This window comes from Dasypus novemcinctus, chromosome 29 (genome assembly GCF_030445035.2).
Source record: "Dasypus novemcinctus isolate mDasNov1 chromosome 29, mDasNov1.1.hap2, whole genome shotgun sequence".
Taxonomy (NCBI): Eukaryota; Metazoa; Chordata; class Mammalia; order Cingulata; family Dasypodidae; genus Dasypus; species Dasypus novemcinctus.
This window is the reverse complement of record NC_080701.1, coordinates 30,653,985-30,709,119: the sequence shown is the minus strand read 5'-3', so window position 1 is coordinate 30,709,119 and position 55,135 is coordinate 30,653,985. Positions and strand designations below refer to the sequence as shown.

The following is a 55,135-nucleotide window of genomic DNA, read 5'->3' as shown; positions in this document are numbered from 1 at the left end:
ACTCAACGCAGAGAACTCAAGCTATAAAAACCACTTTGTTTGAAAAACCTGAAGAAATATAAAATCCGTTCAGTGATGAACACAGGGCACTTGGGCCCATTGGTTATGGATCTTAGTTCACTTTACTATCTTCCTGCCCAATTCACTCATTCATGCATCAGCTCAGCAAATGATGATAGTGATGTGAAAGACAAAAGTGGACAGAATTAAAAACTATTTAAGGAGTGGAATTAATACAGAGTGATAACTGACTGTGGAGAATGACAGCCTTGGCTGGGGCTCTAAATGTGTGGTACTGTTTGCAGCATAGGGAAAATGGAAGGAAGAGAGGAATTTTGTTGGTACTAGGAAAAGACAGGAGATAAGCTCTTTCACTTTGGGATCTGTATAGTTAAGTTTACCATGGAATATTCAGTTGAGATTTCTGTTTGGCAATATAGGTAAATATTTAAGGAGAAGTTATCTGGGCTGAACTGAGATAAAAATTTGTGATCCTTCATCATGTTGATAATTCAGGGACAAAGTTATATGTGTAGAGAGAGAGAGGTTAACCACCAACTTTGAAGGAACCACTTAGATTAGGGGATGGGCAAAGGAAGAGTATCCTACAATTGAAAGTGAGAAGAAATGATATTAGAGTTGAAGGGAATCCAGAGCACGTGTTCCAGAAACCAAAAGAAAGTTTCAAAGGAGGGAACTATTGTATATTCCAAAAACTGAAGAGATGGCAAGTAATAGGAGGACTAGAAATAATCATTATATTTGGCTTTTAGGATGCCTTTTGATATAATCAGGCAATAAAAGCCTGATGGAGAAAATGGATACCGAGGGAATTGCACGGTGACTTCCCAGAGCAGCATAACAATGATAATGCTTGTTTATTCCCTTTTTGGAGTGTTAAAAAGAGTGATAGGAGGGAAGAATGAGAAAGCAGAGACAAGTAAAAAGCATTCTTCCAAGAAGAGAGGTTATGAAAGCAAGGGGGGGAAATCTACCAACGTAAAGATATACAGATTCACTATTTAACATATCTAGAAACTTTGGACAAAGAAGCCAATAAAAGGAACAGGTGGAAAATAGTTGAAGAAATATGGTAATTCCATTAATATGGATGTTTGCAAATAGTTTTCCTGACAAGTGAATGTGTATGCTCTAATTTGTATGAGAAGTGGGAAATAGAGTAGTGTATACAGTGTGATACAGATCATATAAAAATTTTGGTAAGAAAATCTGGAAGAAAATATTCTGAAATATTAGCAGAGTTTGCCTTTGTGTAGTAGAACCGTGGGTAAATCATGCTTTTTCTTTATATTTCTCTGTGCTTTACACACTTCCTCATAGCATAGAGTAAGGAAAAAAATTTTTTTTCATATGTTTAGATAAGATAATATAGGGAAGCAGGGCTAACTGATGTCCCAGAGAAATTGGAGTGTAAGAGATTAGAAGGGCAGGACAAGGGACCACCATGGCCAGGATTAAGGACTCCTGAAATAAATAGAAAGGATGGAAACAGGGATTTTACTCATCAAAGGCCACACACCTTTCTTAGTTCCCACTTTTGCCCCCCTCCCCCCCCAACTTCTTATCCTCGTATTTTATCTTTTGACATTCAATTAGGTGAACAATAAACTTTTTAACACAGGGGAGAATTTGTAAAGGGTTTGAACTACATATAATGGTGGTAGTTTACAAATGTAGTTAAAATAGATGTAACTATTTTAGCTACATCTCCTTACCATGTCATCTAGTAAGCTTAATTTTCTCTGCTACTCAAAACAGAGTCAATAGCTTTGTACTTTGCAGATCCAAGGCCACTTTGTCATGCTTGAAAGAGGGAAAGCTTTTCTGCTGTAAGACTCTTCACACGTTGTTCTTTAAGATGGATTCTATTTCTTGCCAGTTTGCTTTACCAACCTTACGGACATGATCAATCTAGTTTAATTCAAAGAATAGTCAATCTCACTTTTTTTTTCTGGAAAGAAACTAAACAATTATGAACTATTTAGCTTAATCCACATTCCACCTAAATCCAGAAAGTCATAAGGGAAAAGATGGATCGACTTTTCCCTTAACTATTAAATATTTCTATAGAGAAAAAAACAAATCCAAAAACCAAATGAGAAGCTGAGGAAAATATCTGTGACATATGTGATACATTATTTATATGGAGTCTTACATATTGATAAGGAAAAGATAAAGAACCAAGTAAAAACAAGAAAGAATATAAAAATGAAGTTCACATAAAAGTAAATACAGATAGTCTGGTTTTTTTTTCTGTCACCATCCTTTTTCTAATAGTGAAACTTAAAAAAAAACTGTTGTAGTCTCATGAATTAAAACCAAATGGGGAGCGGATGTGGCTCAAGCAGTTGAGTGCCTGCTTCCCACACGGGAGGTCCAGGGCTCTGTTCCTGGTGCCTTCTAAAACAAAACAAAACAAAAACCCCACAAACAGCAAGCAACCAAATGAAAAAAAAACAAATCAAGGGAACCGATGTGGCTCAGTGGTTGAGTGCCAGCTTCCCACATACAAGGTCTCAGGTTCCAGTACCTGGAAAAAAAAAAAGGTGTCTCAGGTGTCTTACTGATTTTATCTTTCATTTCTTTAGTTACAACAGTAGATGGAATCAGGCATTTTAATACTTCATTGGTAAGAGTATAGTTGCTGTGGCATTTAGAAGAGTTATTTGATGGTACCTTACTCAAATATTTCACCGTTAAGAAATGTTATGGGTTGAGATGTGTCCCACAAAAGATATAGTCAAGCCTAATCCCTGGTCCTATGAGCATGACCTTATTTGGAAGTAAGGTCTTTGAAGATATGATTAGTTAAAATGAGGGCAATCTGAATTCATTAGCATGCCATGTGAAGATGGAGACAAGAAAGGCTGGAAGAGGAGGCAGAGATGGGAGTGATACATGTAACAAGCCAAGGAACACCAAAGATTGTTGACCACAGAAGCCAGGAGAGATACACAGAACAAAGTCTTCCCTAGAGCTTCAGAGGGAGTCTGGCCCTGGCAGCACCTTGATTTTGATCTTCTAACATCCAGAACTGTGAGAGGATAAACGTTTTGGATTTTTTAAAAGATTTATTTTATTTATTTCTCCCTACCCCTTTGTTGTTTTTCACCTGCTATATCTGTTCTTCTTCCTTGTTTCTTTAGGAGGCACCATGGGCTGAACCCAGGACTTCTCATGTAGGAGGGAGGTGCTTAGTCTCTTGAGACACATCCACTTCCTGCTTTGTTGTGTCTCTCATAATGCTTTCCTTCCCATGTCTCTTGTTGCGTCATCTTGTTGTGTAAGCTCACCATGCCTTCCTATCGTATCAGCTTGCTGTCTTCTTTAGGAGACACAGGGAACCTCTGTTCTCTACTTGGTGTGTCTCTCATTATGTTTTTTCTTCTTGTGTCTCTTGTGTGAGCTTGCCATGCCTACTCATCATGCCAATTCAATGTCTTTTCATGACTGTTTGTTATGGTGGCCCTAGGAATCTATGGCAGGAAAATTTACTGATTTCCTTAGAAAAATTACTTATTTCATGTATACACACACACATGTATAAACATATGTACAATATATATATAGACATATATAATTATATACAAATATGTCTCTCAGTTTATATATGTGACAAATGTTATTTTAATACATGATACATTATATTATACATTAGTTACTATATATCATTATTCATGTTCAGTGTTATTCATGGAAACATTTTTAAAATAGAAAAACATAAAAATAATCTAAATGCCCACTATAAGTTATGGCCTATATGGTTAAAGGTATTCCTTAAAAAGAATTCAGTAGAGCCATAGTGTTGAGATGAAAACACTACAATATATAGATTTTTAAGTTAAGAGAAAGGCAATTGCAAAATTGTATGTAGAGTAGATTAATTTGTGTACATCTTAAAGTATATACATATTTTAAAGAAGGAGAATTTTAAATGTTATTTTAAACTTAAGTTTAGAGAAGTAGAGGGAGAATTTTACTTTTATTCTAATAAACTTTCTATGTAGTTTCAACCCTTTTATATATGTTCGTACTGATTTTTTTCCTAAATACAATATATGTCAGCTTCTTCTGTAATAAAAATGACAGCTCTAATCTTTTCAAGCCAATTTTTCACAATAGCAGACAAGGCTCAAATATGATTATCAGATTGTTTAATCATAGTTTCACTTTTTACCCTTTTTTTTAGGAGTTGCCCAAGACATTTACTTTTATACAACTTTATTTAACTTTTTACTCTGTGAGTAGAAGTCAGTTATGTCTGTAGTGCATAGCAAAGCACTAATACCAACAATTTACTTAACAAATATTCGTCAAGCAACTTACTATGTGAACTGTGTGCTTCTCTAAGCCTCAGGGCTACTTCAGTAAATAAAGTACTTGTCTTAATGGCACTTACGTTATAGGAGGGAAAAAGTTAGAAAACAAACTACTTGTAAATAAAGTGCCTGGAAGTGATAAGTTTGATGAAAAATAATAAAACGGGGTAAGGGGTAAAAAAACCCATTGGATAGGAGGAAGATTTTTACGTGGTGTGTTCAGGAACTCCTCTCTCAGCCACTTGAGGCCTAAAGAAAGAAAGAGAGCAAGTCGTGGGAAGCTCCAGGAGACGTGGGACCCAGGCAGACGGAATAGCAAGTGCAGAGGTCCTGAGGCAGCGAAGGGCATTTGTGGCTGGGATGGGCTAAGGTGAAAGGCTATGGATGGGGCATTGAATTTTATTCTTAGTGGGACTGGAGCATTTTAAGAAGAGGTAATACAATCTGGTTAGGTAATACAATCTTCTAAAAAGACTCTTGATCTTCTGGGCAAACAAACAGACAAACAAACATGATTGGGGTGGCAGCCACGAGAGAAAGCTAAGAGGCTTGTTAGGCAGCTGTCGTGGTCGTCTTGGTGAGCAGCGGAGATGCCAGCTAGGATGGTGGCTCTTCCCTGGCCTTCCTTTCCCCCCAGGCCCTCTGGGTTTGCCCTCACAGAACTCATCGCTGTAACGATATCATTGGTAATTGACCATTTATATTTTTCTCTTCTGTAATGCCAGATACTGAATGAGGGGACTGGCCATGCAATGGGGAAAGAGAGAAGAGTGAGGTGATGAGAAACATTTTAAAGAAGAAATGGTAGAGATCTGGCAAAAATTACTTTAAAAGAGGGGTCATAACCTAGGTCCTTAGGGAAGTCTGTGAAATCTTATGCAAAACGTATGCATATGGTCGTTTTCCATGGGGAAGATCCAGAGAGTTTTAAAATCAGATTCTCCCAAAAGCCTGAAACTCTGAAAGAAAAGAGAACAGTGAAGCATCACTGAGTAATTGGGAGAGTTCATTTGTCATTTGTCACTGATAAAATCACAATATTAAATCACGTATCGGGCTGTCTCAGGTAGTTGGTACTACTGGGCAGCATCTCCAGCTTCTTACACAATTAAAATTATTTTTATTTTATAATCTCTTAAGGTCTTACAACAGTATTTGTGAAAAGCAGACTGCAGTTTACCCAAAAACATTAGTGTACTGAAATTGAATATGAGAGTTTCTCAGGGTTATTTATAGCATATGTAAATATTTTTCCTTGTTAATTTTATTTTTAATTCCTTAATGTATTAGTCAAGCAAAGATGATAACAAATACTTTACACATGGCAAAATACAGGTAGGAAAATATGGAAAAATGTTAGTTTTCCTGATAATAAGAAATTCAAAGTAAAACAACCATGGATTCCACCATATCTGTTAAATTAATAAAGCTAACCAATTATTTTTTTTTTGAAGTTTTGGCAGGATTAGGGGCTAAAAGATGCACTGACACTTTGCTAGTGACTTTGTAAATTGGCCAGTTCTTGTAGGGGACAACTTGGTATGAGATAAGGACCATAAGACTGTCACAATATTTGGTTCAGTCATCCCAATAATGGGATTATTAATCAGAGGACAATGTTTCCAGCTTGTTAAAGTAGTGCTATTCAACATAGTGAAAATGAAAATGTAATAGAAATACATAATAAAAGTGAATTGGGAAAACGTCTGTATTGATTGGATACTGGCGTGAATATGAAATATAACTAGTGGAATTTAAGTATGTGGAGCTCTATATACAAAATAATATTGAGTGAAGACAGCTGAAAATAAATTTAGAAACAATTGCAACAGTATAAAAACATGCTCCTATATTGATTTTAAAAATCAGAAGAGTTTGTACAGTGATATAAATAATTCGTGCTGCAGTATTTTGAGGAGTCTCTTTTCCCTCTTAAATGTGCATTAAATATCCAAAAAAGTCACACACTCACATAAAAAATATCACCAAGGAGGAGTACAGAATTATGGTTAAAAGGTATGGGTTCTAGGAGCAGGACAGACTTAATTTAAGTCTTGGTTTTAATAGTGTATGGCCTTGAGCAAAATATTTATCCTCCCTAGGTCTCATTTTCCACATCTGTAAAATGGGAAAATAATAATAGTATCCTCCACATACAATTGTTGTGTAACATTTAAAAAGATAAAGAATGCAAAGTGTTTGGTGAGCAGCAAGACTAAATTGTTGTATTTTGATTGATTGGTCAGATACTTAACAAAGCAATTACTATTGTCAGTTTCATTTCTAGGATCCTGTGTACATTACCAATGGCCCTACTAGTTTGTGGGAAGGAGTGACTATCCCTTATCCTTTTCTTCACTTTTCTAGGTATCATCTCTAGCAAGGGATCTTGGGCATCATACTTAATTAATAAATTAATAAATATATGTTGCTCCTTTCCTAAGAATGAGCAGTTCTCCCCGCATCTTATTTTTCCAACATGTCCCTAACAATACGCACCCTACTCAGAGTGTATGCTGTACATTGTTCCTTTTATGTGTTGAAGCCCTATCCTTACTTTACCCCAAGAAAGGCAACTAGGGACTATGTCAGAACACGAGACTCAGAATCACAGCCTGGTTTTGAGGTTGACTCAGATCCTTTTGCACATGTGACCTGTGCCGATCCCCCAACTTTTTCTTCCTGGAAGTCACCCTCGGTGAGTTGCTATTTCATATCACAGTTCTTAAGGGGGTAAAATAAAGCTGTCAGAAATCAACACCTTAGAATTGCAAACTCTTATTCTCTTATTATGAACTATTATGGGGGAAGAAAATTAGAGAAGGGGATGGAAAGATAAGCTCATGCCCATGATCTAATTTCCCCTGTACACAATGTGTCTCTTTTCTCCTGGAAAATCCTGATCAGGGAAAACATTATGAAGACAAGCCACAGGAGATAAAACACATAGGCTTATACATTTCCATGCTACAAGGTATAAACCAGAGTTCAGTCATCAATATAAAGGTTTCAGCGTGAGACCACAGAGGGAGCTAATTAGCATATACATACATATATGTATATGTATATTTTATATATATATAGTCTCTTTGTTGTTACGTTGAATGTTTTCTAATTCTGACTATTGGATGTAGAGTGAGGTGTCTGGGAGGTAAACTGTACCTAGACCTCATGAAAACTGAGAACCCTGGCTGCTGCTTGTTATTTTCAGTGTCGCTAGGGTCATCGATGTGTAGTGGAAAAGAGAGAGAACAGCAGAGGGCCCCCTATGATCAGATCAATGGTTTCTTAAGAGCTAGTGGTGCAAATGTGTGAACATAGAAGCAGAGGAGGCAGGTGGCTAGCATCTGCAAGTTCCCTCCCCAGGGGGCTGCGTGTATCAGCTGTCTGGTCCTCTGAAGTGGGGAAAGGCGTTCTTGAAACTCCAAGTGATCATTGTCAAAAGAGTTTGCTTGGTTGTCAGATCAAGACAGTTCATTCACATCCCAAATGCTCCAATGCAAGGGACTCAGTTGATTGAGGGGTACTGTTCTGCACATGTGCATGATTGTTGTATAAGTTTACATTTTCTGTCATAAAAAATATATTTTAAAAATAATAGGTGGGTTGGGGGAAAAGCACACCAAATGTCAGATAAGGACTATAATTAGTAGTAAGATTTTGATAATATTCTTTCATAATTTGTAACAAATGTCTCATGACAATGCAAGGTGTTGGTGGAGGGTTGATGTGCGGGACCCCTGTATGATGTTATGCATGTTTGCTCTGTAAGTTCACAACTTTTACTATACACTTATTGTTTATATATGTTTATATATAAATTATATAAAGATAATAATAATGGGGGGTTGGGGGAAATACTTTGGTTAGTAGTAATATTTTCACAATGTTCTTTAATCATTAGTTAAAAAGGCTTAACAACAATGCAAGGTGTTGGTGGTAGGGTGAGTTATGAGAGTCCTGTATGATGTTATATATGTTTGTTTTATAAGTTCACAACTATTACTTACACTTATTATTTATGTATGTCTATATATGAATGATGTACTTTGATAAATTTTTAAAAATGTAAAAAAATGGGAATCAGTTGGCTAAATGCTGATACATTTATTTGGTGGAATATTATTCAGACACTAAGAGGGATAAAAAGATATTTTATAGCATGGGACAATTTTCACAAGTGAAAAAACATCAGCGTTATCTCTATTATCTGGGTGTTATACACATGCACCCAGAAAAAATATTGGACAGGAATATATACAGATATTAACAGTGGTAATCTCAGGGTTATGGGATGTTTTGTTTTCTTCTTTATATTATATTTGCCTTTTTTTTTTGCGTGAGCATCTATTACTTTTTAAAACAGAAATAAACTTAGGAAAATTAAGGTGCTTGTGTTTAAGGAGGTACACTTTCCTTTTTAACAAAAATAAGCAGATTCTGTGATTACTAGTCACCCAAGCATGCAGATGGAGAGTTGTCTTCCAGAGACTGACACTCAGTGGGACTCCAGGTCCAAGCAGGTAGTGACAGATGACAGAGTCAACCATACACAGGAACTGAATTTAGCTCTAAGACCTTTTATCCTTCTTAGATCTGGAACGACCTCAGGAATGAACTGGACAACACCCCAGTTTACAGAAACGAGGTTCAAGGGAAGTGATGTGATTTTCCCTTGTTCCAGAAGCTCCATTGCAGCGGGGCCAGGAAGGCAATCTAAGCTTCCTCAATCTTAGACCAGGCTGTTGCCATGCCATTGCCTCCCAGTTCTGGCTGTCACAGGTGTACAAAGGTGGGCAAGTCTGGGGGATTCTCTCTGATGCAGGGTAATGTGGATGATTTATTTGACCCCACATAAGGGAAGTTTGGAAGACCACATTAGTTCCGAGATGGCTGGGGACTTGTGATTCTCTGAAATGAGAATTCAGGACTCTGTCCTGGAATCTGCCTCACATCCCTTCTCTGGTGTTAGGATGACTTAGGGACAATCAGGAAAAATTATAGGGATGCGTTTAGACCATGTCCACTTCTCCACCAGATGTCATGGCTGTGCGCCTGCACTGTCAATGTATGAATGTGACAACCCACAGGTCTTCCTTCCTGGCTTACGGATGAGAGCACATGAGTGGCATTTCTATCAACAAGTACAAATTGAGTGAGCACTGATCAGGAACTCAGCAGGATGCTAGACCCTGGAGGACCCTGGAGGACCTTGGAGGAACTAGAGGGCAAGTTCCTGTACTCCAGCCATGAGTACGTTGGACTGGGAGTAGGAGAAGCTGGCCCAGGCTTGCTCTTATATAGCTCTGTGACTTTAGGCAAACACTTTCTCTGGACCTTTGTCATCTTTAAAGCAAAGGTGACATTACTTAGAAATAAAATATGTTATTTCTAAGGAGCTAAAGGCTAAATTGTGGAGACAAGAGTAACACACATGATTCAACAGAGTGCACCTGTAACACACTGTAGAATGAGATGATGGTTTGTCTGGCTGATAAGAGAAAGGTCAGTTAGAGCTGGCTGGGGTCAGGTGGATCTCCACAGAAAGCTAGGCCTTTTCTGTTAGGATTTGGAGGGTAGAGAAATAATATTCAGGGAAACGGACTTTGGCCCAGTGGTTAGGGCGTCCGTCTACCATATGGGAGGTCCGCGGTTCAAACCCCGGGCCTCCTTGACCCGTGTGGAGCTGGCCATGCGCAGTGCTGATGCGCGCAAGGAGTGCCGTGCCACCCAAGGGTGTCCCCCGCGTGGGGGAGCCCCACGCGCAAGGAGTGCGCCCGTGAGGAGAGCCGCCCAGCGTGAAAAGAAAGTGCAGCCTGCCCAGGAATGGCGCCGCCCACACTTCCCGTGCCGCTGACGACAACAGAAGCGGACAAAGAAACAAGACGCAGCAAATAGACACCAAGAACAGACAACCAGGGGAGGGGGGGAATTAAATAAATAAAATAAATCTTTAAAAAATAATAATAATAATATTCAGTGCCTTCTGTGAGTCTTGAGCAAGGCATTCTTGTGGTTAGCAAGAACGAACAGCTCAGAAGCAGTTCATGATGGATGTTGCCTGTAGAAGAGGAATTTATTTTAGGGAACTTAGTGTTTGGAAATTCCCCAGCAAATATACAGAGTCAATGTTTCTGTTTTTCTGATAAATAGGTGCATAAGATACAATATAATGTGTCTTCTATGTGTCAGGAACTTTTCTAAGAACCCATACATTAACAAAGAGAGGTGCAGAGAAATCAAATAATTTGATAAAGTCTCACAGCTGATGAATGGCACAGCCAGAATCCAAATGTGCCAGAATGGTTCTTCTGCGTTTCCTGCGGTAAGATATTTGTAGAAAACTGGCCTTTCTTGCGTAGATACTGCCTCAGGTTTTCTGGTCTGATGCAATGGTTTGTGGGATGCCAGACTTTTCTATTTCTGGTTTTTGAGTTAAAGTTAATAAGGAGACATGACTGATATCCCAAGATGTTGAGGTTTGTGGTGGTTTGAAGCTGCACATACCCCAGAAAAACATGTTCTTAAATATAATCCATTCCTGTGGGTGTGAGCCCATTGTAAGGACATTTTGATGAGGCTACTTCCATAAGGCGTCAACCCCCTCATTCAGGATGTGTCTTAATCCTACTATTACTGGAATCCTTCATAAGCAGAAGGAAATTCAGACACAGAGAGAAAGTCACGAGAAGCAAGAAGCTGAATATCAATGGAACTGAAAGAGAAGGGAGAGACTGGGAGAGGCTGTCATGTGCCTTGTCATGTGACAAGCTAAGGACCAAGAATTTTTGGCAGCCAGTCCCAGAACTCGACAGTCTTCAGGAAGAAAGCATTGCCTTGATGACTTCTTGATTTGGACTTTTACTCAGCCTGAAACAGCAAGCGAATAAATTCTCTTTTTTTCTTTTTTGTCATTTTTTTTATTCTTTTCTCTTTTTTTAATTTTTAAATTTAAAATTTTTCTTTTTGTTTTATTTATTTATTTGTTTGCTTTGTTCCTTTATTTTATTTTTGTTTTGTTCTTTTTTTTTTTTTTTAATAACTTCTAATTGTATAATCTGCCCCATTTCGTGGTATTTGCTTGAGCAGCCTAGGAGCCTAAAACAAAATTTGAGGGTGGGTTTCAAATCCCTGAGCTCTGCTTGTAGAATTCTGCTCTCACAATCAAGGATGAATGAATTTCAAATGGAAGGTGGAATTGCCATATTCCTATTCTTAGGCAAGAAGGCGCTGGGGAAGTGCAAGTCTCCTTCGGGACTGACCAATTTTATGTGCGGCTCAGAGAAGCACGAACGATTCATCATTATCATCAACAACAATTCACTATTGAACATCTGGGCAAGCTGGATAAAAAGAGATGTAAGATAAAACCCCTGCCCTTAAGTAGCTTATAGTCTAGAAGCAGATAACTGTAATTCAAATGATCCAAAGGTTTTCTAGCTTTACTTCTAATTTTTGGCCAATCTTGTTCCTAATCAACTTGCACGTAAGAAATAGGAGCCTGAGCTGGCAAAGTCCAGCGGGGGCTGCATTTCCCGAGCAGGGCAGGCTTGAGTCTGACCAGTAGAGATGACGCACCGTGGTTATCAGGGGGAGGTGGGAGGCTGACACTTGATAGTAAGGGAGGGTTTCTAAAGGACATTTACAGGCAAGCAGTGCTAGGCTGAGGCTTGGTCAAGCAGGAAGGGTCTGGAAAGAGGCAAGGGACCTCACCAGGGCAGAAAAGATAAAGAGCAACTGAGAGCAGGGGAAGTACAAGAGACAGGCAGGAGTGTGGGTGTCAGTTTGTACTGAAGAAACAAAACGGTGGAGGCAGCAGGCTCACCTCGGGAGAGCCCCTGACGGCAAGTCTTACTAAAGCAGCTTACAGCCCGGTTCTGCTCTGTAGTGGGACAGCTGCGGGCTTCCTCTGGTAGCGCTGGCCCCAGGAAATCCAGACTGGGTTTGAAGGGACCAGGCTCTGAGGATAAGGAAGCTTGTTTCACAGTGGCAGATTCTAGGTCTTTGTGGCAACCTGCAAGCTTTCTGAGTCTGCCGTCTCCATTAGGGAAAGCTATCTCTCAAGGGGATTGGGTCTGAAGATGCTGCCCGGGGGCTGAAGTCCTCTCATCCACAGTTTCCTTATTCGTTGCTAAGTTTGGCCTCAGTGTCCCTGTAAGAAGAGAACCATTCCGTGAGCTTCCAGGTCATATTGATCTTAGGTTTTTGGAAACCTAAGTTCCTCTGGATCTGAAGGAAGCACCTGCTTTGTGTCACCAGACCCAGGAATTCCCAAAGTTTTTGGACACAGGTCGCTTTCCTGCAGGGTCCATAGGGTCATGTGGATCACAGCCATCATATAACACCCCCTGGACCTTCTCTTGAGAGGCCTGTGAACCAAGGCTCTCCAGCTCGAGGCAGGAACCGCGACATAGGCTTGATAGGAGAGGAAGTTGGAACTGATGGTTAAATATTTGATCAGCAAGGGAAACAGGAAGTAATGAGAAACAAAGCGCATCCTCCAGATGTGAGTGACAAGATCATGAATTCTGGAAGGCCTTGCCAGCCACAGCCAAAGGGAAGTAGAATTGAGTTACACAATTTTTTAAAAAGGATTTATTTTATATATTTATCCCCCCCACCCCCAGTTGTTTGCAGTTGCTGTCTGTTCTCACTGTCCATTCACTGTGTGCTCTCGGTGTATACTCATCTTCTCCTTAGGAAGCACCAGGAACCGAACCTGGGACCTCCCGTGTGGGAGAGAGGTGCCCAGTCATTTGAGCCACGGCAGCTTCCTGGGTTATGCATTTTATTTGGTCTGGAGAAATAGCTGTCTGCGTGAGGATGCTGTGTGCCAGCCGCTTGAACTGGAAAACTAACAGAACCACTGCCACAGAGCCTCCAACCTCAATTTCAGCCTAGGAGCGCCCTCAGCAGGCTGCTCTGGCAGAAATGAGTCCTTACCCAGGGCTCAGAGTCCAGGGCTCATGTACACACAGACTGAGCTTGTTAGTTCTTCCTGGTGACTTTTTTTTCCCCTACTATAAGTTGGATAATCAAGAAAACATCTCCCATAATTCCATTATTTCACATAACCACGAGTATAATTTAGATATATTTTTTACTATGCATATGGAATTTTTATAGCTATGTAATCACAACATATATAAAGGTTTATAACTTGCTTTTTTACTTCCCATTCTGCTATCGACATGTATATAAAAAAATAAATTTTTCCAGGTTGATATACATACTTCATAATAATCATTTTTCTTCTCTGTTTTAACAGCATCATGATAATTCTTCAAGCTCATGTACGATGATTTACTTAAATATTTTTCTATAGTTGGCATTTGAACTGTTTCCATTTTCTCCCCTAAAGTCCATGATAAAAATTTTGTACCTGTGATTCCGCCCCCCCCTCCCATTTTTTTAGCTTATTTTCTTAGAATAGAATCCTATGAAGTAAAATTTCTAGGTCAAACATTACAGTAAAGGAACATTTTTATGGCTTGAAACATATTGCCAAATTTCTTGGGAAAGAATTGTATCCATTCGCATAGCTGCTAACAGTATATGCATGAACTTCCATTTTGCCATACACCAGCGTTCATCTTGTCTTTTTTTTTTTAAACTTTATTTCAACTCCAAAAAAAGAAGATAACAGACAAAAGGCAGCTTAACAAATTATGGAAGCATTACTTAAAAAAAAAATCCTGTCCAGGCATATTTATCATATTTAATCCTAAAAAAACCTAATTCAATTGTTTCTCCAGTGTCCTGAAAGATGAATAAGTGAGTGCAGATTGGTTACATGACATGGCCAAGGTCTCCTTGTTAACGAAGAAAATGAAAAAATAAGAAGCTTGATCATATTCACATCTCATAAAACTAAATCCTATGTTCCTTTATTTTTTACTCTTAGCATTCATATATTACCTTCTTTGCCTTTGCTACAGAAATATTATATTACTGCTAATATAATATAGTCTATAATATAGTTTATATATAATATATAATATTACTGTTAATATAATATGGTCTATAAGTTACATTAGTTGTGTTTTTCTCACATATCTTTATATTCTTAACACCTTGTAATAGAGGAATATTCTTATATTTGTATTATTAACCACAATCCTCTTTACCACCAAAATCACTATGTTACATACTCCCTAGATTATCCTCTAGCTGTTTTTCAGTGAACATTAAAAAATTAAACCTGAGGAAGACGATCGCTCACTCCTGTTCCATAGGTAGACTCGGATTATTAACAGAGATGGGTTTGTGTAAACTGAATACCCCCGGCCCTACTGGCCTGTGAACACCAGCACGCTTACCACGAACTGAACTTACTAACAGACATACATGCTTTTGTGTAATATGTGTTATAAGACTATATATCACTGTCCTCGTTTGTCAGGGCTGCTCTGATGAACCCCACGGGCTGGCTGGCCTCGACAACAGGACCTTACTGCCTTACAGCTTTGGAAGCCAGAAGTCCAAAGTCAAGGAGCCAGCGGGCTCTGCTTCCCCTGAAGCCTGTATGAGTCTGGTGGTGTCGTGCTGGCAGCCTGTGACTCAGCCTCCACCTCCGTCACACGGCCATCTGCCGCCTTCTGTCTCCTCCTCACTCCTGCTTCCACATCCGAATTTTCTCTTTTTTTTCTTTTAAGTTTTATTTTATTTTTATTTATTTATTTATTTTTAATTTATTTCTCTCCCCTTCCGCCGCCCCCCCCCCAGTTGTCTGCTCTCTGTGTCCATTCGCTGTGTGTTCTTCTGTGTCTGCTTGTATTCTTGTCAGCAGCACCCGGAACCTGTGTCTCATTTCGTAGTGTCATCTTGCTGCCATCAGCTCTCCACGTATGCGGTGCCACTCCTGGGCAGGCTGTACTTTTCTCACGCGGGGCGGCTCTCCTTGCAGAGCGCACTCCTTGCGCTTGGGGCTCCCCTATGTGGGGGACACCCCTGCGTGGCATGGCACTCCTTGCGCACATCAGCACTGTGTGTGGGCTAGCTCATCACACCAGTGAGGGGGCCCTCGGTTTGAACTGTGGACCTCCCATGTGGTAGGCGAACACTCTATCCATTGAGGCAAATCTGCTTCCCTTCCTCTTCTTTTAAGGATTCCAGTCATATGGGATTAAGGCCCACCCCAATTCAATTTGACCTTACCTTAACTGGTAACTTTTTTTTTTTAGATAACCCAGGGCTGGGAATTGAACCTGGGACCTCACATGTGAGAGCCTGGCGCTCAGCCACTGAGCCACATCGACTTCCCTGAGTTGGTTTCTCATTTGTTTTGCCTGTTGTTTGTTTTCATTTTTCCCAGGAGATGCCAGGAACCGAACTGGGACCACCCATGTCAGAGGTGGGTGCCCAATGACTTGAGCCACATTCACTCCCAATAACATCTTGATACATCCCATTTACAAATGGATTCATATCCACAGCACCAGGGGTTAGGTCTTGAGCATGTCTTTGCCAGGAACATGATTCAGCCCATAACATTAAATATATAAAATACAACCATGGGAGAAGTGGATGTGACTCAAGCGATTGGGCTCCTGTCTACTATATGGGAGGTCTAGGGTTCGAATCTTGGGGCCTCCTGGCGAAGGCGAGCTGGTCTGTATGGCGAGCTGGCCCACGTGGAGGGCATTGCTGGCCCGTGCCAGAGTGCTGGATCACACGGCAAGCTGGCCCGAGCAGAGAACTGGCGCAGCAAGATCAACACCAAGAGATGAAGAGGAGAAATAAGAGACACAGGAGACCAGGGAGCTGAGGTAGCGCAAGAGATTGAGGACCACTCTCCTGCACTGGAAGGTCCTAGGATCGGTGCCACCTAAAGAGAAGACAAAGAGACACAATGAATTGATGGAGAGAGCAGGTAATGGGCGGGGGTGGGGTGAGGTTAAATAAACAGACCTTTTAAAAAAGCCACAGAACGTACTTGACTTTTTTCCAGTCCCAGGCGCTCCGGAAGCTGTGGGCGATGGTGCAGACATGGCCAAGTGCAAGAACCCCACCCCACAAAACCCGTCCCGAATATGGCACAGGCAGGGCCTCAAGAAGCCCCAGTTACAGAGACAGGCTTCCTTAAGGGCGCAGACCCCGAGTTCTTGAGGAACATGCGCTTTGCCAAGGAGCGTAACAAGGAGGGCCTGAAAAAGATGCAGGCCAGCAATGCCCGGGGCCAGCACGGCCCCCGAAGCCCCAGGAGGTCAAGCCCAAGGTCCCAGAGAGCGGCAGGCGCAAGCTCAGTCGGCTTGCCTGCATTGCACACCCCGAGCTAGGGGAGGAGGCTTGGGAAGGGTGCTCGGGAAGGGGGCTGGTGCCTGCACCACCAAGGGTCTCAGGCTCTCCCGACCAAAGTCCAAGGCCAAGGGCAAAACCAAGGCCCAGGCTCCCGGCAGCCTCCCAAAGGTGCCTAGCCCCCACAGAGGCTCCCAGGTAGAGCCTTCCATCTGCCAAAGTGAGAGGATGGAAGGACTGGTGTGACCCCTGGGTTGCCACCCGCTGGGGCTGGGGTCCTCCTGTTCTAATAGTACTAGTAAACTTGAGGCAGGAGTTGTCAAAACAAAACACATTCAAGTATGTACGAGAAACATGTCTGGTATACAGTAGGCACTCAACAGATGATCACTGTTATTATTGTTGTTCCTACGGATGTAGTTTGGTGGTATCTCACAACAACGTTGATTTCCCTTTGGAAGAACTCTGTCCATACCCTCTGCTGCTGGTGCTCTCTCTTAGATGCAGTTTGCTCTGCTCGTGGCTGCCCTAAGCCCTCCAGGCACCAAGACTGTACTTAGGGCAGGGGTCCTGGTGGCAGGAGTGTCCTCTGGGCTCCAAACAGGACACTGCTTATGCCCAGGGACTCACAAATGCCTTTATTATTATTATATTATTATTTATTAGTACAGTTCCTCCTCTCTCACCATAGAGGCGCAGGCCAGTGGACAGGGGTTATGGAAGGTACTTCCAGGGTAGGGCAAAATAAATGATCCCTGCAAAGATCCCACGTCCTAGTTCCTGGGACCTGTGAACATGGCAAAAGGGACTTTGCCAATACGATTGAGTTAAGAATGTGGGGCTGGGAAGCTTATCCTGGATTATCTGAGTAGGCCCAATGTAATCACATCAATCCTAATAAAAGGAAAAGGGAAGCAGGTGGCTCAGAGTCAGAAGTATGAAGACGTTATGCTGTTAATTTTGAAAATGGAGGAGGGGGCCATGAGCCAAGAAATGCGGGCAGACTCTAGAGCTTGGAAAAGAATAGGAAATGGATTTTTCCCAAAAGCCTCAAGAAGGAATACATCCCTGCTTTGGTTTTCAGTCCAGTAAGACTTATTTTTGGACTTTGACGTCCAAAACTGGAAGATAATAAATGTGTGTTGTTTTAAGCCACTAAGGGTGTATTACTTTGTTACGGCAGAAATAGAAAACCCCCTTAATGTCCTTGTCTCCTACCTCAGTTTCTCTTTTTGGTTTTACATTGCAAAGCACTTTCTCTCTTTTTAGCTCTAAATTGAAGTTACCCTAGTTAATTCATGCAATTAGCAGGGGCTCATTGGCCCACCAGTTCTACAAATAGGAAACCCCTGAACTCAGTTAGATACTCTTTATTAATTTTTTTAATATTACTTTAAAAAAATATGAGGTCCCCATATACCCCCCACCCCCTTCACCCCACTCCTCCCCTCATAGCAACAATCTCCTCCATCATCATGAGACATTCATTGCATTTGGTGAATACATCTCTGAGCACCACTGCACCTCATGGTCAATGGTCCACATCATAGCCCACACTCTCCCACAGTCCACCCAGTGGGCCATGGGAGGACATACAATGTCCGGTAACTGTCCCCGCAGCACCACCCAGGACAACTCCAAGTCCCGAAAATGCCTCCACGAGTTGGATATTCTTATACTCTGATACTCTTGCTCATTAGGTTTATTTGCTCTTTTGTAAATTGTTCTGAATCTTTGCCCCTCTGATGACTCAATGTTAGAACAATAGATTTTTGTGCCACCCCAAGAGCTATCCTTTCTCAAGTAGTCGTCCATCCTCACAAGAACTATTTACTGGAGGCTACTATGTGCAGGCACTGAACTAGTATTGCACGTGAAGATAGCAAATGCACATCCACGCCTTTGCAGAGGCCACAGACGACGGATTTTTATCCCTTGAAGACAAAGTGCATAGATTCCCACCCCCACCCCTCCATAGACATTCTATGATGTGTTTCTTTCCATGAAGCAACTGGAATACACAGAACCTCTTTCCCTAAATAGTCAGGGACTGCACTCTGATTCCCTTTTGGCTTCCAATTTGTATTCAGACCCAGGCAATAGTTAAAGAGTTTGATGATAGATAAGCCCAGATGAAAAGCAGCGCAGCCCAGGGCATCTTTGCTTAGGATAATTCCTCCCCTCTCTTCGTAGTCTCCAGCCTTGCCTTCCTGCCTCTGACGCAGGGAACTAGGGTATGAATGGAACCTGCTGGAGGTTCCAATTAAATCTTTGTGGACAAAGGGCACGCATGGCATCCTCAGATAACAAACGGTCGTAAATCCATCTGCATATCCAGTTTCAGAGAGCAGAGTCCCTGCTAGCAGTTGCCAGTAACTCACCGAGTACCTCACACTATGATGTGCTCTAAGGTAAGATCTCTCTCTCTCTGGAAATTTAATCCCTCCCTGTAATCCTTGTCTCCAGACAGAGGATTTTGACTACAAAGCGAAGTTTACTACTGATTTGTTTGATTTGTTGGTAAATTAATTTTTTCTTTTCTTGTTGAACAGATTTGGTTCCATGTTACATCTTTTGCTTTCCTATTGGTTTTCTGTCTCTTATTTTCTCCCTTACGTATCTTCAAAAAAAGTTGTACTTAACAATATCTTATTTATACAGAGAAAGGGTCTGAATTGATTATGTGCATTTTCTAGTTAAAACTTAAGTGGAAATTTGGCTCACTTGGAGCTAAGGTTTGAAGTATATATTCTCCTTATAAGCCTGGAAGTCTTCAAACAGTTGTGGATGACTGTTAAGCCCCAATGATAATCCTTTAAAACTATTTACTTCTTGGATTATATAACTAGTTAAATGTACAATATTTTGAAATTAAAGAAAAGGAAAAGAAGATAATTTAAATCATTGATTATAACTAGGTGGCATTTTAGTATGCATCTTCTTAGTCTTTTAAATGTGCACATATTTTTACTTTTTACATAATCGAGGTCAAGCTATAAATACAGTTCAATATTCTTTTTTTCTACTTATCATATTATGAGTATTTTCGAGGTCATTAAAATTATTTGAAAATTTGATTTTTAAGAGCTATTTAATATGCCGTTGTTTAAATTGCACCATGATGTATTTAATCAATGTTTTATTGCTAGATATTTAGGTGGGCTCCTTTTCTCACTAATACAAATAATGCAGTGATTACTAATTTTATACATAAATCTTTGTCTGCATCTCTGATCATTTCCTTAGGACAGATTCCTAGAAGAGTGACTGAATCAAAGGGAATACAGTTTTTAGGGTTGACACGTCTCACAGCAGTAATCTATTTTATTTCATTTATTTATTTATTTGTTTTAGGAGGTGCCGGGGACTGAACCCGGGACCTTGTACATGGGAAACAGGCACTCAACCACTGAGCTACACGCACTCCCATATTTTAAATTTTAAATGACTGGTATTGATACCTCCATGGAAGCCTCATTAAAGAAAATTAAATCCTTCTGAGAAACCATTACCTGAAATTTAACAAGCTACTGTGCTTTAATGCTGAGTAATGAACTCCTAAATAGAAAGGTAATTGTGAAAGCCAATATTTTATTTACACAGAGTAACACATCTTTCTGAGCAGGGGTTTATCACCTAAGCCAAAGAACAGGAGCACTTCCAGGACCACAGAGCAAGCAAGATGGTGGAGCATCATCTTCTAAGTTCGGAAGCTTGGGCTTTAGTCCTACTTTGACACTGTGTTACCTGAGACAAGTCTGCCAAATTCCTGAGTCTTATATCTCCTCTGTGAGAAGAAAGACTTGGTCAAGGTTGATTTTTCTCAGTGTATGACATGAGTGGTACTTGTGGCACAAGAGATATTTTGGGGTGGTATGTAGAAAAAAATTATTTTTCCATGGAGTATGAAGTTACATTTAAGATCTTTCCAATTTTAAAAAATGAGCATATTTAAAGGAGAAGATAAAGTAAACAATAGTGTAGTGTTCCTTAGCTATGGCATAAATCAAAGAAAATAGTCTGAAGTTGGGGAAACATCGGGCTAAGGTGACCTGCAGAGGTTCTTTCTCACCCTGTCCTGGGTATAATTCCAGGTATAAACAGCTGACACATAATGCTTACCTGGAAAGTAGTCTGGGAACCAGGTGGTCTGGTTGCCATGTGCAAGGAGTGATAGAGAAGCGACACAGGCATGGAAAAGTTTTCCACTAGCATCCTGTGACTTGCAGTCCTTCGCACTTTTCATTTTAGGAGTGGGTTTGACTTGTGCATGGTGGGCTTTCTCCCCTCTCCTGCAAAGGCTACCGAAGGCTTGTAGCTTTAGCAGGACACCCCAGGAACCTGGAGAAGACGCCTCCACTCCAGCCCAGCCCTCACCATGCTCCGGGGGCTTCTGGACGCCCCATGGCAGTTGCTGAAGGAGGGAAGGGAGTCCCGGCGCCTGGTGCTGGTGGTGGTTTTTGTTGCTCTGCTGCTGGACAACATGCTGCTGACGGTGGTGGGTACGTGCGGGAGGCTCGCGGGGAGGGTGAGTTCGCTTGGGGCCCCAGGGGCAGCACACATGCTGCTAGACTTCAGCAGCGAATGGGCTTGGGAATTTTTCTCTTTATGTTCAAATACACAAAGAGGTTGTTGGGAGTAGAGTCTGAAGTTTGTTAAGAATTACTAAAAGATCCTGGAGATTCACGGAGTAGGAGGTTCAGAGAGCATCAAAAAAAGACAAGAAACCTACCTTATCAAAACCTACCTTTTCCTACCTTCTTTGGGTTTCATTCTCTCAGAGTCCCACTTTTTTGCTGAGAGTTCGTTAACTTTTTCTTTTTTTAGGAGATACTGGGAATTGAACCCAGGCCCTCATACGTGGGAAGCAGGAGCTCAACCTTTATACCAAGTGATGCCAATATATTAAGTTATGCCAATGCTTACTAACATGTTGTCCCTCCTCGGCAAGGCATATGCTTTTAAACAAGAGTTTTCCTGAGACAAGTTGCGAATCTAATATAATGCTTGGAATTTACATACTTTAGCTAATAGGATAATTGGGGCAGGCAATGTGGTGGGAGTCAAATCACATCACTTTTACCCTAGCTTGGGCATAAAGCTGAACCTCATAGGAACGACCCTGCACCTGCTAGTAGTAAAAAGGCAATCTTCCCTTAGCCCTCATTGCTTGTCCTGCTTGACTTTCAGTGCCTATTGTGCCCACCTTCCTATATGTCACCGAGTTCAAAGACATCAACACGTCTCTGCACATGGGCCAGGCTAGGACTTCCCAGCATGCCCTCACCTCTCCTGCTTCGTCCGCCATCTTCTCCTTCTTTGACAACAACACCGTGGCTATTGAAGAGAATGTATTCAAGGCCACGGCATGGACAAATGGCACTTCCAGCACCATCCCCCCTCTGATCACTGACACCATCTCAGCACGTAAAAACAACTGCGTGGAAGGCACAGAGTTCTTGGAGGAAGAGAATGTATGGGTTGGGGTTCTGTTTGCTTCGAAGGCTCTGATGCAACTTTTGGTAAACCCATTTGTGGGGCTTCTCACCAACAGGTATCCCAATAAGTGCATTGTCTGACAGGCTACTCAGGGGCTCAGGAACAGGGGGATGGGCTGAGGTATTGTAAAGGGGGTTGGAAGGGATAAAGAAGGATTGCTGGCTTGTCTAGACCCCAGGGGAGCTGGCTGTTTGGAAAGTAGGTCATCCCAATGGTTACTGAATGACATGATATTGATGAAATGCTATGGGGTCCTGCTTTTCTTAATGCTATAAATTAATATTAAATACTAAGAAGAAAAATCAGTAAACAGTAGTGAACTGATGATGTTATATAGTGTGGGTTGAGTGTGGAGATGGGCCTTCCTATTGCAATCTAGAACACTGGCTTTCTAGCAGTTGGGTTTGGGATTACCCTGATGTTCCAAAGGGATAGACACTCTGACTAGGCTATCCTCTCTGGAGAAGAGGGTTTTGGCCTGGGTCTGCGGGTAAATTTGCACATTTATTTATTTGTTCACATTCATCAATGTCATGTCCTGCATTCAGAAACATATTTTACCATGTAACTATATTTCTGTTCCCATTAATATTTAAAAAAAATTGTCCAAGTATGTGGATGCCTATTAAAAATGTGTATTTTTTAAAAATTCCCTTTTAGGATTGGATATCATATTCCCATGTTTGCTGGCTTTGTTATCATGTTTCTCTCCACAGTTAGTAAGTAATTTGCTTCCTCTTCTTATCACTGATTACCTTTGATTTTATCACATGCATATTAATGAACAGGGAGAGACAGGTTAGGCCAGAGAGTAATTAGGTATCTGATTAAGGGAGCCAGCTGTGACGTTGATGTAAATGTTTTGCTTTGTTTTTTTTTTTGGTGTGGGGAATAGAGCAGTCATTGATCTTCAAATCTGGCAACTCTGTCCAGTTGAAGTTTGTCTATTTTGTTGTGGATGAACAGATACTTCACTTTCTTCACCTGGTGAAAATAGCAAAGGCCGTTTTAGTGAGTGTGTAAGTGTATCAATCAAGAATCCCTTGAGTGAGCATACTAAAAACCTCTCATCTTTGGGAAGGAGTCAGATTACTTAGATATGCATAGGTAAAGGGCAACTGATAATCTAACTGGGTGAAAGCAACTGGAAAATTCCAAAAGGTCTACTGTATTCAACTTAAGAACATTAAAGATTATAGCTTAAGAAAGTAAATTTGCTAAAGAAACAAGAAGGGAAAGACAAGTAGTCTATCCAGTATCTGCTAAGTCTTCCTCATAAAATGGAGATGGAATAGGAACAGTAAGTAAAAAATAAGTCTCCAGATTGACCCTGGGAAGTAAAATAAAAAGGAATGGATGGGGCTGGTTTGTGAAGGAAGCATGTAGACCCACCAATGCTTTTTTTGGTTTTTAAAAAATTTTATTTATTTCCATCATCCCCCACCCCCCTGCCCCTCATTGTTGGCACTCACTGTCTGCTCTCTTTTTGCCAGGACCTCCCATATGGGAGGGAGGCACCCAATCACTTGAGCCATCTCTGCTCCCTGCTTGTTGTGTCTCTCATTGTGTTTCCTCACTCTGTCTCTTCGTTATATCACTTCGCTGTGTCAGCTCGCCATGCACCTATAGTGTCAGCTTGCTTTCTTGCTCATGTTTTTTAGGAGGCACTATGTGGTAGGTGGCACCCAACTGCTTGAGCCACATATACTTCCCCACCAGTGGTTTCTGATGTTCTTTTGATTCTCTGATTCAATACACTTCTTTCTCCCTCATTTTCCTTATTGCCTTTCTATTAGTTATCTGCTTTTTCTACTCCTCCTCCTCTAGTGTTTTTTCCTCCCAGCATAGGGTTTAATTCCTAATAACAATGCTTAACATGAAGTTTCAATCTGGGCTGCAAGGCTGCAAAGTGTAGGAGCTCAAGATGTGAAGTTCTTTTATGTGAGAACTGCAGCTTATTTGTGAAAATTCTAGCCATATCAAAGGGAGTGAGGAAATTCGAGTTAGAAATGTTCACTTTCTAGAAGTTCCGCCTAGTCTCAACAGTAAATTAAAAAACATTAAGGTGATATCAAACTGCTGGGATTGTGAAAATATATATATTTATATTAAGATGTCCTATAACGCCAAATGAAACTTATAATTTACTCCACAAGATTTATGGGGCACATGCATTATGCCTAGATGGCAGTAGTCACTGAGGAAATATAAAGAATGAAAAGACACAGCTCCAGCTCTCCAGGAGTTTATGGTGCTTGCCTGCAGAGAGATGGCAAACGTCCTGAAGTAAGATGATGCAGACACAAGGTTATTGCTTATTATTTAGCACAAGGTTATTGCTTATTATTCTCAATTCACTACCAAGAACTCATGTTTTGAAAACTTTTCTATCAAGAAGTATTATTAAATAATAATAATTATTTCCATGAGATAATCAGTGTTGCTATACTGAGTTGGCCAACTTCTAGCCAAAACCAATAACTGTGTGTTTAGGTTATTCTATGTAGCATGCAGAGGTTCATTAAGGGTTTTTTAAATCCTAAAAGGAGGTTGCTGATATCTGTTATTACTCTAATGTCTCCCAGCTGGGAAGCATGCTTCATGTAATTAGGAACTAAATGATTGCCTGCGTTAGGGTGCTAAGTGAAAGGAGATTGTGTTGAGCTCCCTAAATAGGATAACCAGCCATCCTGATTTGTCTGGAACTGAGGGATTTCTCAGGATGCGAGACTTTTGGTTTTAAAATCAGGAAAGTCCTAGGCAAACCGCTCTTCTCAAAGGACATGGGGATAATTGATTTGGAAAAGATTGAAAATTAGAACCCCCGAGAGAGGGCATTGGTGACCAGGCAAGGAGAGCCCAAGAAGGGGCATGTTTGGGAGACAATGAGTAGTTGGGTGTGATCATGACCGGAGGTGATGGGATAAAATTATAAGCACAATCAAAAGATGTCTATGTTGAAAGAGCAAAGGAATTAACATTCTGCTGATTTAGACATCCTGGTAGGGCATCTTCCCTCTTTATGAGACATTACTCTGAATTGGAGGTGAGACCTGTCTGGACCGAAATCTTACCACCAACACCCTGTAATTTAGTTTGTGATTATGAATTCCTATCAATTCTCAGTTTCATGTATGTGAGTCTCTGATAGACTGAACCTCTTCCAGGGCATGGACTGGATGTTTTCTATATTTTCAATCTCCAAAGGGACTAACACACATGAACATTCAATAGTTAATAAATCCTCACTGATCTGATTTGACTAAAGGATCTTCCAATATAAGAAGGATCCAATTGGAAGACAAGACGTTTTCGACCCCGCGCCCATGGTCCTTGAAGGGCACACTGCTTATTTTCCCCATAATCCAGATGACCCAAATGGGGCCAAATAGGGGTGTGTACTGCATAGGGAGGATCCAGGGGTAGACCTTAAGGACCAGTTCCCAGCCCAGGGAATTGGACTTTATGGGCATTCCTGATTCCAATGGACAGAATATTGGGTTCTCAGGAAAAACTGGGGAGAGCCAGACTTCCACTCTACATGGTTTCTGCTTCTGTGGTTTCTAATGAAAATGCAGTCCTGACTGAGGGGTGGGAGGTTAGAAAGACAGCTCCAAAAAGAAGGAGCCACCATTGTGCTGTATTAACCCATGCACAACAAGGCTCATGTTTGTAATATGAGCTTTGTTTCTAGGGGCTAGAGGGTATAAGTCAAACTGGCTAACGTGAGCACGCTTGCTATTCTCTCTGCCCAGTGTTTGCTTTTTCTGGCACCTACATTCTGCTCTTTATGGCCCGAACCCTTCAAGGCATTGGATCTTCATTTTCATCTGTTGCAGGTAACTCTTTAAAACACACATACACATACAAGGGTACACGCGTGTGCATGTTACCAAGAACTACCTTCAGACCCTAGGAGATTTATAAGAGGAAGTAAAGGAGAATCTCGTCCTGTAGATTTGTGATTAAGAAACAAAGTAATTGTAGGATTGCTGGGCAGGGCCTTTAAGTCTCTAAGCCTGGACATAACTCCTCTGATGATATTCCAATGCAGTCAGCTCAGGTCAGAGCAAACCTGCTGTAAAATAGTGTAGTAGGTCGGGTGTTTTGTTTTTTTCTTTAAATTTTTAAAATTTAATTGCCTTTTTAAAAAAAGATGCATAGATCACAAAAAATGTTACATTAAAAAATAAAAGAGGTTCCCATATACCCCATCCCTCACCCCCCACATCAACAACCTCTTTCATCAGTGTGGCACATTCATTGCATTTGGTGAATACATTTTGGAGCACTGCTGCCCTGCATCAATTATAGTTTACATTGTAGTATACACTCCCCAGTCCACTCAGTGGGTGAGTGTCACTCTAGGGTCCTTTCTCTGAGCCACCTTAACACTGAAAGGAACAGTGATGCTAATACTGTTAGTAACACCGTTACAGTTACCAAAGTCTTGCTGCACACATTATTTCATTTAATCCAATGAAGTAGACATTTCATGCTGCTTTACACGTGAGTAAATGGACCTGAGAGAATTTAAGTGACTTTCCTGAAAGCCCACAGCTAAGAGGTAGCAGAGGACTTTCCACTTCCTACCAGGTCACAGTTGTCTTGCCCTGTCCAGCCCATGTTCTCTTTCAGGTAGCCAGGCTTTCATGCTATTCTTTGGGCACCCCCAATGAACGGAACCACCTTCTGTGATTATCGTTTTTCTTACTCTGACCTGCCCCATAGCCCATTCAATCAGGGAAATGCGGTAGGGAAATCATAAAATGATACGAAATGCAATGTCATTAGACAATGGAGTTCAGGGGCCTGTGCACTCCCAACAAGTTCAATATTTTGAACAGAATGAGTGAGTAATATGGATGTTTGGGGACCATTGGAGGTAGTAAATACAAAATACTATGGAGAAAATTTTGTAAAACCCCTCAAGCTGAAATGTTAGCTATGATTATCCCTGAAGATACAATAGGGCAGACAACAAGGACTCTGTGTGAAAGGCAGACAGAAAGTTCCCATGCTATCTCTTTGGTTACTCTCTCTTCAGGTCTTGGAATGCTGGCCAGTGTCTACACCGATGATGAAGAGAGAGGGCGTGCCATGGGAGTGGCCTTGGGGGGCCTGGCTTTGGGGGTGCTGGGTAAGTGACACCTATCTGGACCTAGGTCAGGAGTGTGGGAAACTGCAGAGCTCCCAAACATGGCGGCAGGAGGCAGATATCTCCAAGGTCCTAGAAGACAAGTATTTTCCTTCCCTCCCTGCCACAGTCATGATTTGAGTGAGATCTTTCCAAACATCTAGGAAAGGCAAAATCTCTTTCTTCTTAAGCAGCTGAATAGCTCATAGTGTTAGAGTGGGGTCCAGAGACCTAATCTGTTCAAGGCTTCCTTACATTAGCAGCCTGCCTCACCTCTGCTTCCATACAGTGGTTTAAACATGAGAGCTTACTCTTTACTAGATTCTGTGCTAAACACATAACAGACTTTATTTCCTTTAATCCTCACCATAACCCTATGAAGGAGGAATAATTGCCACCATTTTAGAGATGAGGATAAGAAAAGTGAAATGGCCCATCCAAGATCACACAATAAGGGAATGCCAGACCTGAGAGATTTTCTGGATTTTGAATCCCACACTCTCAAGCATGAGGTTATCCTTTCTGCGAGGTTTATCCCTCAGAGGACTTAGCTGAGTAGCCCAACAAATTACACACTTTTACTGAGTTCTTATTACATGCCAAACATACCGAGAGCACAGAAGGGATAAAAGATAAGAAGCTCCAGACAAGTCCCTGCCCTCTATGAGCTCACAAGCTAATTGAGGAGATAAGATGCAAACACCTGAATTTAAGAAAAATGAAACACCAGTGTCCTTCCCTGGCCCACCCTTGCTCCACCCCCACAGGGAGAAAGGGGCATAAAAACCCTGCTCTTTGTTCATATCCATTTACCCAAACACCAAAGCTAAAACTTTGATGCATTCTGGACTCCTTTATCACCTTTTATTCCCACAGGAAAAACAAGCCCATATGTCCTCTACAGTCACCTCTTCAAAGTCAGGTCCTAATCCAGGGGTTCTTAACCATTTTTCTTCCACGGACCCCCTTGCCAGTCAGGTGAAAACCACAGACCCCTTCTCAGAAGGTAGCAGCAGATAGTTTCATGACACACCTGCACCAATAGGTCCCCACAAGAATAATGTTTTTTAAATTTTCAATTCAAGTTCATGGACCCCCTGAAATCTTACCCCCTGGTTAAGAACTACTGTGACTGGTGGAAAGTGGAAGATCTTCTACCACCTACTAGCTGTGTTAAGGACCTAATCATAGCTCAGTCCGAATATGTACCAGCCTCTTGGGTGATTTCTTGCACATTGCCTTCTTCCTTTATAGTGCTGCTAGAAAAATTTTCCTAAGGCTAGAGCTGGTGGTATTTTTCCATTGCTTGAAAGCACTGGTGTTTCTCCTTAGTCCATGAAGTGAAGTAGACATCTCATCTGGTATAAGGGACCCTTTGCTGTTTAGCCTCTACCTTCCCCACTTCTATTCCATTTTAATTATGAGTTTATTTTTCATTAGAGAAGTTGTAGGTATACAGAAAAATCATTCCGAAAGCAAAGGTCCCATGCAATCCTCTCCTCAGTTTTCTCTTTTATGAATACATTGCATTAGTGTGCTAACTTTGTTATAGTTGAGGAAACAGTATTATAATAATTATACTGTAAACCATAGTTCATAGTTTACATTAGGGTTTGCTGTTAGATTTATACAGTACTGTGGGTTTTTTTTTTAAACTTTTATTTTAGTAACATATGTGGAACCTAAAATTTCCCCTTCTAACCACATTCAAATATACTATTCACCAGGGTTAATTACATTCACAATTTTGTGCTACCATCACCACTATCCATTATGAAAATTTTCCAACACATCCATCCCCATTCCCTATGCCCACCCCAGCTCCTGGTAACATGCATTCTAGTTTCTGACTCTATGAATTTGTTTATTCTAATTATTTCATATCAGTGACATCATACAATATCTATCCTTCTGTGCCTGGCTTATTTCACTCAACATGATGTCTTCAAGGTTCATCCATGTTTCTCATGTATCAGAATGTCATTCCTTTTTACAGGCTGAATAGTATTCCATTGTATGGATATATACATTTTGCTTATCCCCTCACTGTAACCAGACTTTGTCTAGGTTCTTGGCTATGCTGCAGAAATGAATTTCAAGAGCATGTCAGGTTAGTTAGGCCAATAATTTATTAAGGTAGAGGGGGAAGAGAAATAGGAGAAAATAACAGATCATGGGTCCCAGGTAGAGAGGAAGGGGCTAAAGATTGATAAAACAGATGGAGTTACAGACTACAGTTCCCATTATGGATTATAAATTCCCAGGTTTTACTTGAGTGGCAACCCTGGCAGGGGAAAGATGGCGATAACAGGGTGCAAAAGGCAGCAACAGGCACATGGACCAGCACTGGGACATGCTCTGGGGCAGGGCGAAGGCAAGAGAGCAAGAGAGAGCTTGGCGCTTGCTTTTTAAACCATACCACCCCTTTGCTAATGGCAGGGGAGGAGTTCCGGCTGTTTGCTGTTTTCATTGATTACGCCACCCATCAATCCCCCAGGAGGGCCCAGTGATAAAGTCCTTGGGGAATGTCAGGGGCTTCTCCTGGCTTCTGGAGGAAATCTTGTTCTGAATGGCAGAATCTTGTGTGTGTGCCTGTGGGGGGTCTTCCAGCAGCCATCCTGGGGTTATTGATGTCCACGGGGACTCTTTGCTGGGTTCCAGATCCACCTATTGATTTCCTATCTAGCCTGCTTCACCACTGCTATACTTCCCCTCCCAAATTCTCATGTATATTTATATTATATTATAGTAACACAGACTTTCTTCTCTTCGCTTTTCAACTGCACTTTTTTCTGAACCTCTGAGTTCTCTATACCTGCTTCTTCCTCACCAGGTGCTACTTATCAAATCCTCTTTGTCCACCTTAACTTTCTGACATACTACACTATACTTACACAGACTTTATACTTGTAATCTTTTACAGTTGTACGTTTCAACTTAGGTTGTAATCATTTTTGCTTGCCACAGACCCATTCCTTCCATTAGGAGGCAGTAGAAGGCAAGCTCCTTGTCTTCTCCATCTCTGAATACTCAAAACCTCATGCAGGACTTAGTCCCTAGTAGACCCTCAATAAACAGTGGCTGGATAAATGTGGACAAATCCACCCTCACTAAGAGCTGGCCCTCATCTCTGGAACTGGTTTCTGCTTTGCCTTTCCAGTGGGAGCGCCCTTTGGAAGCGTGATGTATGGGTTTGTTGCGAAATCTGCTCCCTTCCTCATCTTGGCTTTCCTGGCACTCCTGAATGGAGGTAAGTCATCATCAGAGACTTTCACAGGTGACAACTTGTGGGTTGGGAATGCTTTGTGCTGCCGTGTCAGTCTTGACTAACAATGGATGATGGGAATGAGTTTTGATGCAGCGAGGACTGCCCTGTCCTAGAAAAGAAGGAAGAAACTCAGGAAGTTAGATCTGCAAGTGGTGTGGCATATCAATGTATGGGAAGGTGGTGGCAGTGTGGCTGCTATTGAAGCCTCCAGCTAACCAGTGGATAAATGGAACTGTCTCTCTCTCTCTTTCTTAGCACTGCAGCTTTGCATCCTACAGCCTTCCAAGGTGTCCCCTGAGGTAAGTAGACACCTGGCTCCATTGCTAAGAGAGTTATGGAATGGCTAAGTGTAGACACCCTGCATCTTTAGATCATCTGTGTCAAACCATCAGGGGGAAGATGAAGGGGATAGAATCAGAAAAGTGAGAACTGTCATTAGAGTCCCAGATAGGGTGACATTTAAAGCCATGTTGGGAATAGCAAGGACACCTGGCTTGATGTTGGACAAAGATGGGAGAGGGCATTGGAAAGAACCATAAAAACCTGACTGTCTAATAAAACTCAGAGTGAGAAAACGATATTGGGACCCGGGTATTCAGTTATAACATCTCAGAGTTAGAAAAGACTGTAGAAGCCACTCAAACTCTTCCTCAATAAAAGACATCCTCCTAGAGCTTCCTTAGCTTACTCTCATCATGTTGCAGCTAATAAATATCAGAGCTGGTATTTGTCTGACTGCAAGCCAAAGATGGCTCTGGGAAATTCATGTCAAACCATGAAGAAAGAGAAGATGACAGGACAGAAAACATGGGAAAGTTTAAGACCTTTACTTTGCATTCTATTGTCCAAGATATTTCAAAAGTGGTTATAAAAAGACCTAGGAGTCTGTAAGGGGTTTTCATGTGCCAGGAGCTCTGCTTAGCACTGTCTATGCTTTATCTCATTCAATTTTTCCATCAGTTCCATGACGTGCTATTATTAACCCTACTGTCAATTCTCAATTCTCCTGTTACCAAATACAAATCTGTATTTCTGTTGGGCTGTTGTTTACATGGTAGCAGCTGGTTATGATGAGCCCTTTAACTAAAACCCTCAATTTTACTGATTAGATTTTTAGGAAAATGGGGATATTTTTGAATCTAAAAATTTAATGTACAGCACATGATTTTTGAAGTTCACTTGTAAAGTCATTTTGCAGTGTAGGTGGAATGATGTTTGTCATATTTTGAGATATAGCATGTAGCCATGTGTTTGAGTGAATGTTTTATTCAAAGTACATGGTAAACAATCTTTGGTAATAAAAGAAGAAGGGTTAAATAAATGAAAAAATTCAGGGACAGCCAAGAAGTATCCGAAAGAAGTAGGAACTATGAAATAATTGACGCTATTAGGTTGTCAATCTCCCCAGACTGACTGGAGCCTCCTGGGGTCTGCTTGAGCTGAGAACTGCTGGGATGTATGGAAGGAAGGAGGAATAGCCTAGTTTAGCTGGAATGGAGAGTATTCTGAAGGAAGGCGGACATTAGAACTAGATAGTTAGGCTTGTTACTTCAGTTGGACTTCTTCAAGCTCCTTCTACACCAGTCCAGATTGGCTCAAAATGGCTCAGAGCAAAGAAACCTTGAGTAGATTTCTGAATTATCACCTCCATGCTCACCTTTTGGTCAGGACAAACAGTGCCAGCAAGATCTAGTGGAGAGGTCTTTAAGACCAGAGGTGCAGACAGCTGTTGTCCAATCCTAGTCTTGCTAACAACTCTGACCTGGTCGATGGCCAGCTGTCTGGAATATGCTGTCCCCCTCTTTGTAACTAACACAGGACCTTCCTTGCACACAGTAGGTGCTCTGCCACCAGCTCATTCTGTGACTTTGAGCAAGTCACTTTCCCTCCCTGGACTTGGATATCTTCATCTCTATGGTCAAGGAGCTGACATAAACGGGCACTTGGGTGCTCTCTCAGATGCTGTGGGAACTGGAGAGCTGTCTCCACCATACAAATGGAAGTTTTTTATTGTCCGTGTTCTCCAGAGTGCCGAGGGAGCCCCGCTCTTCACACTTCTCAAGGACCCTTACATCCTGGTGGCTGCAGGTAGGCAGCCCACGGCCTCCCTTGGAGCTGGGAGAGGGCGAGCTTTGGGCGGCAGGTGGGAGGCTCACGGGAGAGTCGTCTGCTGTCCCTCCAGGCTCCCTCTGCTTCGCCAACATGGGAGTGGCCATGCTGGAGCCCACCCTGCCCATCTGGATGATGCAGGCCATGTGTTCCCCTGAGTGGCAGCTGGGTAAGTGACCTCAGGGCAACCGCAGGCTTGGGCAGGACACACGGTGCGGGTCCTCTCTCAGTCTCAGGTAATCGAGGAGCATGCTCAGGCTCAGGTTATCAGGGCCACAGAGGAGCCAGGTGCTTTCTTCAGTGAATTCCCTTCCGTGCCCACGTCCCTGGATCGAGCAGGAGTGAGCTGGTCAGTGCCTCAGAGAAGCAGCCTGGGAAAGGGCAAGGTGGGAGAGAGGTGAAGGAGGCTGGTGAGAAGTCATGTACCTAGCTGAGTGGCAGAAGCTGGAAGGTTTTCAGCTAGAAGACCTAGGTTTCCGTCTCAGCTTCGTTGCAAACACGGGCAAGTCATTTAAACTTTCTGAGCATCACTTTTCTCATCTCTAAATGGACATCAGAGTAATAACTAGTCCATAGGGTCATTTCAGGGAAGGAAACGACTTCCCGTGTGAAAACACTTTGTAACATGTAGGCTATTAACCCACACCCCATTACCATCCACACTCTGCTCTTAAATGTCTCCTTCGCAGTTTATCCTTTTGCTCTCGTTTTCCCCCTGAAAGGGAGATATGGAGCACGTCGTTCTGCAGCCCTTGCCTTGCAAAAGGCCTGGGTTCTGATGCCCACAGGAAAGCTCTGGGCCCAGGGCACAGGCCTCCAGCCTCCTCTGCACCTCGTGGAGACTTCACGTCTCCTGTGAGGTTAGAGAGGACGCTCCAGCCCTTTTCAGGAAGCCTGAGAAAAAGGAACAGGGAAGTGCTACGTGCCGATCCTCAGTCACTGCCGGGAGCAGAGGCTTATGGGGACAGAGGGCAAGCTGATAAGGACCTGATGTAGCTCTGCAGGCAGTAAAAAGCCCTAAATCTAATTTCGGATGCGACAAATTCTAAGCAAGGCTCCCGTCTGCACTCTTAGCTCCAAATTGAATTTTTTTCTGGGCTGCAGCTGCCTCTGACCGCGGGGCTAATTGAGTTTGACCGTGCTCAGTGCCGATAATGCACCCCCTGCCCCAAGCTCTGGACACTCAGCCCTAGATGCAGGTGAACATGCCGCCCCGCCCCAGCAGCCCAAACCCAGGCCTCAGAATGAGGCTGCAGGGGAAAGTCCTGGCAGAGTAAACCTTGGGGTGATGCCTTCCCTGGCACCATCTTTTACAACTTTCCTCAGTAGAGGTCTCTGCCTCTGTAAATTTAATATCAGTGGTTCTCAGAGCAATTTACATCAGAATCACCTGGAAAGCCAGTAGCCCCAGATGGCTGGGACCCTCCCAGAATGCAGCACAAGCAGATTTAAAGATGCTGCTGATCCGGCTGCTCAGGCCACCGCACTTTGAGCACTAAGGCTCTAAACGAGTCGCAGCTTTGAACATTGTGGGGAGGCACAAAGAAGACAATGCTTTTACGAGCAATTTATTTAATTTTATTATTTCTCATCCCTCCCCCCCCATTGTCTGTTCTCTGTGTCCATTTGCTGTGTGCTCTTCTGTGTCCACTTGCATTCTTGTCCTGCAGCACCAGGAAACTGTGTCACTTTTTTCTTTGTTGTTGTGTCATCTTGCTGCGTCAGCTCTCCCTGTGTGTGGCGCCATTCCTGGGTGGGCTGTGCTTTTTTCAAGCGTGGCTGCTCTCCTTGCGGGGTGCATTCCTTGCACATGGGGCTCCCCTACGCAGGGGACACCCCTGATGGCATGGTACTCCTTGCACGCAGCAGCACTGCATGAGGGCCAGCTCATCACATGGGTCAGGAGGCCCTGGGTATCGAATCCTGGATCCTCCATATGGTAGGCAGACGCTCTGTTGGTTTAACTACACCCCCTTCCCACGAGCAATTTATAATGTGACTGAGTAGGGATGGTAGAGCCCATTCTTCCAGGGACTATCCCCAGGTGGAGGATACAGCTCAGGTTCTGGGGGCAGGTAAACCCGGGTTTGAATCCTGAGTCAGCCACCTTCTGGCTGCAACTTTGGAACAATTGCTTAGTCTCTTTGATGTCTGCTTTTTCTTCTTTTGTAAAATGGAGGTAGTTTTCAGAGTTGTTTTGAAGATTAGAACGATGTGTTCTAAATGGGTTAGTGCAGGGCATGGGATACAGGACATACTCAGCAAATAAAAATTATTATGACTCATAATTGTTTTAGTTGAAATCATTTTAATATAGTCAAAGCCTTATATCATGCCCCACTCCTTGAAAAAAAGCTCTGAACAATATATATGTCTACAGACACATAGCCTGGGACACGTCTTTTGCACAAAATATCAGTAAAATGCAAACTATATGCAGGTACTAAGAAACTAACCATATGGATTGAGAAAAATTGCATTCAGGAAATTCCACACTATTTAAAATCAAGTCAAAGAGGTGTATATAGGAGGCCGGCAGACTTCCTAGAGGTGCCTCATACCAAATGTCAGATAAAGCAGTGAAATATAAACTAATGACTCCAACCTGAAACGGGTTGCCACCCAATACAGATAAACTAGACAAATATACTAGGGCATGCTTCACTTCCACCCCACAGAAGAGAATATTAAAAACAAACAAGCCATCAGCCAGTAACCGGGAACTTGTTTACTTTCAGTTTAATTGCGGTCATCCTGATGTTTTATATTGGACAGCATTGTGTCCTCTAGGTTCAGTGAGGAGACCCAAAGACACACAGCTGACATCAAGTAGACCTTTTCTTCCCTCCCTTCCCCTCTTTCCATCCTGCTGTTTTTGCTGTCTGTGTTGTCTTCTCATTTTCTCTTCTTTAGGATTCACTGGGATTCAATCCTGGGGACCTCTGATGTGGAGAGAGGTTCCCAGTCAATGGTGCCACCTCAATTCCTGGTTTCTGCTGTGCTTCATCTTGGCTCTCCCCTTGTCTCTCTCTTTTTTTTTTTTTTTTTTTTTAAGATTTATTTTTTTATTTATTTAATTCCCCTCCCCTCCCCTGCTTGTCTGTTTTCTGTGTCTTTTTGCTGCGTCTTGTTTCTTTGTCCGCTTCTGTTGTCGTCTGCGGCACAGGAAGTGTGGGTGGCGCCATTCCTGGGCAGGCTGCACTTTCTCTCACGCTGGGCAGCTCTCCTTTAGAGGTGCACTCTTTGCGCATGGGGCTCCCCTACACGGGGGACACGCCTGTGTGGCACGGCACTCCTTGCGCGCATCAGCACTGTGCATGGGCCAGCTCCACATGGGTCAAGGAGGCCCGGGGTTTGAACCGCGGACCTCCCATGTGGTAGACGGACGCCCTAACCACTGGGCCAAAGTCCGTTTCCCCTTGTCTCTCTTTTGATGTGTCATCATCTTGCTGCATGACTCACTTGCACTGGGCATACCATGTGGGCCCTAGTGTGGGCCCTGGCTTGCCACACAGGCACTGGCTCACTGCGCAGGCACGCTTCTCTTCTTTTTCACCAGGAGGCCCCAGAGATCGAACACAGGTCCTCCCATATGGTAGGGGAAGTTCTATCACTTGAGCCACATCCGCGTCCCTCAAGTAGTCCCTTATGCTAGAGCCTTCTGTGCTGACACATTGGTAGTCCAGGGCTGAGGGAGGCACCTGCAGTTGGCATGAGAAGGTCTGGGTTCAAATCCTGGCTCTGTCACTCACCAGTTATGACAATGATAATTAAGGCCAGTGTTTACGGGATACTTACTCTGTGCTGGGCACTGTGCAAAATGCTGGGTGTGGATTGTCTCGTGAAGCCACATGATCAGCTTATCTGGCAGAATTCTTATTATACCCGTATTTCACAGACTTTTTAATCTGACTCAATATCCCATTATTCTCTCCAATCCTGGACCTTGTGGATTTCCCTGTCTGTCATCAGCAAGTGTCCCCATGACCTCGGCTTCTCTTTTAACATTCCCTTAATCTTCTTGCCCCGAGACCTGGATGCTTCCCAAGTACACTGTTTCCTGCTGTCCTTTTTGATAGAAGCCCCTGTTCTTGTGGAACTTGTTCTCCATTGCTGCTTCCGAATCATTTCTTCTCATTCTCCTTTGACAGTTCTGACTCCTTTGACGATCATGTGATCAGATTACAGCACCCAACCCCTCCTCATTGCAATCATCTACCAATCCCTTAGTTACTCCTCCTCATTCATTAAAGCTGGCAACCCAGTTTGTGCTCTTCTTTTCATCTCTACTCCTGTCACCATTTTTGTTCACTTCAATATCCAGGTGAATGACCTTACTAGCGTCTTGTCCTCTTACTTCCTTAATCTACTGTCTTGCAATGATCTTTTTCTTCCTATATTAGTCAAGCTAGCCTATGGCTGTAACCTTGAACTTGACATCACTGTTAATTCTATGACCTCTGAAATCTCAAGTTCAAGCAGTCCAGTCATCACCTTACATAGTCTCTGCTTAGGTATTCTAATATCTCCATATCAACAATTTTGGGCCACACTGAGATCATCAATCTATTGTCTGCAGTTTTTTTTCTATTTTCATCACCTCACATGTTCTTAATTCTCTCATGGTCCATTATTAATGTCACTCTATTTCAAACATTGTTAGCGCCTCTCTCCCTCCAGTGTGGTCACTTTTCAAAGTCTTACCTCTGGCTAAACTTATCTGTTGTCTATTCCTTACATGCACCTGAGTAGCTGAATAGAGCTAAAGAAAACACAGCCAGGCTGTGAGTCTCACTTTAAATTTATGGCCACAAATCTCAAGTGGGTTTTCACGCTGTTTGATGATCTTTCTGAGCATCCCTGGTTATGTTCTCCTTCCCACTTCCCAAAATGACTACAGGCATAGCTTGGAGAGATTGCAGGTCCTGTTTTAGATGACCACAATAAAGTGAATATTGCAATAAAGCAGCCACATGGTTTTTTGGTTTCCCAGTGCATATAAAAGTTATTTTATGCTGTACTATAATCTATTAAGTATGTGATATCATTATATCTGAAAAATGTATATACCTTAATTAAAAAATACTTTATTGGGAGAAGATATAGCTCAAGTGGTTGAGTGCCTGCTTCCCATATATGAGGTCCTGGGTTCAATCCCTGGTACCTACTGAAAAAACAAATAACTTATTGCTAACCACCATATGAGCCTTCAGCAAGTCATAATCTTTTTGCTGGTGGAACGCCTTGCCTTGATGTTGATGACTGCTGAATGATTGGGGTGGTGGCTAAAGAGGGTTGGGGTGGCTGTGGCTATTTCCTTTTTTAAATCAATTTAAATGATACATATTAATAAAGGATACAATCGATCCAAAGTGTACAATCAGTGGTATTAGGCATAATCACATAGTTGTGCATTCATCACTTCAATCATTATTAGAGCATTTTCACTGTTTTAACAATAATAATAATAAACAGACACTTAAACTCTACACCTTAATAATCACGTCTTAATCTCTCTATGCTTCCCCTGCCATATTTAGCTCCAATTCCATTTCTGTCTCTAATTTATTTCCATTTATATTTTTTATCGAGAGTCAAACAATATGTAGTACCTTTGGTGCAGTTACCTTCAATTAGTATATTTCATTTTTTCTTTTACCCTAAATGGAAGATTATGAGTATATTACTACATACTAGTATCCATATTTTGCTTTGGTTGTATTTTTGCCTGACATTAAGGTCTTGTAACATCAACGTACGTTTGTTCAGTTTCGAAGAAAAACAGTCGTGTATATGCAATGTTACACATACTCATATTTCACATGATGTTTTGCTATGCTATATGGTCCCATGGTACATTTTTTGGCTTTCCTTCTAGTGATAAACATGATCTTAGACTTTCCCTTTCAACCACAGTCAGACCCATATAGTAGTACTGCTAGTTACAAATGCTATGATGTGCTCTCACCATTTCTATTCATTTCTAAAGATTTATGAGCAGTTTTTTTACCAGATCTGCACAGATTAACCCTCAACTTTCCATTCCCTAACCTCATTATATTTTCTGGTGACCTGTACTCTAGTTAACTCCATGAGTTTACATAATGTATTTAGTTCATAATAGAGCAAGATATGGTATTTGCCCTTTTGTGTTTGGCTTTCTTCCCTTAACATAATGTCCTCCAGGTTCATCCATGTGGTTATATGCTTCACAACTTCATTTCTTCTTACAGCTGCATAATATTCCATTGTACATATACACCACAATTTGATTATCCATTCTTCAATTGAGAGATCCCTAGGATGTTTCCACCTTTTAGCAATTGTGAATAATGCTCCTATGAACATCAATGTGCATATGTCTGTTCACGTCACTGCTCTCAGTTCTTCTGAGATATTTATAATATTGTTCAAGTTCTCTGTTTCCTTGTTGATCTTCTGTCTAGTTGTTCTAGCTGATGAAGTAAGTGGTGTGTTGAAGTCTCCAGCTATTATTGTAGAGATGTCAAGTATTTCTCCCCTCAATTTTACCAGAGTTTGCCTCATGTATTTTGGGGCATCCTGGTAGAGTGCATAGATATTTATGACAGCTACTTCTTCCTGCTGGATTGTCCCTTTTATTAATATATAATGTCCTTTGCATCTCTTTTAACTTTATTGCATTTAAGGTCTGTTTTGTCTGATATTAGTATAGCTACACCTGCTCTTTTTTTCTTACTGCTTGTGTGGAATATCTTTTCCCAACATTTGACTTTGAGCTGGTTTGTATCTTTGGGTCTAAAGAAAGTCTTTTGTAGACACATATGAATGGCTCTTTTTTTTTTTTAATTTTTAAAAATCCTAATTTTATCCACTATGTCAGTCTACATATTTTGATTGGGATTTTAATACATTCGTATTCAATGATATTACTGTAAATAAGTTATATACTGCCACCATTTTATTCTTTGGCTTTCACATGTCATAACTTATTTTTGTCTGTCCTTTTACTCTTTCGATTATCCTTTCTGGAAGTCTTCCCTTCTACACTCTCCTCCAAGCCTCTCTCTCCTGTCTTTTTCTTTCCGGCTGTAAGGCTCTCTTTAATTCTTCCTGCAAAGCTGGATTCTTTTTTATGAACTCTCATAGTTTCTTTTTTAAAAAGATTTATTTGTTTCTCTGCATCTCCTGCCCCCACCCCCATTGTTTGCACCAGCCATCTGCTCTTGTTCACATTCTTTTTAGGAGGTACCAGAAACTGAACCCTGCACTTCCCAACACCGAATCACTTGAGCCACCTCCACTCCTTGCTTGTTGTGTCTCTCATTGTGTTTCCTCAGTGTGTCTCTTTGGTGCATCATCTTACTGCATCATCTTGTTGTGTCAGTTTGCTGTGCAAGCGTCAGCTTGCTGTCTTGCTTGTCTTCTTTAGGATGCACTGGGAACTGAACCCAGGACCTCCCATGTGGTAGGTGGGTGCCCAACTGCTTGAGCCACGTCTGCTTCCCAGTTTCGATTTATTGGTGTGTATTTTAAACTCGCCTTCATATGTGAAGGACAATTTTGGTGGATAAAGAATTCTCAACTGGCAAATTTTCTCTTTCACTATCCTATTGACATCACACTACTGTCTTCTTGCCTCTATGGTTTCTGATGACAAATTCACATTAAGTCTTATTGGGCATCCCTTAGATGTGATGGTTTGCTTCTCCCTTGCTTCTCCTAGAATTTTCTGTTTATCTTTGGCATTTGACATACTGAGTAGTATATAAGTTGGAGTAGGTCTATTCAGATTTATTCTGTTGGGGTACAGTGTACTTATTGGATATGTAAATTCATTTTTTTCATGAGAGTTGGGAAATTTTCAGCCATTACTTCCCCAAATACTTTTTCTGCCCCCTTTCACTTTTCTTCTCCCTCTGGAACTCCCATGACATGTATGTTGTTATACTTCATGTTATTCTTCAACTCCCTGAGCCCTTGCTCATTTTTAAAAATTCTTTTCTCTCTCCATTCATCTCTCTCTTCATTTTCAGCTGTTCTGCATTCTGTATCACTTGTTCTTTCTTCTATCATTTTGAGTCTGCTATTGTATGCCTCTATAATGTGTTTTTGTTTTTGTTTTTGTTTTAATATGTGAATAATATTTATTTATTTTTTTTCAATAAAATTCTCAAGTTTTTATTGCTTTAAGTTTTTTTAAATTATTTATTTATTTTAATTACATTATGAAAAATATGAGGTCCCATTCAACCCCACCGCCCCCGCCCCCCCCCACTCCCCCCACAGCAACACTCTCTCCCATCATCATGACACATCCATTGCACCTGGTAAGTTCATCTCTGAGCATCACTGCACCCCATAGTCAATGGTCCACATCATAGCCCAGACTCTCTCACGTTCCATCCAGTGGGCCCTGGGGGGATCTATAATGTCCCGTAATTGTCTGTGAAGCACTATCCAGGACAACTCCACGTCCCGAAAACGCCTCCACATCTCATCTCTTCCTCCCGTTCCCCACACCCAGCAGCCACCATGGCTACCGTTCCCACACCCATTCCACATTTTCTCTGTGGACATTGGATTGGTTGTGTCCATTGCACATCTATGTCAAGTGAGGGCTTAGATTCCATATGTATAATGTGTTTTTGATCTCACCTATTGTGTCTTTCATTTCATTTTTCTCTTCAAGTTTTCAAATTCGTCTTTGTTCTCTCCTAGTGTTCTCTTGATGTCCTTTATCTCTTTAACCATGTTTTTTTTCAACTTGTTGATTTGATTTAGGAGATTTGTATGAACGTCTTTGATTATTTGTTTCAAATCCTGTGCCTCGTCTGGGGCTTTGATATTTATCTTCGCTTGGTCCATATTTTCCATTTTCTTAGTATGGCTTGTATGGCTTCCATTTTCTTAGTATGGCATTTTCTTAGTATGGCTTTCTTAGTATGCTGCTGTCTAGGCATCTTATATGTTGGTGAATTTATTCTGATGCTCAATTTTTCTCTCTTTTCTCTTTTATGTTGGGATTTAGGGTGGGAGGCTGTATGTTACTGCCATTCTTTGATTCTTGCTTCAACCTGCTCCAGCTCTTTAGGATTATCTCTGTTTAGTTGCTTGAATCTGGGACATTGACCCAGTTATGGGTTGCAGATCTTTCTTCCACAGACCTGGGGAAAGAGTTTGTGTAGGCCCCAAAAGGCCTTTATTATTTATTAACTTTTTTTTCAGTTCTCAAACATTTTAATTTAAGCAGAACTATCAAAGAATATAAGATTACCCATTAATATTTATATTATATACAAAACATACTACAACTTTGATTTATGAAAGAAAGATCCTGTCTTTTCTTCTTCTTTTCTATATTCTTTGCATTTTTACTTGATCTTGTATTTAGAAAAGAATGCTCGAGATGTCTTTAAGGTCTTGTTTTTACCTTCATCCCTTAACAGGGAGGCTTTGCCTGCTTGGTCAGCTGTTTTAATTTCTCTGAACTGACTGCTTTGCTGTATTTCCCTGCCTCATCTGGATTGCTCTTCTGTAGCAGTTTTCTCTGCTTTTCCTCCTTTATTGTCATATGCTTTTGATATTTCTGTTTCCTTTGTTCTCGCTTATTGTCAGTAACCATTTTCTCTGCTTTTATATCTCAAGCTTTTTTTTCCCCCTTGATTTCCTTGATGGCCAGGAGAGCTGTGTCACTAGTACTCCCTGGAGCCACTTCCTCCAGGTTATGGCAAGAAGATTTGATACAGCTTTAATCTCTGGTACAGGAGGTTTAGGTATGAAATGGAAGTTTTATAGGGCATACAATTTTAAGAGTGAATCCATCATCTCTTGAATTTCTCTAGATTTTCTTCCTCCATTTTTGCTGGTTGAGTTTGACATATTCCTGTTCATATATTTCAGCAAGGCTCAATTTACTTTTCTCATGATCTAATGTCAGATGCTTTTTATATTCATTTTCATCCTCTTTAGGTTTTTTTTTTAATGGATGACATCATCTCAAGCCTGATCTCTTATCCTCTACTGAATGATATCTTCCAGTTGAAGGGTAGTTTCCTCTGTGATCATGGGTGCCATCCAGACTGCATGATCAAAGTGCAGATACTCTTCTAAGAGGCTATTTTCTGCTCTCTTTTAGGCTGTCCCTTCTTGAAGCTGCCAAGGTTTTTATTGTTTTTTTTCCAACAAGTCTTTTTCCAAAGATGCAATTTGTTCATTCATTTTTTCTTGTCTTTTTCAAGAGATGGTTTAACTACATCAGAATCTCTCTGTACATTTAAGATATTTGCATCTTTAGTTTCTCCATCTTCATCACCTGGCAAAGCCAAGGTCATACTTTTCCAACCTCCTTTATGTTTCTTTTGCCTTCACTTTCTTCAAGGTTATCATCTTCATCTGATTCAGAGATGCCTTCTTTATCTTCTTCAGCACTTTTCTTCCTTTCTTCATTTTAACCCTTCTCATCCTAATTACCTGCTATGTCTTCATCACCTTCAAGTGAATCAAAGAAATCTATGTATTTCAAGTGTCTGGAACTTTTAATTAACTCAAGTTTTTGATTTCCAAACAGTTTTCCCTCATCTTCATCTGAAACAATATCTTCAAAAAAATTAACATCTTCCTCCTCGTTGCCATCTTTTTTCTCCTCTTCTTTTTCTACTTTTTCTAAAAAGGTCTCCAATTCAGATAGTTTGAAGAACTAACCATCTGCTCTGGACTTTTCTCTTGGTTTCCCAGGCACTTTGTTTTGCACCTTGCTCTGCTGTTCCAGTGCTGATATCAAAGTCATGGTCGGAATCCTCATCACTGAAAAGCCAACTCTATTAGTCAGCCAAAGGGGTGCTCCTGCAAAATACCAGAAATTGGTTGGTTTTCATAAAGGGATTTACTTGGAGTAGGAGCTTACAGATATGAGGCCATAAGCAGAAGTTACTTCCCTCACCAAAGTCTATTTTCACATGTTGCAGCAAGATGGCTGCCAACATTTGTGAGGGCTCAGCCTTCCTGGGTTCCTCTGGGCTCAGCACCTCTGTTTTTTCCACAAGGTCAGCTGTAGACTCTCAGCTGCATGGCTCTGTCTCTCCCTGGGTCTCCAGTATCAGCATCAAACTCCAACATCAAAACTCCAACATTAAAAGCTCTTAACTCTGTCCTTTGCCATGCCTTTTATCTGTGAGTCTCTACCCACCAAAGGGTGGGGCCTCAACACCCTACTGGCACAAGAGGTTTACATAATTATTTAATCAAGTAAAGCTATGAATCCAATATAATCTAATATGCCCAGAGGAAAAGATCAGTTTACAAACATAATCCAATATTTCTTTTTGGAATTCATCCATAATATCAAACTGCTACACGAGCCTTATCCTCAGATCAAATTGGCGGGAGTTTTTAGCTCTCTCATCCCCTTTAAAAGATCATCACATTCAAGTTCTAACACTTCTTCTCTATCCTCCAAGTCCTGTACCTCTTAGCCTTCAGCTTCTATCTCTGAGCCATCCTCTTCCACTCCTCTTCATTCTTTGGGAGAAGACTAATGTCTTCTTCTTCAGCAGTTTCATTAGCTGTATCCTAGAAGTGCTGCAAAACTGGTTTGCTTTGAAATCCAGCTTTTGCCAAATCTGCTCATCATCAAAATCATCTATTTTAAATGATTCTCTTGAATCCCATCATTATTCTCTAGTATTTTATGAAAGCTATAAGATACTATTGCTAAAGAAGTGAAATTTGATGTCAATCCATCTTGAATCATGAGGAATCACTCAGGCTGGCTAGTGGCTTTCCTGACCTTGTTCAGATGCTACTCCACAGTCCATTGATGCCAGATAGGTGGGGCCATTGTCATCCACTCCGAGCCAAATACAATGGAAGAGAAATGCCCAGAAAGGGCGCAAAGATGCTCCCTGCGGAAGCCAGAGCCTGGGGACAAAGGATTTGCTTTTATTTACTTTCAATTTCCTCCCGTATACTTCCTTGGTCTGCCAGCAGATGGTGCTCTTTATCAGACCTCTCAGTTCAAACCCTGGTCAGAATGTGTTTGCTGCAACCAGACCAGAGCAACCTGACAAAGGATTGTGCCTCAGGGCTATTCACAGATTCACAAATCAAAACTTTCCCAGAGTCTGTTCTCCAACCTTGGCTGACAGCCCCTTCCCTTTTTCCAGATAGGAAATAGTTCCACTCCTCTCTGTGTCCTCAATAACAAGTCCCAGTCAGTGAAGAGGGTGTTTGAGAGAGTTGGATCTCTTTCATCTGGTGCTGGCGCACAGGGCAAACAATGGCGCCCCCACGCCCACCCAACACGGAAGGTCTTGTGGGACACAACAGCCCAAATTTAATGGCCAAAAGCAGAATCAGACTTAGGCTGCATCCCTCGTTCTCTCCTTTCCTAGGGAGGTGGACCCCTGTGGCCCTTTGTGTCCATAGCCACTGACCAAGTGCTGGAGATTTCAAAGGTGTCTGCTTTGAGAGTGAGGGGATGGGTGCCAGCAGCTGCAGCTGCAGATTTTACTCACAGAGGTTTCTCAATGCGATTCTTTTCCTTTGCTCCTCTCACTTCTGGGTGGTGTCCTGCCTTCCCCTGGTGCCCTAAACTGTAGAACACTTTTTTTCCATTCTGTTCTGACTGTCCTCTAGCTATTTTTCTGGGAGAGAAGTGAAGTCTGTGTCTCTCTGATCTGTGGCAATTTCTTAAAATAAGACAACAATGAAGTTTGCTGCATTGATGGGCTCTTCCTTCAACAAAAGATTTCTCTGTAGCATACGATGCTGTTTGATAGCATTTTACCCATTTACAGCAGAATTTTTTCCAAATGGGAGCTGATCCTTTCACACCCTGCTGCTGCTTTATCAACTAAGTTTATGTAATATTCTAAATCCTTTGTTGTCATTTCAATAATATTCACAGCATCTTCACCAGGAGTAGATTCCATCTCAAGAAGCCACTGTCTTTGATCATCCATAAGAAGCAACTCCTCATCCAGTAGTTTTATCATGAGATTGTAATCATATCTTCAGGCTCCGCTTCTAATTCTGTCCTCTTGCTATTTCCATCACATCTGTAGTTATTTCTTCCAATGAAGTTTTGAACTCCTCAAAGTTTTAAGTTGAAATAAACGTTCCCCAAACTCCTGTTAATGTTGATAGCTTGACGTCCTCCAATAAATCAGGCTTTGTTTTTCCATTGGTAGAGCATAGGAAATGTAGATTTAGCATAATTAACGGCCCTAGGATTTTTGGAATGGTATATGAGCAACCAATGGCTTCAACTTCAAGTCTAGCTGCCTTCCCCCCTAACAAGAGAGTTAGCCTGTTTTCGGAAGGCAGGCATTGACTTTTCTCTCTAGCTGTAAAACTTCTCAATGGCATCTTCTTCGAATAGAAGGCTGTTTTGTCTACACTGAAAATCTGTTGTTTAGTGTAGCAATCGTCTTCAATTATCAAAGCTAGATTTTCAGATAACTTACTGTAGTTTCTACATAAGCACTTAGTGCTTCACCTTGCACTTTTATGTGGAAGTTGCGGAGATGGCGTCTTTCCTTAAATTTCAGGTACCAACCCCTGCTAGCTTCAAACTTTTCCTCTGCAGCTTCCTCACCTCTCTCATCTTCATAGAATTAAAGACAGTTAGGGCCTTGCTCTGGATTAGTCTTTGGTTTAAGCGAATATTGTGGCTGCTTTGATCTATTAAATCACTAAAACTTTCTTCATTTCAGCAATAAGGTTGCTTCCCTTTCTTATCATTCATGAGTATCACCTTAATTTCTTTGTTTTTTTTTCATTGATATCCTCACGGTTCGCCTTCAAGAGCTTTGCCTTTGCATGTACAACTTGGCTAATGGTTTGGTGCAAGAGGACTGGCTTTTGGCCTGTCAGGACTTTCAGTGTACCTTTCTCACTAAGCTGAATCATTTCTAGAATTTTGATTTAAAGGGAGAGACATGCGACTCTTCCTTTCACATGAACACTTAGGAACCATTATAGGGCTAGTGACTTGCCTAATTTTAATATTCTTGTGTCTCAGGGAATAGGGAGACTCAAGGAGAGGGAGAGAGACAGGGGAACAGCCATCCATGGAGCAGTCGGAACGCCACAACATTTATTGATTGTTCACTGTCTTAAATTGGTGCAGTTTTGTAGAGCCCGAAAACAATTACAATAGTAATATAAAAGATTGCTGACCACAGATCACCATAAAAGATATAAGAACAATGAATAAATTTGAAATAGTGTGAAAATTACCAAAATGTGACACAGAGTCACTGAGTGAGCATATGCTATTGGAAAAATGGTGCCAAAGGACTTGCTCAACACAGGGTTGCCAATATATAAAAAATACAATATCTAGGAATAGCAATGAAATGCAGTAAAATAGTATGTTACACTATTTTCCATTCAAACCTCCTGTGCATGCCCACCCCTTCACCGTCATCATTCTCGGCCACTGACTTTTCTTCCTATTTCTTGAGAGAATATAAGCAATGGGAAGAGAACTCACCATTCCCCATCACTAAATGAATCTGCTTTTCTGAACTAATACCCACAATCACTGCCTTTTCTCCTGGCTTCTCTCCAATTGTGATTGAAACAGCCTAGCTCCTATCAAAAGCTGAACTTCTTGCCTTTTGGATTCCATCTCCTTTCAGCTTCTTCTATGTCACCTTATCACCTCCAAGACTCACACCTTTGGTATCTAGACTTTTCTACCTGATCTCCCTTGGGCGATCCCATCCTCTTTCCTGGCTTAAAAAAACATGTGTAAACCAATAAGTCCCAAATTTATATTTGCATTTGTGACCTCTCCTTCAAGTTCTGGACTTTATCCAACTGCCTGACATCTCCATTGGATATCTAATAGATATTTCAAACTCATCATGTTCCCTTACAGCTCTTCCTCTGCCACCAGACTTGCCCATCTCAGTAAATGATTTCCAGCCACCTGATTGATCAAACTTTGCTTCCATTTTTTTTTTCCTGTTTGAAATGCTCTTCTCTGGCCATTCAGATCTCAGCTTGAATGTCACCTCCTCAGAGAGGCCTTTCCTGAACCCCCAAACCTACGGGGCCCTTTTTCCCAGTCACTAACTATCATAGCACCCAAAATGTTAAATTTTCTTCATAGAACTTACCATTTTTAAAAATTATCTTTTTCATTTATTTGTTTGCTTGGTTTTTGTCTGTCTCGCTTCCCTGGAATATAAGGTTAATGAGAGCTAGGATTTTGTCTATCTTATTTATCCCTCTGTTTTTAGGCCCAAACTTGGCACATGGTAAAATCTCATTAAAAGTATTGAATATATGAATGAATAAATAAATAATATTCAGGATACGTAAATTGTCCAAAGTCACAGAGCCAACGATTTGAACCCAGATATGGAAATCAAAGCCCAGAGAGGTTTATTAAATTAGCCATGGTCACAGAGCTGATAAATAGCAGGGAAGGGATGCTTTTCCTTCCCAGGAGGTATGTCTTCCTCCAAAGCTCCTGTTTTTATGCTGATATTCACAGTATTTTCTACATGAGAATGGTTCATTAGGGCCGTTGACCAGGAAGCTTGAAGTGGGGAGCTGGAAGCACATTAAATGTTCTGAAACTAAACAAAGCCCTGCCCTGTGGGAAAGAGAGGTGTGGAGTCTCATGACATCTGCTCTGGGTTTGCACAGGATCCCAAACCACAAAACAGTTGAACAGTTGTGGTTTGGGGATGCTTGGAGGTAATAGCGGGCCTTCACTGTCTTTAGGAGGGAAGGGATTATGAGAGTAAATGGGACATGTCCTAAAGTGGGCATCTTTGTCCTTCTACAGGTCTCGCTTTCTTGCCTGCCAGCTTGTCCTACTTCATCGGCACCAACCTCTTCGGTGTGCTGGCCAACAAGATGGGCCGGTATGTAGCCTAGAGAGCTGGGAAGGAGGGTAGGAATGTAAGAAGGGAGAGTCCTGTGGGGATTCCCTTGCACCTGGGATGAGGAACAGCTTCTCTGAGATTGAAAGTTCATGACAAGGGAGAATGGGGACTGGGTTGGTGGTGAGAGCAGTATGGAAAAAGGGGGTTCCTGAGCTTGTTGCTGTGGAAGAGGCAGTGGCTATGTGAAGGACACCCTTTGCTCTCCAGATGTTTGCTTTATGGTTCAAGAGATACAAATAATCCCACAGGGAAAAGCCATGAAAAAAACAGTACATTGGAGCAGTGATGGTCAAACCATTCCATGGAGCCCTAAAGAGTTGCCCCAGAAGTGCCTCCAATTGAGGACTGGAGGTATAAGTCTAGATTCTGTTGCTCCATTAGAATCAGAACAGCTTTACTTTTATCTTTGGTGTTCAGTGTAAATATATTTTAAAGTTTAAAAACCACTGTTGGGAGATCGTAAAGGAAAGAAACTTGGCATCCTTATGGGACTTGAGATAACCTTGAAGACCAAATAAAATATGAATAGGTTGGAGATAGCAAGAAGTTATCATTTGAACTGGGAAATAGCAAGATCCACATTTTGGTATTACTGTCATGCGCCATGTATTTTCTGAGTCACCTGATTCCTTTTATAAATGAAAAGAATATATCCCAGTATGTACTCTACTATGGAAGAGATGAGCCAGGGAAGAGAAGAGGGCTAGGAAAGGGTAGGGAAAGAGCCCTTTTGGATACAACCTGGACCTGTAGGGCTGCACTCATCTTCTCAGGTCCTAAATGGTTGCTGGAGTTTGGGGCAGTAGGGCAGACCAGTGCTGGTGGAATGGGGTGGCAGCAGGAGGGGATCTCTCCCCATAGCATGGTATAATAATGGCTTTTTTCTTGTAGATGGCTGTGCTCACTGGTTGGAATGGTGGTAGTAGGGATCAGCTTGCTCTGTGTAAGTATAATAGGGACTAGTGGAGTGAGAGAGAGATCCAGACATTTAAACATCACTTTACTTTAAAATGAGCAGAGGATTGACTTGGCATAGGTCATTGGAAAGACCGTTTCTGCTTGTGTAGGAATTAGCACCAGGAGAGCTGCCACCAGTTGAAGCTGGCATCCCCTTGAGGGTAGGTGGGGAAGGTGGGGCCAGAACCCTGAGCTCTATGTATGGGCATATGAAGTAATGTGTATTGGTATCTATTTCTGAGGCCAGCAAAATAGTGCATTTTAAGACTTCATTTAGTCATCCCACCTGCCAGGGCCCCATAAGTCAACAGGGAAACCATCACTTGTGCTTCAGACTCTGGCACTGGAACATTGGTAGGAGAAGAAAGAAAGCCTTTTCCATTTTCAAGATCCCCCTTTAAGCTCCCTAAACTCCCCGTTCTCTCTGCATGGAGATCCTCAGCACACTTGCCTCAGAGGCATGAGGTAAGTGAACATAGCTATAAAGTTTGTAGCACAGAGCCTGACCCAGCATCAGCACTCGGGAAAGCCTGGAGGCCCTGATCTGGAGCTTGGGAGGGCTCTGCTTTCACTACCAGTTCTGCCACTACCTATTTGTGTGACCTTGAACAAATCACTTCATCTCTACGGTGCTCAGTAGCATCATCTGTGTGGAGAGGATTCCAATCATTTCTATCTAACAAGGTTGTTGAGTTATTCCATATAAACCACAAACCCTGTGTCTGGCACATGAGGAGTCCACAGCGAATCCTCACCAATTTTTGATAAAATAGAAATACCCCTGTGAGGGAGTAACCCCTAAAATTTCTCCTAGCCACTAAAATCTAAAGAGTGTGCTGAGCCTTCGCGAGGTGAGTGACACCCAGAAGAGAGCAAGGACTCACCCAAGGATAGGCATTGAATGTGCTGGGATGGCAGGGTTGGGTGGCAGGAAGGGCAGGTGCCCAGGAAGGGAAGTAAGGAACCCGAAAATTCGGGAAGGAAAGGCATCCAGTGTTTTGTCAGGAGAGCGATGAGAATGAGTTTCACAGCTTGCTAATGTGCCACTTTCTCCCCCTAGCTAATGGGTAATTGGCTATGGGCCTCTGTTCTCTGGCTTGTTGTTCCAATGGCCACCAAGTTTGGGATTTCAATAAGACCTTTGGAAGGTGTTGCCAATTGAAAACAGAAGCAACTCCATTCGGCGAATAATGAGGACAGACATGTGTTTGGGTGGGGATCAGGATGGGGGTGGAGAAAGGGGAGAGTCCGTGACAGAAAAGGACCATTGTGATGGTATAATGAGGCAAGTCTGAGGTTCAAACTTCATCTTGCCCCTTATTAGCTCTGTAACTTTGGGTAGAGCATTGGATCCAAATGGCACCACTCTGGTTTTCATATCTTCAAAATGGAAGTAGATTCTTCTTCACAGGGAAGGTGTGAGAATCCAAGGAGAGAGCATACATGGCACAGTGCACATGCTTAATAGATGCATGTCACGTAAAAAGCCTTTGAGCATTTGTTCTCACCATGACCCAACTTGCTGCTGATGACCACATCCACCTTTCCCCCTGCAGGTTCCTCTGGCTCACAGTATATTTGGTCTCATTGGTCCCAATGCAGGACTTGGCTTTGCCATAGGTAAGAAGTGCTCTTTAGGGAAATGAGAAGCCTCTGAATGTTGGTTTGGGTCAGATGTCTTCCTCCCCCCTCCCTTTTCTCATCAGAGGGGGTAGGTGGAAAGGCAAACGGAGTAGAAGTAGAGCTGGTAGGGGTGTGAGAGTGGGCTCCTGATTCCTACCTGATGAATTTATTAGTGCAAACTGCATAACATGGAATAGAGCTTGGGGCTGAATGAAAATTTGAGGATCTCTAATCCAACAAAAAGCAGAGAACACAAGAGAGACAAACCAAATAGGCTGATGAAAGACACTTTGCTGATCTGGGACTTCACTGAGGAGCACTACATAAAAGGGAGATTATTGCTTAAGCAGGTTAATGTAACCCTGGTGTCTTAATTAAAAGGTCTTTAATAAAAGAGGAAGAGAAACAGTATTGTAGGTTTGGGGGAGGTTTAAACAAAAGAGAAGAAATTTATGGAGCAGGGGTAGATAATTTGCATTAAATATTGAGACTAATTCCCTAAGCAAAACAGTCTTGCATTTCAATAATAGAGGATATTTAAAAATTATTGGATTGTTAAAAAATTATTGGGGCAATTGACTTAGGCAGTCAGTGAGGGAAATAGCTTTCTAATTTTAGAGTCTGCAGTCATAACATAAGAAGTTAACGATTAAAAAAACTAAACAAAAATAAATGGAGGAGAGCAGGCAAACAGAGTAGACCGAACGGAGGAGGAGAGGAGGTCAGGATGTCCCCAGCAGGGAGGGGGCTGAGGACAGAGCTAATTAACACTGTCCTGTTTGTCCTGGCCACAGGCATGGTGGACTCTTCCATGATGCCCATCATGGGACACCTGGTAGACCTGCGCCACACCTCTGTGTATGGGAGTGTCTATGCCATCGCGGATGTAGCTTTCTGCATGGGCTTTGCTGTAGGTAGGTTGGGGTGGAAGAGAGGGGAGCACCCAGGACCTGGTGCCCCACTCCTCCTTATCTACTATTTTTTTTTAACCAGTCAGAAGTGGGGCCAAGAGGCTCTGGATATTGGACCCCAGACATCCTCTGGGTCACCCTGCTGGCTCTAGCATTGCATCATCCATGTGAAAAAGGCATAAAAATACTTGTGCATTTGCTTTACTCTTCACAGGCCCATCCACTGGGGGTGCCATTGTCCGGGCCATCGGCTTCCCCTGGCTCATGGTGATCATTGGGGTTGTCAACATCGTCTACGCTCCTCTCTGCTACTACCTGCAGAACCCCCCAGCCAAGGAGGAGAAGCTTGTAAGGGACTCTAACTCCTGCTAAACAAATACCCTCCACTGTGGCTCTCATTCCCTTTTATCCTGTGCTTATATGGCCTCCCTCTATTGATAGTCTTTCCACTTTGCCATGGTTCCTAACTCCTTTTTTTGCTTTCCCTAGATAACCACCTCCTCTCTTACACAGGACTTTTAAGAATGGTCTTAAGGAAAGAAGGAAAGAATTAAGGGCAAGGGGTCACCCAAGGCATCCTATAGTTACAAGGAAGGTGTGAAATATCAAACTATCACACCCTCCCCCTCATAAGTGGGCAGAATTCCACTGAGCACCTTTCTTCATTCATTCACTTGTTCATGTGAGTCTGGCATTATTCTTACCAGGTCATCCTCTTTTAAAGTACAAACATCCCATGGAAAGAACAGCAACCTGTGCTTTTAGTTAATAATGTACTTTTCTCTTACTTCAGCATGAGCACCCTGAGGGCCTGGATGGTTTGGAGATGGAGATGGGGTTGCTCAAAGGAAGGAAAAGACAGGAAACCCTGATAGGGGAGGATCCCTGCTCTAGCTTGCACTAACTCAGCTAGGATCCATTAAAAGCATATCAGAAGTTTGTACTGAGCAGAGTTGATATGCCTGGATACCTTGGGAGGCCCCTTGAGGTACAGGATGCAGAAAGAGGGTCCTATGCCTGTTAGGAGTCTTTTCTGAGCAACACTAGACTTACTCCAGCTGTGGGGGAAGGTGGTGGGAGGCAGGTAGAAGAGGCGCCATGTTTTCTCTTTTTCTTGCTGCAGGCAATTCTGAGCCAGGACTGCCCCATGGAGACCCGGATATATGCAACCCAGAAGCCCACAAAGGAATTTCCCCTGGGGGAGGACAGCGAGGAGGAGCCTGACTGTGAGCAGTAGCATCAAAAAGAGTTCCTGTGTCTTGTAGACCCGAGGCTAAGACTTCAGCAGCCAGCTCTTGCCCTGGAATCCATCATGAAGGGCTGCTCAGCTGGCTTCATGTCCCTCTGCCCTGGGAGTCTGCTTGCCTTTCCTCTCACCAAGAGTGCCATTTCTCACGTCTCTCCTCACCTGGGCAACCCGAGTCGGGTGCTGGAAGTGGCCTACCTTTGTGGGAGAACAGGAGTGATGCTCTCTCCCAGGCCACTGTGAGGCTGATTAGACCTGAGCTCTGATGGTTCTGCAAGGGGTGACTCCTTCAAAGGACAGTGTGCCTCGAAACAAGCCTCTATGATCCATTGTCCTAGTTTTCTTTGGTGTGTTCCCAACAGGTTGTAAGAATTTGTCCTCTATCACTAGGTGTGTTCCTCCCTGAGTTTTCTCAACTGAATGGAATGTGTCCTCAACATACTCTTGACAAATTGCCAGTTTGGGAACACTTTATCTGGTGTTCAAAAACTGAGTGTTTTTTTTTTTTTTTGGTGAAACGTACAGTTGCTAAGGGGACTTTGCCCTTGGTGAAGGGAGTTTTCCTATTTTCTTCATTATCAAATGGAAAAGGAAAGAGCCTCTTTCTCATGTGCTTGAGTTACTGACATTCTTATTTCATCTGTGTGTTTCTGCCTTTCCTGAGCCTCTTAGAAATAAAAGTCGGAGAAGGACTGGAAAATAGTGTTTTAACCCCCAGATTTCATGAAAGAAGTGGAAACCAACTGACCTGAAACCCCAACTGTTCATTTCATGATATGAGGGTTATAATGAGGCATGGTTCACACTTTTTAATGAATAATCTATTACCTAATTCAGGCATGATAAACCAGATGCCCTTTTAGAGCAAATGAGAGTGTGTGGGCACATAAGTAGGTACTATAGATATTATGACATTTTACCACCTTTTTGAAATAGTTATTAACCTAAGTGCTGTATGGGGTGATGGGATTTCAAAGAGATGGGAGACATGGTCCCCACCCTTAAGCAGCTTCCCATGAATTCGGGAAAACATGATAATTGTAAAATTTAGTCATAGTGCAAGTTAGAATAAACTTTGTGTTCCAATAAAATGAGGCAGGAATGCTCAGAGTCTGCGTGTGGAACAATGGGGAGACAGAGCTGGGGCGGAAATGGAGAGCCCTGCAGGGCCAAGTTATGGGTGAGGGGGGTGGGAATCCTGTATATCAGAATAGGGAGATCAGATTTACTCTGGAACGAGACCAGGCTCTGATTCATGCACTCCTAGGCAGGAGTTTGGTGGGCTCAGGGCAAACCTTTAATTACCAGAACACATTTAACCTGAACCCCTCAGTGGATCCTTATCACTGATTATCCATTATCACCTGATTTAGGAATGTGTTTTAGAGGGTTGGATTAACCAGACTTAAATAACAAAACCACATGTGCTTATATCATCACGTAGTTAGTTTGTCTCATATTCTGAAGGAGCCCAAAAGTAAAATTAGAAAATTGTCTGCCAAAACATATGAGCTGCTACCACAAATGCAGAATGAGAGAATTGCCAATGGGACTCTTGTACAAAGGTGGGAGTGGGATAGGGTGGGCTGGGGAGGGGCAGGGAGCACCGGCAATGATAAATCACTGATTCTCACATCCACGCAGAGCAGGCTTGATAATGAAGGATGGACTTATTGCAGAAATGAACATATTAAAAGAATAGGATGACGGTTTTAAAAGAACTCATCCCTTACCTCCCAGTTAAAATTGTTTGAGTAATAGGCAACATATCAATAAAGGGGAAGCAGTGGATATAATTTATTTAGACTTTCAAATACCATTGTCAAGAGCCATAACCAAATACTACAAAGGAAGTCAGGGGACAGTTTTAATTATAGATCAGGAATAGGCTTAAAGACTATAAATATATACTATGCATAGAGAG

At 42.0% G+C, this 55,135-nt stretch overlaps 1 protein-coding gene and 1 pseudogene across 1 annotated transcript; one reads left to right on the top strand and one right to left on the bottom strand.

Moving 5' to 3' along the window:
* The first annotated feature begins 20,919 nt into the window (after positions 1–20,919).
* SLC18A1 (solute carrier family 18 member A1) lies at positions 20,920–53,262 on the top strand. Its single transcript, XM_058289787.2, has 15 exons — positions 20,920–21,079; positions 21,768–22,131; positions 22,737–22,795; positions 25,832–25,915; positions 27,124–27,216; positions 30,374–30,463; positions 30,737–30,780; positions 32,509–32,569; positions 32,664–32,759; positions 48,375–48,453; positions 49,366–49,417; positions 50,988–51,051; positions 51,849–51,968; positions 52,180–52,313; positions 53,089–53,262. Exons 1-15 carry the CDS (start codon positions 20,956–20,958, stop codon positions 53,200–53,202), a joined length of 1,578 nt encoding a protein of 525 aa, XP_058145770.1. The 5' UTR covers positions 20,920–20,955; the 3' UTR covers positions 53,203–53,262.
* Positions 41,944–44,408, bottom strand: LOC139437825 (U3 small nucleolar ribonucleoprotein protein MPP10 pseudogene; annotated as a pseudogene).
* Positions 53,263–55,135: the final 1,873 nt, after the last annotated feature.

Bases quoted from the DNA above. Each gene is read 5' to 3' on its own strand.
- SLC18A1 (XM_058289787.2), top strand. From the start codon at position 20,956: ATGCTCCGGGGGCTTCTGGACGCCCCATGGCAGTTGCTGAAGGAGGGA. The intron at 30,781-32,508 runs GTAAGTAGACAC...CGTGTTCTCCAG, and splicing joins CTTCCAAGGTGTCCCCTGAG to AGTGCCGAGGGAGCCCCGCT. The intron at 48,454-49,365 runs GTATGTAGCCTA...TTTTTCTTGTAG, and splicing joins CTGGCCAACAAGATGGGCCG to ATGGCTGTGCTCACTGGTTG.